The sequence below is a fragment of the Cajanus cajan genome, chromosome 3, assembly GCF_000230855.2.
Source record: "Cajanus cajan strain Asha chromosome 3, NIPB_CcT2T_4, whole genome shotgun sequence".
NCBI lineage: Eukaryota > Viridiplantae > Streptophyta > Magnoliopsida > Fabales > Fabaceae > Cajanus > Cajanus cajan.
In genome coordinates this window covers 59,316,350-59,388,438 of record NC_138519.1, presented here as the reverse complement: position 1 = coordinate 59,388,438, position 72,089 = coordinate 59,316,350, and the positions used below count along the sequence as shown (strand labels likewise).

General features: G+C 30.7%; 3 protein-coding genes and 2 long non-coding RNA genes across 7 annotated transcripts in view; 4 read left to right on the top strand and 1 right to left on the bottom strand.

Moving 5' to 3' along the window:
- Positions 1-20,328: 20,328 nt before the first annotated feature.
- LOC145956575 (uncharacterized) lies at positions 20,329-26,545 on the bottom strand. The gene is made up of 4 exons (XR_014432819.1): positions 26,145-26,545; positions 25,783-25,837; positions 20,789-20,898; positions 20,329-20,663 (listed from the first exon to the last, which is right to left on the bottom strand). It is a non-coding gene; the product is annotated as an uncharacterized LOC145956575 (long non-coding RNA).
- A 1,730-nt stretch (positions 26,546-28,275) lies between these two features.
- LOC109791204 (HVA22-like protein c) lies at positions 28,276-31,123 on the top strand. Its single transcript, XM_029269808.2, has 5 exons — positions 28,276-28,468; positions 28,624-28,650; positions 28,746-28,868; positions 29,763-30,021; positions 30,854-31,123. The coding sequence occupies exons 1-5, from the start codon at positions 28,401-28,403 to the stop codon at positions 30,920-30,922; spliced, it is 546 nt and encodes a 181-aa protein (XP_029125641.1). The 5' UTR covers positions 28,276-28,400; the 3' UTR covers positions 30,923-31,123.
- A 9,294-nt stretch (positions 31,124-40,417) lies between these two features.
- LOC109791202 (pectinesterase) lies at positions 40,418-44,383 on the top strand. The gene is made up of 2 exons (XM_020350467.3): positions 40,418-41,872; positions 43,508-44,383. The coding sequence occupies exons 1-2, from the start codon at positions 40,966-40,968 to the stop codon at positions 44,200-44,202; spliced, it is 1,602 nt and encodes a 533-aa protein (XP_020206056.1). The 5' UTR covers positions 40,418-40,965; the 3' UTR covers positions 44,203-44,383.
- A 12,578-nt stretch (positions 44,384-56,961) lies between these two features.
- On the top strand, positions 56,962-58,502 carry LOC145956574 (uncharacterized). Its single transcript, XR_014432818.1, has 2 exons — positions 56,962-57,291; positions 57,772-58,502. It is a non-coding gene; the product is annotated as an uncharacterized LOC145956574 (long non-coding RNA).
- Positions 58,503-65,913: 7,411 nt separating this feature from the next.
- The window catches only part of LOC109791203 (Regulator of chromosome condensation (RCC1) family with FYVE zinc finger domain-containing protein), a 17,802-nt gene continuing 11,626 nt past the window's right edge, over positions 65,914-72,089 (top strand). Inside the window, exons 1-8 of one of the 3 annotated variants that reach the window (XM_020350470.3) lie at positions 65,914-66,784; positions 67,090-67,176; positions 67,793-67,882; positions 68,132-68,212; positions 68,412-68,585; positions 68,670-70,718; positions 71,474-71,620; positions 71,728-71,802. In XM_020350470.3, coding sequence (XP_020206059.1) covers positions 66,737-66,784; positions 67,090-67,176; positions 67,793-67,882; positions 68,132-68,212; positions 68,412-68,585; positions 68,670-70,718; positions 71,474-71,620; positions 71,728-71,784 — 2,733 coding nt within the window. In that variant the 5' untranslated portion in view covers positions 65,914-66,736 and the 3' untranslated portion in view covers positions 71,785-71,802. Of the gene's footprint in view, positions 66,785-67,089; positions 67,177-67,792; positions 67,883-68,131; positions 68,213-68,411; positions 68,586-68,669; positions 70,719-71,473; positions 71,621-71,727; positions 71,863-72,089 lie in introns of all 3 variants that reach the window. The other 2 variants (XR_002239010.3, XM_020350468.3) reach the window with 2 other exon arrangements.

Genomic DNA, 72,089 nt, shown 5'->3' with positions numbered 1-72,089 from the left:
ATTGGCCCTTAGGTGCGAAAATGCACAATTGTGTAGCCAAAACCGATCTTGGCACCCAACAGGACATACTGACCAGGAGGAATCATGATGGAAGCACTTGAAGGAGGTGATAGATGTTCCTCTCCAAGCTCCACCTTAAACGTCCTTCTTCTCTTGAGGTCTTCAAGACAACAATGGAGGAAGCAAACTCACCAAGCTTCAAAGCTTGTAGAAGCAACCAAGAGTGGTTCGATTTCTTCCTTGAAGGAGAAGAAACTTGAGGAACCAACAAAGGAGGAAATCCTTTGTAGGAAGCGTAGGGGAGAAGTTATTCTCCAAGGTTTAGGACTCTTGAGAGAGAATTTTAGAGAAAATTCTAATTTCATTCAACTCAAAAGTGATTACAAATGCGAAGGAAAGGAATATATAGAAGGAGGTAGCTTGTGGAGCAAGTTAAGCTTAACCATGGTTCAAGAAAACCATGGTTGGCTTAGCTTGACCGTCCACCGTGGCTTGGGAGGCTTGTGGAGCAAGCTTCTTGATCGAAGTCGTATCCGGTCAAATAAATGAAATTAAATGTAGTACTAGGAAGTGACTCCTAAGTCGTCTCCCAAGGACCGTCTTTCACTGCTAAAGACTTAAACACACGGAGGGAGGGTTTGGTTCAGAATTTCAGTTTGTAACACAATAAATGCAGAAAACACAGCAAGTAAAATAGATTAGCTCCTTGTTCGGATTGTAACTCTTTTATCCCTGGTTCTCAAAAGATTACTCTATTAACCACTTAATCCTTGTTCCATCCAAGTTTACCAACTAAGCGAAGATTAACTCAAGTTTTCCCTACACGAATTAAGCAAACGTATACAACATCAACCTCTTCACAGATTAAGCAACTGTGGCATTGAGCACAGCCCATTAAGCATGGACACATTGATACAGAGGTTAAATGAAGAAGACAAAGCAGAACAAAGATATACAACCATAACCGAACCTCAAACAGAGATTAAAATCTGCAACAAGAAGCCAACCCAGGGGTTTTAGCCTTCCATTAAAATAGAACAGAAATAGAAACTGAAAACGAAAATGCAAGGCAGAGAAGGAAAACGAAATGAGTAATCTGTATTCTTCAATATCAACGTTCAACTTTCACAGCCAGAGAAAAGAAAAGAAAAACGAAAATGGCAGCTCAGAGAGCAAAACGTAAAAGAACAAAGAACCAGAGGGAAGCCAAAACGTGAACTGTAGCTTTAGAGAGAAAAACGTGAATACAAAACAAAGAGAGGCAGCTAACTACGTAGTCACATCAGACTCTCATGCTACCTACTGCCAAGTCAGCCCTACCCTAGACCTAAATGACCTAAAACGAAATTTGGGCCCCCAACAATCAAGTCTGACCCAAGCTACAATAAAATAGAGTAAAGACTTAAAATAAATGCTGAGGTGGAAAATGGTGCAGCGGTGACATGGCAGATGACGTGGAAGATGACGTGGCAGCTCCACTTGAAGTCCAAAATTAATTCCAAGCCCAAATAATTATTAAACTGCCCTGAAAATAAAATTTGGAATAATTAGATTCAGAAAATTCAAATTAGTTAAAATATGAATTACCAGTCCAATTAAGACCCAAATAGAAAACAGTGCAGAATATAAACAATTAAGCACAAATCAGAGATTAAAATAAGTACAGAAAGGTAAGAAAATAGGGGAAAATATTGACTCATCACTTCTAACTTAGTAGCTTAGGAAGCAAGCTAAGTTAGAAACTTGTAGCACAAGCTTCCCAAAGGTGCCAAGGAGAACAAGCAAATCCAACCAAAGATGGGTCGGGGGTGGGCGGTCAAGGGACTTTGTTCCATATTAATCCAATTCAAATAAATTGGAATTGGTTTAGTTAGGTTCACCAAATGATGGTGAGGCCTAGCTAAATCAATTCCTTGGAAAATATGGAGAAAAATGAGCCCAATATGTAAAATTTGGCCTAGGCCTAACTCTAGCCCATTTACTAGTTATACCTACACACCTTGCTAATTGTCACCCCATTTCTACTACTGAAAATGTAAAAATGAATGACCTTTAGTACAAGGTCAGATAGAGTAAAAGTCTCCAAAGAACCTACCCTAAATAGTCAATAGAATATCCTATCAAGAAAGAAATAGAGTGCCTCACAAATACAAAGGAAAAATAAACTTATACAAGTAACTACTATGTACACAATCATATGAAAGGTCTTCAAAATCATCTCATTCCTATTGGTTCCTTCAATGTATCACCTCTTGGTCTTCTTAGCCTTGGCATGATTCCATCAAATCATCTTGATAATTCCAGAGCAACCACACTACACCTACTCCACCTATGCTGCGCTCAGGTTCAGAAGTGCCACCAAGGTCTCATTTGTACCCTTTCACTCGACGAATAATGGAGTTTCCTCTAGTGTTGGGATGGAAGGGCTTAACACTAGAAAAGTACAATGATTCTTCTAATCCCAAAGAACACTTAGACATATACCTCACTCAAGTAACGCTATCCACTTAGGAAGACGCTATCTTGTGTCGTATCTTCCCAACTTCGTTGAAAGGCAAAGCGCTAAGTTGGTGTACAAGACTCCCAGCTGAATCAATTGATTCATTTGAAGACTTGGCATCTATGTTTACCATCTGGTTCGCCACTAGTAAACCATACCAAAAAATAGCATTCATCTTAGCTAACCTACGATAGGAAAAAAAGGAATCACTTCGGTCATTCATGGAACAGTTTAACAAAATGACCATGGAAATTAAGGACTTGAACCCAATAGTGGCAATGAACAGACTCATGGCAGCCCTACAGATTAGACCGTTTATGGATAGTTTATGTAAGAAACCACCTCAAGATACGACTGACTTATGCAGAAGAGCCGAAAAATACATGTAGATGGAGGAGCTGGCTGAAAGTCGTAACCAGGCTAAAATCGAAGACAACATTCAGTCGAAGAAAGAGAGAGAAAACTTTGCCAAGGTCAAGAATTTCTAACTCACAAGGGATCATCCACCTCGCAGTCCAAGGTACGTTGCTTACACCCCCTTGAACACTAGTAGAACCAAGGTATTAGAACAAGCTCTCTCTCTAGACATCTTGATCACTATGCCCAAGTAAGCAAATACTAATATAGACATATAAAGTAAAGAAGATGGTAAAAGTTCAAAAATAAACTTCACTGAATGAATACGATTCTCAAAACTCTTTCGAATAGAGGTATCACATAATAACGTGTAACTAAAATAGGAACTAAAAACAAATGTCTAAAAAAGTAATTACACAAAGAAGTAACATGAAATCCTAAAAATAAATAAACTAACAACATAGAAATCTTAACTAAGCCCCAATTTCTCATTCTATCAAAGCATAACACCTAACACAAGTTCTAAGCGTCATCTCTGACCTCATCATCCACATGATGATCCTCACATGCAATACATGCACAAGTACACCAACAAAAAAAGGGTGAGTGAAAAATATCTTAATTTGATTATCAGTGTAAGATATAACCAAGTAGCCACACACAACAAGATATCACATATACGCATTAGATACATAGATCAATATATACCCAAGTACATAATCATGTATTCCATAATTCACCATACACACAACAATCATACTTCAATTTCATTCAACATATAAACATCTTGTTCACATCAATAAATAGACATGGACTTCACTATACTATATGCACGTGGTAACAATAAAACTTTTCAACCCTTACTCGAAGGCACACATATATAGAGTAGCCTAGAAGAACATGTCTCACAATATTACAACTCTTTAAACACTATGAGGAAATACACTAATAACGGTGTCAGCCAAGTTACACCCCATGCACACAAACAAGCTTGGTTATCTCTAAAGTCATGAATCTCCAAGCTTTTACACAAGGTGAACCTTCCATGACAATGTATTTTGTATCATACCCCTCACAAAACAAGTTTTGCAAATGCCACGCAATACTCTATGCAATTGTCATGTTATCATATTATCACAATATCACATGTACACATTACACACATTACTCATAACTGCTAAGCCAACATGCTCATACTTTATCACTTCTAAGTCTCAACTTAGACTTCAAGTCACATGACTATCACATGGTTCGCACATAGCATGTCACTAAAACACCTCAATTAGAATCATTATAAGTACATTTTTTACTATTATAATTGTCGAGAATTAACTCAATTGCTTCCCTATTGTTACTAATACTTAGATCGTATTCTTAAGCTAATCGTCGTTAAGTTATTTCAAACTCATAAATATAACTCATCTTAAGCAATAGAGGTGATAAAAGAGAGAAAAGATGAGAAAAAGAAGAAGAAAAAGAAGTAACAAGATGTGTCACAACCATGACTCATCAATTACATTCATGACATGTTCACTATTTCTAAAAGAGGGTTAAGATCAAAATGTGTCATAGTCATGATTCACCAATCACACCCGTGATGCAACCTTACATATATGAATTTCGATTATTTAAACCTCTTGTCTTATCACATCACCATATTTCAACAAAAGTGACTATCCAGTCAACAAAATCATAGATTAAAAGACTAAATCCACTCTATTAAGTCACCAATTAAACACCCTTACATCTAAAACATCATTGTAACTTACTAATTTAGTTTACTTTATCCTTAAGGTTCCTATGGGAACCATAGACACTAAAAAATTCATGATTATATCAATTAACATACAATTGAATACATACCAATATCATTCATTACAAATAAAGCATATAAGAACGCAATGATACACAAATTCACAAATTTCACAATGGAATTGGGATTTCTCCCTTACGACATACAAGCACAAAGAAGAAGTCCAACAAATATCTCACTCTAGAGTGAGACTATTCACTCTCCCTTATCTTGATGAGCAATTGTAGACAAACACAAACTCTAGGGTGATCATCACCTTCCAAATTTCCCAAGTGTTCCTTGATTCTTTAAAGCATAGAGGACAAATCATAAATGTGTAAATGAAAAGCATAATCCTATTACACTTACAACCCTAATTTATAAAATGACTTCTAAGTTCTAACCTTATTTTCTTTTTTAAATAAAATATAATTGAATAAACTAAGCCTAAACCATATTTTTCCAAATACACTTAATCATAAAATCAATTAAAATATATATAATTAAAAATAAATGTATTATAATTTCTTAGAAAATTTCCTTAGTTAAATTAATAAGTTTATTAATTTATTTAGAAAACTTGAGATGTTTCATTTTAAGTGGATTTGCTTGTATTAACATTTTTTTAATATAGAAAACATTACAAAGATACTCCTAATGGATATTGAACTTAGACCGTCGTGCGTTTATTATCTCAACTCTTTCATCCCAGTCACAATACGTGGTTTTGGTTTGCAAGTGACAAACATTTTCTTTACTTTGTGCATTTCTTTTTAGTTTTTTGTTTAAATTTTATTTACTGTTTTAAACTCTAATTGGGTTATTTAAGTCATCAAAGGCATTTGAATTGTTATTCTTATGAAAAAAATTAAATACATGTTTAGTGGACTAGATAGAAAATTAACAAGATTTATATTTTTAAAGAAGTTAATCAAGTGGCATATTGTTTTGCCAAGAGAGAGGTCTTACTTTATTATAATGAATGCATGTGTTGATACTCCCTCAATTTGGATTTACTTTTCTCTACTCGCAAACTGTTTTTTTGTTGCATCTTGTTTTCATGAATTTTACTTTGGATGGTTAGCCCTTTAAAAAAAAAACAATTAAATCTTATGACTTATCCTACATCAAACCCATGTTGGGTCACCCTTTTTTCGAAAATAAACTAGATTAATATTTGAATTGAAATCTAATTAGTTAAATAAAACGTGAAGTTCTAGGTCAATTTTGATTTTATTCTTCTTATTATTACTATATTAAATTTATTATAATGTATTAAAATAAAATATTTATTTATATTTAAAAGTATTAAGCATGTTAACTTATAAAAAGAATAGAACATAAATTTTATGAATGATAAAACTTATATCTATTTAGATATTTTATTATAAAATATATGTATAAATAAATTATCATTGTAAATATTAAATTAAATCATAAGAATATGTTTATATTATATCAAAAAATTATATTCAATTTTTATAAAGTATGTCGTGTTTATTTTCACTTTTATGATATTGTTAAATTATTAAAAAGCAAGTTCACAAAATAAAAAACCTTGTAAGTACGTAGGGATGGCAATGGGGTCCCATGGGGCGGGTAATAGTAAACCCGCCCCCGCCCCGCTGAATGAAAATTGGCCCCATACCCACCTCATATCCGCGCGGGTATCCATTAAGCGGGTATCCATGAATTTCTTGAATACCCACGAATATTCACGGATATCCATGGATATTTATAAAATTTTTAAGAAATTAAAAAAATTATGTTACAAATAATTTTAAGTTTATATTTTAATGTCATTGAAATATTAAAAATAAAAATTTAATTTTAATTTTGAACTTTTATTTAACGTTAATTTTGTTGAAATAATAATAAAAATTCAAGATAATCAATAACTTAAAATACATCAATCTCACAAGTAAGTTAAAGTCTCATCACAAAGCTACAATAATTCAATCTCATAATTCCAAATGAAAGTAAACAACTTAAAAAACATAAATTTTAGTCCAATCAAAGCTAGAAAATTAATTAAATTACATCCAACATATATAATTTTATAATATGTTTAACACATGTCGATAACTTCATCAACCTCACTTTTGTAGGAAAATAAGATGAGAGAGTGTAGTTTTAGGGTTATGTGGTACAAGGATAATTAGGATATTTAAGAAATAATATTAAACGGGTACCTACGGGTATGGATATCATCATACTCGCCCCCCCCGCCCCATTTATAAACGGGTAAAAAATTATCCGTCCCCATTATTCCAGATTTATTAATTATACAATATATATTATTTTCAATTTTTATTTCTAATCTACAAGTATTAATTATTAATTTATAGATAATTGGCAGTGATAAGATTCGAACCCCTTACCTTCTACTCATTCTAACCATAACACTTCTTCTCCAGCCATCTGAGCTACCTTATCAGTTCAGTACTTATTTAACAATATATATATAAATATGAAAGAATATCAATTTTTATCACAATGATATCAAACATCATTAAACATCAAACTAATAAATTTAAAATAGATTCATAATTAAAATCATAATATAATTTATTTTAGAATTTTTATTTTATTAAATTAATTGAAAATTAATTATATTTTATCACTTTTTAATCAAGTGGATGAATGATAATGAATTAACAAAATTTTTAAAATATATTTTAATTGAAAGTATATTTTTAGTAAATATTTGAATATAAAAGTATTTTTATAAATAATTAAATGAAAAATATTTTAAAATTTATTTCTCTCATAACACCACTTAAGTAAAAAATTTCAAAAAAAACTAAACTAATATTTGTTTGTGTGACACTCTCTACCCCAACATACATATACAGTAATTATAAAAAAAAAAAAAAATTTCATCAATAAAAATCAAATTTAACAACCACGTAAGGGTAAAGAGTTCACATTCATAAACTTAATCCAAATAACATGCCAGTAAAATTACAAAGAAATAAAACTGAATTTTCCAAAATAATTTAATAAGAACATTTTAAACTAATCCTATCTATGTCCCGATGTCACATGTCCTATCAGAGCAAAACTCAACATAGAAGCCTAAGCTTCATCACCAACATCCTCAGCCTCACGCTGATGATCACCTGGATATCAAACAAGAGAAACAACACAAAAGAAGGGAGTGAGAAACATCTCACTCTGGCTCACGGTGTAGGAACGCACACCGGATAGCCAAACACAAACAATACAGTTACCTCATAGATCAATCAACAACAATAGTTTATTCAATCATCCAAGTCATACAAATAGTAATTTATCATCATTTAATAATAAGGATGCACATGCATGGACACGAACTTCACATTATCATGCATGTGGCGCCAGTAAAACATCACATGACATATTGCCGCTAGCAATACACGAAGAGTAGTCTAGGAGTACATGCCGGGTCACACCCGCTGCGCACTCTCACTAGAAGGATATACTACCAGAGTCTCGTCAGGATAGCTAAGCTGCGCAAGATACATCCCATGCACACAATGGGCGAGACTGGGACTTCCAAACCGAGCTATCCCCAAGGACTAATCCCCAAAGCTTTTACACTAGGGGGTCTTCTCTGGCGGTGTATTCCATATCGTACCCTTAAAACACTTATGCAAATGATGCATGTCAATCAAGACTCTATGCATTCTCATATCACATTATCATTTCCCATGGTCATATCACATCATCGCATTTCGTCATCATATTTCATTATCACATTTCATATCCCATGTCTCAATTACATTTCACTTTACATCATCATATTCACAAAGCCTCCACAGAGCGCTTTAATTTATATCAAAACTCGTTTATTTATAAAATTAAATACATATTTTTACATCTCATCAAATAAGGAATATAACAGAAAAATCAGAAATCAAAACAGAAAATATTTCATATTTTGCCTATTTCTCATAGGGTTTCCCGCAGGAACCCATAGAGCACTCTAGATCATATTAAAACATATTTATTTTCAAAATTAACCACATACTCATGCATCACATCCAACAAGGAACACAACAAAGTAATCAGAAGGAAAAATAGAAAACATTATATTTTGCCCGTTTTCTCATAGGGTTTCCCATAGGAACCCATAGAGATCTCAAGTCATACAATTAATTGCATATAAGAAAAATAATAAGCAAAACAGATACAATTGGGAGAAACTCCTCATACATGAGCATACATAAAAATACAGCAAACACAGGATTGGGGGTCAATCCCACTACCCAGCATACAATCCCACACCCAGAGCGAGGTTTCTCACTCCCCCTTACCTGGATGAGCAGAAGACAAAGGTGTGATCTAAGGTCGTTCCTGAGTACTCTTCCTTAGAGCTCTTTGTTTCTCCTTTTTTTTTCCTAACCCTTCAGAACGCAAATGAGGTAGATAGGGTTAACGCTACCTGACTCCTTAAAATTAATCCATTGGGCTGGGTCAACCCAACCCATTTTCCTTCTCTTCTAACCCACTTCTCTTTTTCCTCAAAATAATTAAATAAAATAAATACATGTATATTATAAAATATTTGTCCTCTATAATAATAATATATTTCTGACCCAAAATATAATAATATAATTTCAATAACAAAATATCATATAAAATCAACCTTCTCTTAAAACATATAAATATTTATTTAAATATGCTAATAAAAAATACTTATTTAATACATACAAAATAATTGTCCAAAACAACAATTATTTAAAACGTACAAAATAATATTCTTCTATAATTATTAAAATAATTATGACCAAATACCATATAATAATAATTATTATTATTATAATAATAATAATAACTTTATTGAAAACTGAGGTGTTACAATTCTCCCCTCCTTTTAAAAATTTCGTCCTCGAAATTACCTGAAGTAAATAAAAATGGATATATCTCCTGCATTAGACTTTCTAATGTTCCACCTTAGGCTTTTGGAATACTACACACGAGTCCACGACTTCCTCTACTCCTCTCTTCACCTTAGACCACCACGCTTCCGCTACGTCACTCTCATACATCCTCCTAAGGTCCTAATCCATCTAATAGCTCCTAAGTGAATACTAAGAGTACTCTTATTGCCTTTTTCTAAGATCATCTTCCTTAATTCAGAATTATTAGACACATAGATTCTATCCTGAAACCACAAAACACCATCAACTTCCACTCGAAAAGGGCTATCTATACCCTTACCAATCCTCTCCACTTGGTTCACTAAGAAAAGATCTAACTCTTAGGCTCCTCTAATCTCATCCATTAATTCACTAGTCACCTTCGACATACTCGATTCAATGCTTCTAAGGGTAAGCTCACAAATCAAGCTTAAATCTCTAAACTCTTCAATCAAATTTAACCTTTAAATCATCAAAATGATAGATGAAAGATCATCCTACTCAAGACATCTATCACCACATTGCCTTTACCTAGATAGCAACTGAGATTAAAATCCTAGTCCTTAAGAAATTCCAACTATCTCTTTTGGGATCAAAAGATATTTAAGACTCTAACAATCACTAAATACCTCAAGCTTAGAATCATATAGGTAGTGTCTCCAAATCTTAATGTAATATCATAACCACTAGCTAACTCATAGATAAGGTAGTTCCTCTCATGAATTTTCAATTGCCTAGAAACATAAGCTACTACCTTTCCTTCTTGCATCAACAATGCATCCAAATTCATCTTATAAGTACTACTATATACCACAAAAGGCTTACTAAAATCCAATAATATTAACACTAGTCAATCTTGCCTTAAGAGTTGGAACTACTCTCATACTTACTATCCCACATAAAGAGAATACTCCTCCTAGTGAATGTAGTTAAGGACAATGCTATCTTAGAAATTCCTTCAATAAATCTCCAATAATAATAAGCTAACCTCATAAAACTCTTATCTTCACTAACTGGCTTAGATATCTCTCCACTTAAACACAACTTCTACCTGAGACAAATCCATGTTTACCTCAACTGGAATTTACAGGAACTAGAAAACTTATCTCATACAATAAAAAAATAATAATAAAATAAAATAAAATAAGATAAAATAAAATAGTAATACTTAGATAACTTAACATACAACCTTCTTGAATATATCTCCACCCTCAACTACAATATGATCATATCACACCCTAAGATCAATCTCACTAACCACACGACATTCACCAATTGATCCCTAAGATCATCTATCCACATATCAACATACATGCATATTAAATCATATTAGAATACCTACTTTAAACCTTCAAATATACCATCCATAAGCATGTACATGAACAACCCTTACCACATAGCATCATACAATCTTAAACAACCTCTCAATCCACATGAAAACACCTCAAAACATCTTAACAAAATCAATTCTTATCCTTGCATTGCCTACTAACCCAAAAACATTATTACAGCCTACTTCTCCTTTCAACAACTATCAAAGAAAATAACACACAGAGAGTTCTACTCATCCAAATGATCTCAAACCTATCTCAAACGAAAGCTAAGAGAATAAGCTACAACTCTTATGAAGACATAAGATTCTAAAAAGATCATCTTCTTAGCTAAAAATCTCAAAAACCGCAGCAGATATACTCAGCGCTTACAGCTAGACCTTTGATCACCAAAGTAGCTATAACTAGAGTTCTAGACCTCCGTTTTACCTGATTCCAGTTCCATTCGAAAGATAACGTCCAAGGCTACAACTTTAGTGAAGACCATAAAATCTAAATCTATCAATATGGTACTCATACTGGAACAACAAGACTGCAGCGAAAATATCCTCTACACCAAACAGCAATAGTATATCAATATATCTAAGCCCACAAAAATACCTCAACCCTTCCAAACTAACACCTCAACTTCATATTCAAGCTTTCCACTACAATCCTAAACCAAAACAACTCACATATTCAGTATAAAAGGCTTTTAGAAAATAAAATTCACATGCTACCTAAACCATAAAAGGTCAACATGCAACCATCAAACTCTAGAAATCATCAACACTTCAATCACTCCTTAAGAATACCAAAACTCCAATTCTCAACATACATCATCCTTAGATTCAATTGCTACAACTATAGCTTTAAAAAAATTCCACCAATCGTAAACTCTTAATACACTAAAAACAATCAATGTCTTACCCAAGTCTAAGGCCTCAATAGTTCCTATAATATTAGCACAATATCTCGTCTACCACTACTCGCACATATGCTTGCAACACAAGCGATATCACTCAACCACTACTTCTTCCGTAAGCAAGAAGTATCAAACAAATAAGCAATCATAAGAATGAAAAAGAGCAGTCATAATGGTATTAGCTAACACTATCATGACTATCATTCCTCTAATTACAAAATAACTTAACAAGAAGAACATCATCATCATCAAAGCAAAACATCATCAAAGTACACAACAAATAAGACACAATCAGAGTACACAACAGAATCACGATAAGTACATAACTCACGGCCGATTGGATCAACCTGGCTCTGATACCACTTAATGTGACACTTTCTACCCCAACATACATATACAGTAATTATAAAAAAAAAAAGAATTTTTCATCAATAAAAATCAAATTTAACAACCACGTAAGGGTAAAGAGTTCACATTCATAAACTTAATCCAAATAACATGCCAGTAAAATTACAAAGAAATAAAACTGAATTTTCCAAAATAATTTAATAAGAACATTTTAAACTAATCCTATCTATGTCCCGATGTCACATGTCCTATCAGAGCAAAACTCAACATAGAAGCCTAAGCTTCATCACCAACATCCTCAGCCTCACGCTGATGATCACCTGGATATCAAACAAGAGAAACAACACAAAAGAAGGGAGTGAGAAACATCTCACTCTGGCTCACGGTGTAGGAACGCACACCGGATAGCCAAACACAAACAATACAGTTACCTCATAGATCAATCAACAACAATAGTTTATTCAATCATCCAAGTCATACAAATAGTAATTTATCATCATTTAATAATAAGGATGCACATGCATGGACACGAACTTCACATTATCATGCATGTGGCGCCAGTAAAACATCACATGGCATATTGCCGCTAGCAATACACGAAGAGTAGTCTAGGAGTACATGCCGGGTCACACCCGCTGCGCACTCTCACTAGAAGGATATACTACCAGAGTCTCGTCAGGATAGCTAAGCTGCGCAAGATACATCCCATGCACACAATGGGCGAGACTGGGACTTCCAAACCGAGCTATCCCCAAGGACTAATCCCCAAAGCTTTTACACTAGGGGGCCTTCTCTGGCGGTGTATTCCATATCGTACCCTTAAAACACTTATGCAAATGATGCATGTCAATCAAGACTCTATGCATTCTCATATCACATTATCATTTCCCATGGTCATATCACATCATCGCATTTCGTCATCATATTTCATTATCACATTTCATATCCCATGTCTCAATTACATTTCACTTTACATCATCATATTCACAAAGCCTCCACAGAGCGCTTTAATTTATATCAAAACTCATTTATTTATAAAATTAAATACATATTTTTACATCTCATCAAATAAGGAATATAACAGAAAAATCAGAAATCAAAACAGAAAATATTTCATATTTTGCCTATTTCTCATAGGGTTTCCCGCAGGAACCCATAGAGCACTCTAGATCATATTAAAACATATTTATTTTCAAAATTAACCACATACTCATGCATCACATCCAACAAGGAACACAACAAAGTAATCAGAAGGAAAAATAGAAAACATTATATTTTGCCCGTTTTCTCATAGGGTTTCCCATAGGAACCCATAGAGATCTCAAGTCATACAATTAATTGCATATAAGAAAAATAATAAGCAAAACAGATACAATTGGGAGAAACTCCTCATACATGAGCATACATAAAAATACAGCAAACACAGGATTGGGGGTCAATCCCACTACCCAGCATACAATCCCACACCCAGAGCGAGGTTTCTCACTCCCCCTTACCTGGATGAGCAGAAGACAAAGGTGTGATCTAAGGTCGTTCCTGAGTACTCTTCCTTAGAGCTCTTTGTTTCTCCTTTTTTTTTCCTAACCCTTCAGAACGCAAATGAGGTAGATAGGGTTAACGCTACCTGACTCCTTAAAATTAATCCATTGGGCTGGGTCAACCCAACCCATTTTCCTTCTCTTCTAACCCACTTCTCTTTTTCCTCAAAATAATTAAATAAAATAAATACATGTATATTATAAAATATTTGTCCTCTATAATAATAATATATTTCTGACCCAAAATATAATAATATAATTTCAATAACAAAATATCATATAAAATCAACCTTCTCTTAAAACATATAAATATTTATTTAAATATGCTAATAAAAAATACTTATTTAATACATACAAAATAATTGTCCAAAACAACAATTATTTAAAACGTACAAAATAATATTCTTCTATAATTATTAAAATAATTATGACCAAATACCATATAATAATAATTATTATTATTATAATAATAATAATAACTTTATTGAAAACTGAGGTGTTACAATTCTCCCCTCCTTTTAAAAATTTCGTCCTCGAAATTACCTGAAGTAAATAAAAATGGATATATCTCCTGCATTAGACTTTCTAATGTTCCACCTTAGGCTTTTGGAATACTACACACGAGTCCACGACTTCCTCTACTCCTCTCTTCACCTTAGACCACCACGCTTCCGCTACGTCACTCTCATACATCCTCCTAAGGTCCTAATCCATCTAATAGCTCCTAAGTGAATACTAAGAGTACTCTTATTGCCTTTTTCTAAGATCATCTTCCTTAATTCAGAATTATTAGACACATAGATTCTATCCTGAAACCACAAAACACCATCAACTTCCACTCGAAAAGGGCTATCTATACCCTTACCAATCCTCTCCACTTGGTTCACTAAGAAAAGATCTAACTCTTAGGCTCCTCTAATCTCATCCATTAATTCACTAGTCACCTTCGACATACTCGATTCAATGCTTCTAAGGGTAAGCTCACAAATCAAGCTTAAATCTCTAAACTCTTCAATCAAATTTAACCTTTAAATCATCAAAATGATAGATGAAAGATCATCCTACTCAAGACATCTATCACCACATTGCCTTTACCTAGATAGCAACTGAGATTAAAATCCTAGTCCTTAAGAAATTCCAACTATCTCTTTTGGGATCAAAAGATATTTAAGACTCTAACAATCACTAAATACCTCAAGCTTAGAATCATATAGGTAGTGTCTCCAAATCTTAATGTAATATCATAACCACTAGCTAACTCATAGATAAGGTAGTTCCTCTCATGAATTTTCAATTGCCTAGAAACATAAGCTACTACCTTTCCTTCTTGCATCAACAATGCATCCAAATTCATCTTATAAGTACTACTATATACCACAAAAGGCTTACTAAAATCCAATAATATTAACACTAGTCAATCTTGCCTTAAGAGTTGGAACTACTCTCATACTTACTATCCCACATAAAGAGAATACTCCTCTTAGTGAATGTAGTTAAGGACAATGCTATCTTAGAAATTCCTTCAATAAATCTCCAATAATAATAAGCTAACCTCATAAAACTCTTATCTTCACTAACTGGCTTAGATATCTCTCCACTTAAACACAACTTCTACCTGAGACAAATCCATGTTTACCTCAACTGGAATTTACAAGAACTAGAAAACTTATCTCATACAATAAAAAAATAATAATAAAATAAAATAAAATAAGATAAAATAAAATAGTAATACTTAGATAACTTAACATACAACCTTCTTGAATATATCTCCACCCTCAACTACAATATGATCATATCACACCCTAAGATCAATCTCACTAACCACACGACATTCACCAATTGATCCCTAAGATCATCTATCCACATATCAACATACATGCATATTAAATCATATTAGAATACCTACTTTAAACCTTCAAATATACCATCCATAAGCATGTACATGAACAACCCTTACCACATAGCATCATACAATCTTAAACAACCTCTCAATCCACATGAAAACACCTCAAAACATCTTAACAAAATCAATTCTTATCCTTGCATTGCCTACTAACCCAAAAACATTATTACAGCCTACTTCTCCTTTCAACAACTATCAAAGAAAATAACACACAGAGAGTTCTACTCATCCAAATGATCTCAAACCTATCTCAAACGAAAGCTAAGAGAATAAGCTACAACTCTTATGAAGACATAAGATTCTAAAAAGATCATCTTCTTAGCTAAAAATCTCAAAAACCGCAGCAGATATACTCAGCGCTTACAGCTAGACCTTTGATCACCAAAGTAGCTATAACTAGAGTTCTAGACCTCCGTTTTACCTGATTCCAGTTCCATTCGAAAGATAACGTCCAAGGCTACAACTTTAGTGAAGACCATAAAATCTAAATCTATCAATATGGTACTCATACTGGAACAACAAGACTGCAGCGAAAATATCCTCTACACCAAACAGCAATAGTATATCAATATTTCTAAGCCCACAAAAATACCTCAACCCTTCCAAACTAACACCTCAACTTCATATTCAAGCTTTCCACTACAATCCTAAACCAAAACAACTCACATATTCAGTATAAAAGGCTTTTAGAAAATAAAATTCACATGCTACCTAAACCATAAAAGGTCAACATGCAACCATCAAACTCTAGAAATCATCAACACTTCAATCACTCCTTAAGAATACCAAAACTCCAATTCTCAACATACATCATCCTTAGATTCAATTGCTACAACTATAGCTTTAAAAAAATTCCACCAATCGTAAACTCTTAATACACTAAAAACAATCAATGTCTTACCCAAGTCTAAGGCCTCAATAGTTCCTATAATATTAGCACAATATCTCGTCTACCACTACTCGCACATATGCTTGCAACACAAGCGATATCACTCAACCATTACTTCTTCCGTAAGCAAGAAGTATCAAACAAATAAGCAATCATAAGAATGAAAAAGAGCAGTCATAATGGTATTAGCTAACACTATCATGACTATCATTCCTCTAATTACAAAATAACTTAACAAGAAGAACATCATCATCATCAAAGCAAAACATTATCAAAGTACACAACAAATAAGACACAATCAGAGTACACAACAGAATCACGATAAGTACATAACTCACGGCCGATTGGATCAACCTGGCTCTGATACCACTTAATGTGACACTTTCTACCACAACATACATATACAGTAATTATAAAAAAAAAAAAAAGAATTTTTCTTCAATAAAAATCAAATTTAACAACCACGTAAGGGTAAAGAGTTCACATTCATAAACTTAATCCAAATAACATGCCAGTAAAATTACAAAGAAATAAAACTGAATTTTCCAAAATAATTTAATAAGAACATTTTAAACTAATCCTATCTATGTCCCGATGTCACATGTCCTATCAGAGCAAAACTCAACATAGAAGCCTAAGCTTCATCACCAACATCCTCAGCCTCACGCTGATGATCACCTGGATATCAAACAAGAGAAACAACACAAAAGAAGGGAGTGAGAAACATCTCACTCTGGCTCACGGTGTAGGAACGCACACCGGATAGCCAAACACAAACAATACAGTTACCTCATAGATCAATCAACAACAATAGTTTATTCAATCATCCAAGTCATACAAATAGTAATTTATCATCATTTAATAATAAGGATGCACATGCATGGACACGAACTTCACATTATCATGCATGTGGCGCCAGTAAAACATCACATGGCATATTGCCGCTAGCAATACACGAAGAGTAGTCTAGGAGTACATGCCGGGTCACACCCGCTGCGCACTCTCACTAGAAGGATATACTACCAGAGTCTCGTCAGGATAGCTAAGCTGCGCAAGATACATCCCATGCACACAATGGGCGAGACTGAGACTTCCAAACCGAGCTATCCCCAAGGACTAATCCCCAAAGCTTTTACACTAGGGGGTCTTCTCTGGCGGTGTATTCCATATCGTACCCTTAAAACACTTATGCAAATGATGCATGTCAATCAAGACTCTATGCATTCTCATATCACATTATCATTTCTCATGGTCATATCACATCATCGCATTTCGTCATCATATTTCATTATCACATTTCATATCCCATGTCTCAATTACATTTCACTTTACATCATCATATTCACAAAGCCTCCACAGAGCGCTTTAATTTATATCAAAACTCGTTTATTTATAAAATTAAATACATATTTTTACATCTCATCAAATAAGGAATATAACAGAAAAATCATAAATCAAAACAGAAAATATTTCATATTTTGCCTATTTCTCATAGGGTTTCCCGCAGGAACCCATAGAGCACTCTAGATCATATTAAAACATATTTATTTTCAAAATTAACCACATACTCATGCATCACATCCAACAAGGAACACAACAAAGTAATCAGAAGGAAAAATAGAAAACATTATATTTTGCCCGTTTTCTCATAGGGTTTCCCATAGGAACCCATAGAGATCTCAAGTCATACAATTAATTGCATATAAGAAAAATAATAAGCAAAATAGATACAATTGGGAGAAACTCCTCATACATGAGCATGCATAAAAATACAGCAAACACAGGATTGGGGGCCAATCCCACTACCCAGCATACAATCCCACACCCAGAGCGAGGTTTCTCACTCCCCCTTACCTGGATGAGCAGAAGGCAAAGGTGTGATCTAAGGTCGTTCCTGAGTACTCTTCCTTAGAGCTCTTTGTTTCTCCTTTTTTTTTTCTAACCCTTCAGAACGCAAATGAGGTAGATAGGGTTAACGCTACCTGACTCCTTAAAATTAATCCATTGGGCTGGGTCAACCCAACCCATTTTCCTTCTCTTCTAACCCACTTCTCTTTTTCCTCAAAATAATTAAATAAAATAAATACATGTATATTATAAAATATTTGTCCTCTATAATAATAATATATTTCTGACCCAAAATATAATAATATAATTTCAATAACAAAATATCATATAAAATCAACCTTCTCTTAAAACATATAAATATTTATTTAAATATGCTAATAAAAAATACTTATTTAATACATACAAAATAATTGTCCAAAACAACAATTATTTAAAACGTACAAAATAATATTCTTCTATAATTATTAAAATAATTATGAACAAATACCATATAATAATAATTATTATTATTATAATAATAATAATAACTTTATTGAAAATTGAGGTGTTACAGTTTGCGTTATTTTTCCAAAAAAAATAAAATAAAAAGAAAAGATCAAACCTTTTGATAATTAAGTCATCCAAAAATTAAGACCAAAAAACAATGTTGATTGGACCAAACTACCCAATATGTACAGACTGAGTTCAGTGTGATATCCTCCACCAAAAAGAAAAGGACAATAGACTCTGAAACGGTAATGCATAAATAGAATTTGAAAATTAAAACAATTTATTCGAAACGGTTACACGAGGAAAAACGAAAATAAATAAATAGTTATTTAGATTGTGAAACTTGTAATCAATTACTAAAACCTTATATTCGATTACTAGATGATTTTATAAATTTAACTTTAATTCTAATACTTATAATCCTTTAACTAATTTTTTAATTAATAAAAAATATTATAAATAATAATTTTTTTTATAATATTTATTAAAATTATACATGTAACACTTAAATCCAAAATAATGATCAAGTGCCATAAATTCTCTAGCATGAACTACATATATATATATATATATATATATATATATATATATATATTATTTTTACATTACTTGCATTCACAGATATTGATCTGCTATATTAGAGTCACATCTTTATTAATTTATTAAGGAATGTTTTTACTTTCATATATTATTTTATAAATTATATATTATAAATTATCATAAATATTTCTTAAACTAATTATAAAAAATAAAAGAAGCTTAAATAAATGCAAATGACAAAATCCTAATTTTTTATTTTTACAAAATTTTAAATAAAAAATAATTAAATTATTCTAGATTTATTAATTATAAAATATATATTATTTTCACTTTTTTTTTCTAATATACAAGTATTAATTATAAAGTGTATTATATAATATATATAATACATTTTATAATTAATTATATATATTTTCTAATATATATATATATATTCACCTTTTATTAATTATATAATATATATTAAATTATTCCATTTAGGTGTATTATAAAGTATGCTGATAATATTTTTATATATTTATTGATAGACTTAATTGTACTTTTTATTAAATGATCAAGTACAATGAATTTTCTAGCGTCAACAATTATATATATATATATATATATATATATATATAGTTATATATAATTATATATCATTTATAAATACTAGCGGGGCCGAGGCACTTCGTGCCTCTATCTGAATTTTATCTCTAACTTTAAAATAACGCACCGATTGAATGAATTCATTGTTGACATATAATTGTATAAATAATTTTACACAATATAATATGATAAATTCAATCCTTGTTCATTGATTAAGTGCATAATAATCAAAACATGATAGAAGGCCAGTTCATATAAAATAAAAAATTTATGTTCTACATAGTTATATTTGCAATAATGGAATAAAATAATATATATAATAATCAAATGCAATTTTTCCATCATAAATTATTTTTAATAGGAAGATCAAATAATGAATTCGCTTCAGGAGGATTTATAGCTTCCCTGCAAATTATGAACGAAATTAACGAAATTAAATGTCAATAAATAATAAACAACATTTTAAATAAATAATAATTAAATTGCATAATGTCATACCTTTCGAGAATAAATTTTAATTCCTTATAAAATACATCATCCATAATTTCTTTAACTTTAAAAAACTGCATAAACAAATAATATAATGTCAAGTATCAATATGAGAGATTTAATATTTGATGTAAATTTTTATAGGTTACGAAAAAAATTACCACAACCTCAAAAATGGAGATATGTTGTTTTGCATGAAAGTTATTAATATGATAGATATTACTCGATCTTGCATTTTCAAGTGTCCTATTATTGAAAAAAATATGAGTTAGAATTTATTTAAATTAGGTAGTAATACAACTATATTTTTATATATATATATGAAATTATCACATATAAACTATTTTTAGAACCATATATTATTATATTACCTTTCTAATTTCTGAGACAACAATTCTTTTTTCACCATTTTCCAAAGTTGGGTTTTATCTACTATTACTGTAGAACTCCACCCAATAGAATATACTTTTAAACGATGAACCTGTCACAAAGAAAATACAATTTAAATAGATAACCAATAACAAAATATGAAGTCTAACCATGAATTAAATTGAACCTTGTTGTCAATTAGAGTAATTGTTGAGAGTGAATTCATTTTTTCCCTTTAAAATTATAAAAAAATCAAATTTAAATTTACTATCTTAATAGATTTATAAATTTAAATATATAACCATATTTTATTAAGAATTCAAATTTAATATATTCCTAATTTTAAATTTTAAATTTTAAAATTTGAATTTTAAATTTTAAATTTTAAACTTTAAATTTTGAATTTTGAATTTTAAATTTTAAATTCTAAAGTCTAAATTCTAAATTCAAATTATGAATTTTAACTTTTAAAATTTAAAATATAAATTTTAAATTTTAAATTCTAGATTTTAAATTTTAAATTTTACATTTTAAACTTTAAACTTTAAATTTAAAATTTTAAAATTTAAACTTTAGATTTTAAATTTTAAATTTTAATTTTAAAATTTTAAATTTTAGATTTTAGATTTTATATTTTAAATTTTAGATTTTAAATTTTGAATTTTAGATTGTAGATTTTAAATTTTCTTTTTCCCTTTAAAATTTAAAAAAATAGCATTTAAATTTACTATCTTAATAGACTTATAAATTTAAATATATAAGTATATTTTATTAAGATTTGAAATTTATTATATTCCTAATTTTAAATTGTAAATTGTAAATTGTAAATTGTAAATTCTAAATTACAAATTATAAATTTTAACTTTTAAAATTTAAAATATAAATTTTAAATTTTAGATTTTAAATTTTAAATTTGAAATTTTAAACTCTAGATTTTAGATTTTAAATTTTACATTTTAAACTTTAAACTTTAAATTTAAAATTTAAAATTTTAAACTTTAGATTTTAAATTTTAAATTTTAAATTTTAAAATTTTAATTTATAAATATTTTATGTTTAGATTTTAAATTTCAGATTTTAAATTTTATATTTTAAACTATCAACTTTAAATTTAAAATTTTAAATTTTAAACTTTAGATTTTAAAATTTAAATTTTAAAATTTAAATTTTAAAAATATAAATTTTTTAATTTTAGATTTTAAATTTTAAATTTTAAATTTTAACTTTTAAATTTTAAATTTTAAATTTTAAATTTTAGATTTTAGATTTTAAATTTTAAATTTTACATTTTAAATTTTAGATTGTAGATTTTAAATTTTAAAATGTCAACTTTAAATTTAAAATTTAAAATTTTAAACTTTAGATTTTAAATTGTAAATATTAGAATTTCTATTTAAAATATCTCTATTTTATTTTACTATCTTAATAGATTTATAAATTTAAATATATAACCATATTTTATTAAGAATTCAAATTTAATATATGCTTGATTTTAAATTTTAAATTTTAAATTGTAAATTTTGAATTTTAAATTTTAAATTTTAAATTTTAAAATTTAAATTTTGAATTTTAAATTTTAAATTTTAAATTCTGAATTCTAAATTACAAATTATAATTCTTAACTTTTAAAATTTAAAATATAAATTTTAAATTTTAGATTTTAAATTATAAATTTTAATTTTTAGATTCTAGATTTTAGATTTTAAATTTTACATTTTAAACTTTAAAATTTAAATTTACAATTTAAAATTTTAAACTTTAGATTTTAAATTTTAAATTTTAAAATTTAAATTTTTAAATTTTAGATTTTTTAATTTTAGATTTTAAATTATAATTTTTAATTTTTAAATTTTAAATTTTAAATTTTAAATTTTAGATTTTAGATTTTAAATTTTAAATTTTTCATTTTAAATTTTAGGTTGTAGATTTTAAATGTTAAATCTTAAAAGTTCAACTTTAAATTTTAAATCTTAAATTTTAAAATTTAGATTTTAAATTGTAAATTTTAAAATTTATATTTAAAATATCTCTATTTTCTGAATTCATTTTTTCCCTTTAAAATTATAAAAAAAATCAAATTTAAATTTACTATCTTAATAGATTTATAAATTTAAATATATAACTATATTTTATTAAGAATTCAAGTTTAATATATTCCTAATTTTAAATTTTAAATTTTAAATTCTAAATTCTAAATTATAAATTACAAATTATAAATTTTACCTTTTCAAATTTAAAATATAAATTTTAAATTTTAGATTTTAAATTCTAGATTTTAGATTTTAAAATTTACATTTTAAACTTTAAACTTTAAATTTAAAATTTAAAATTTTAAACTTTAGATATTAGATTTTAAATTTTAAAATTTAAATTTTTAAATTATAAATTTTTTAAATTTAGATTTTAAATTTTAAATTTTAAATTTTAAATTTTAGATTGTAGATTTTAAATTTAAAATTTTAAAATTTCAACTTTAAATTTAAAATTTAAAATTTTAAAATTGAGATTTTAAATTTTATATTTTATATTTAAAATATCTCTATTTTCTGAATTCATTTTTTCCCTTTAAAATTATAGAAAAATCACATTTAAATTTACTATCTTAATAGACTTATAAATTTAAATATATAACTATATTTTATTAAGAATTAAAATTTAATATATTCCTAATCTTAAATTTTAAATTTTAAATTTGAGTTTTAAATTTTAAATTTTAAATTTTGAATTTTAAATTTTAAATTTTAAATTTTAAATTTTAAATTCTCAATTCTAAATTACAAATTATAAATTTTAACTTTTAAAATTTAAAATATAAATTTTAAATTTTAGATTTTAAATTTTAAATTTTAAATTTTAAATTCGAGATTTTAGATTTTAGATTTTACATTTTAAACTTTAAACTTTAAACTTTAAACTTTAGATTTTAAATTTTAAAATTTTAAATTTTAAATTTTAAATTTTAAATTTTAAATTTTAAATTTTAAATTTTAAATTTTAAATTTTAAATTTTAAATTTTAAATTTTAAATTTTAAATTTTAAATTTTAAATTTTAAATTTTAAATTTTAAATTTTAAATTTTAAATTTTAAATTTTAAATTTTAAATTTTAAATTTTAAATTTTAAATTTTAAATTTTAAATTTTAAATTTTAAATTTTAAATTTTAAATTTTAAATTTTAAATTTTAAATTTTACATTTTAAATTTTAAATTTTTAATTTTACATTTTAAATTTTAGATTGTAGATTTTAAATTTTAAATTTGAAAATTTCAACTTTAAATTTAAAATTTTAAATTTTAAAATTTAGATTTTAAATTTTAAAATTTAGAATTTATATTTAAAATATCTCTATTTTCTGACTTCATTTTTTCCCTTTAAAATTATAAAAAAGATCACATGTAAATTTACTATCTGAATAGATTTATGAATTTAAATATATAACTATATTTTATTAAGAATTCAAATTTAATATATTCCTAATTGTAAATTTTCAATTTTAAAATTTGAATTTTAAATTTTGAATTTTATATTTTAAATTTCTAATTCTAAATTCTAAATTAGAAATTATAAATTTTAACTTTTAAAATTTAAAATATAAATTTTAAATTTTAGATTTTAACTTTTAAATTTTAAATTTTAAATTGTAGATTTTAGATTTTAAATTTTATATTTTAAACTTTAAACTTTAAACTTTAAATTTAAAATTTAAAATTTTGAAATTTAGATTTTAAATTTTAAATTTTAAAATTTGAATTCTTAAATTATAAATTTTTTAATTTTAGATTTTCAATTTTAAATTTTAAATTATAAATTTTAAATTTTAGATTTTAGATTTTCAATTTTAAATTGTACATTTTTAATTTTAGATTGTAGATTGTAAAGTTTAAATTTTAAAATTTCAACTTTAAATTTAAAATTTAAAATTTTAAACTTTAGATTTTATATTGTAAATTTTAAAATTTATATTTAAAATATCTGTATTTTACTATCTGAATAGATTTATAAATTTAAATATATAACTATATTTTATTAAGAATTCAAATTTAATATATGCTTGATTTTAAATTTTAAAGTTTAAATTTTGAATTTTAAATTTTAAATTTTAATTTTTGAATTTTAAATTTTAAATTTTAAATTTTAAATTCCAAATTTTAAATTACAAATTATAAATTTTAACTTTTAAAATTTGAAATATAAATTTGAAATTTTAGATTTTTAATTTTAATTTTTAATTTTTAAATTCTAGATTTTAGATTTTAAATTTTACATTTTAAACTTTAAACTTTAATTTTAAAATTTAAAATTTATAATCTTCAAGTGAGTAACTGAAAATAAGCATACAAATTAGAGAAGGAAAATATGATGTTAAATGATTTCATTATAGTAATAGTTTACACCTTTGTTCATTCACCCTTTAAAATTTTTTTCCATTAAAAAGATTGTGAAATTGCATTGGAAGCAAATGAAAATGAAAAATCGTGAGGAAAGTGACTATTGTACAAAACAAAGAGTAGTACAATATGTTAGAGGGTAGTTGGTAGGGAATTACAACGTCTTGGCATTATGTGTTATTGTAGTTTTCATCATCCACATGACTACCTTTGCAAGACCCATTTACTAACTTCTATTCAAGAAATAACCATCAAAGAAAATTAAAAAAAATAAAAGAATAAAATGAAAAGAAAAATAAAGGAAAAAATGATAGTTAACATAAATACCTTCTCAACTAAGACGAAATCACAAAATAAAACACACGATTCTACAGAAAAATTGATGAAAATAAAACTTAAATTTAAAATAACATCTGACAACAAACACACAAAATTAAGATAAAGAAATAAAATGTATGGTGGAAAGAAGTTTCAAAGTATGGTTACATAAGATTTTGACGAAGTTTGAAAATTTACAAAAAAAAACAATGACAAATATATAACTTAGATTCGAAAGTAGTACCGTTTAAGAGGAGCGAGAAAAATTGTAATGAATAGATTACATACATGCTTTGACGCCACCAACACGTTTTTTCTCTGTCTCTCTTGTTGGGTGCTGTTACTACGAAAGTGATAGATATGAAACCATAATAGAATCTTTCGGCTTAGAATTTTTAAAAATAATTAAATGAATTTAAAAAAATAAAATTGAATTGGGGTTTGATTATTATTCTTCTTTGTTTGAAAAATAGAAATAGTAAGAATGACTTAAAAGGAGACCAAAGGAAAGGATGGCTCTTGATCCTCTCGGGTCCCCCGGTTTCGGCCTGCAAAATTTTCCTATTTATTGTCGGTAAAAGTAATGGAAAATTATAGGATTCTGGTAGAATGCAAAAATCAGGAAATCAAAATAAAAACTTATAACCAACCTTGAAGTGATTCTTGTCGTATCGTATGTAAACTGAACACAGTAGGATCAAGTAAGGCGAGAAACCCGATTTACTTCACAGTTCCTGCAAATGAGAAGGTAATGAATAGAATATGCAGTTACAATTACAAAAGACAGAAGATCGAAAAAAACATGCAGTTACAAATTTATAAAATGCGGGAGAAGTTAGTTAATATCAAAATTTTTAATTTTCCATTTATGTCCCAAGTAACCACCCAATTTAAGTACCGGAATAATAAATTGTTAAAGGGTAAATTGTGGAGACCAAACTGAAGTATTCCTTTTATATAATGTTATAGATATATATATTTTTTTTTTCACCTTTTATTAATTTTATAACATATATTAAATTATTTCATTTAAGTGTATTATAAAGTATGATGATAATATTTTTATATATTTATTGATAGATTTATTGTACTTTTTATTAAATGATCAAGCACAATAAATTTTCTAACGTCAACCATTATATATATATATATAACTGTATGTATATATATATATATAGTTATATATAATTATATATAATTTATAAATATACTTTTATATATTTATTTTTAGCTTTTTTAGTTAAAATGCAAAATAATATTGTCTTTTTATAATTTCAAAATTAAAAGTTTTTTCCTAATTCATATTTTAATTTCCTATATTTCAAAATGACAACTTATTATTTAAATTAATTCATTTCTTATGTTTTAATTTTTAATCTTTTGATGAAAAAAATATTTTAGTTTCATAATTTTTTAATTATTTTTTTAGCAAAATATTTTTTATTTATACATAATTCTTAAATATAATAATTGTACAATAAAATTTTCGATTTTGAGAGGGATACATAGTCCCTCACATATTGTGACGAAATTTGTGACAGAATACAATTTTTAAAAATTTTCCATCACAGAATCCGTCACAAAATTTTTAATGAATAATTTTGTGACGGATTTTTGTGACGAAATATTTAGAGAGGAATCAAAATCCGTCACTAAATTCGTCGCAAAATTTTTTATTATTATTAGTGACCCTGTTTATGACGGAATTGTTAGAGACGGAAATTTTTCCATTACAAAATCCGTCACAAACTCTAAAAATAACTAGTCCGTCACAAAAATAAAATTTTCGTCACAAAAGTCGTCACTGTTAGTGACGACATTTTATCCGTCACAAATTTTTGTCACAAATTTTAATTTTTTTAGTAGTGTTTGACTTACTTGTGAGATTGATATATTTTAAGTTATTGATTATCTTGCATTTTTATTATTATTTCAACAAAATTAACGTTAAATAAAAGTTTAAAATTAACATTAAAATTTTATTTTTAATATTTCAATGTATTAAATATAAAGTTAAAATTATTTGTAATATAATTTTTTTAATTTTTTAAAAATTTATAAATATTCATGAATATCCATGGGTATTCAAAAAATTCATGGATACCCGCTTAATGGATACTCGCGCGGATACGTGATGAGTATGAGACCAATTTTCATCTAACGAGACAAAGACAAATTTACTATTACCCATCCCCATGAAGTTCCATTGTCATCCCTACTTATAAATTAGACTCAAGTCTTGAAAAAACGACAACGAAAGTGGTAAATAAATCATACTCAAATCATGTCTTTTCTATTAGGCCATCAAAATTTAAAAATGATTAACTTTAATAATTCATATTATTTTTAATTACTTAAATAAAGTCTAAAAAATTGATATTAAGAAAATCTTTGTTGCGATGAATTAGTCTAATTTCTCATTATGTCTTCATCAATCTTCATGGGATGTCATTTGTGATTTAATATAATGCGAATTTTATATAAAAAAAATGTTAATTAAACAAATTATTATGACAGAAAAAAATTGCGTGTAAAATTAACAATCTTTATTTATAAAATGAAATAATAACAAACAAATATTATTAAGAATAATTAACATTTTTTATTTTTTAAAATAATAAACATTTTAAGAAAAATTTTAAAGTCCAATCTCGTGGGACAGAGAGTAAAAAAAGTAAAATTCGGTGCCTCGTTGGTCGTGTGCAATAGATTGTCCAAAAGATCAGTTCTTTTCATACAGTACTTTGTCTGCTTGCCAACTTTCCCGCATTTTCTTTGTTACTTTTTGGGTTCATTCTTTTTCAAACCTCCCTCTCTCTCTTCTTCCTTCTCACTTTTTGGTCAACAGTGAACACTCTTTCTCAGTTCTACACAGAAGCAGTTCAAAACAGAACTTAGTTGCAAATATGGGTGCTTCCGACAACAACAACAACTTTCTCCAAGTTATCTTCAATAACTTCGATGTTCTTGCCCTGTATGTCTCTTTTTTGTTTATTTTTTTTCCATAGTCAAGCTTTGATGCCATTGCAGCAAATACAACATTATTTTTTTTTTTTAACTATTTGTTCGGTTTACATTTTGATCTGAGTTTTATAACTAAATTCATTCTCTAACTGGCATTTTCTCCAGGCCCTTAGTTACGCTCGTTTACCCTTTGTAAGTATGTTTCTTCTTTTGTTGTATTAATTTCATTCGGGAAATGTATGCCTGCATTTTGAGCTTTTCTGCATACCCTTTTGTGTTTTGGTTAGATATGCTTCAATTAAGGCCATAGAGACTAAGTCTACTAGTGATGATCAACAATGGCTCACGTATTGGATTCTGTATTCCATTCTCACACTCTTTGAGCTCACGTTTGCCAAAGTTCTTGAACTGTAAGCTTCTCAGCTAATAACCATTAGTGAATATATAAATTATGACATATGATTATTAACGAGGAGTGATTCACTTACTTCAATTTATACATTTTTTTCGATAATTTATGTTTTACATCAAATTTTAACGGTTAAATTAAAAAATTTAATATATAAAGTTTATAAAAAAATTTTAAAATTTAAAAATATTTAATACTCTATTTTATTTATCCAAATTAACGTATAAAATAATTTTACAATTATTCATCAATTTGAATTAGTGAATCAAAGTATTAAATAACTTTTAATAATTTTTTAAAATTTTGGAGGCTTATCTATGTATTAAAAACATTTAATTTATTAGATAGATCGTTAAAGTTGGATGTGGAATACAAGTTATTGAGTGAGGTAAGTCTAAATATACTTATTCTTCAAATAAAAAGATCTCTACTCATTATTAATTTGTATTGTTTAATTTTTGTCTAGTTTTAAAAACATTCACGTTCTCAACCAATAAAAATATATGTTACTAGTAGTTATTATAAAAATTAATAAACTTGATATATGATAATTATAAGTAGATGACTGTGTCAGTTTTAAGTTATTCAACTTTGAATGTGTTCTCTGTTCAGGTTTAGAGTCTAAGGTCTAGAAATAAAGCTTACATTGTCTTATCACCTATTTTATATATGCTTCACAATTTAATTATCCCTTTTCTGGTCAAATTCATAGGATGTTGGGGTTGCTTATAAAATGAGGTTGTTGTCAAATTTTCTTTGTTTTTTTTGTGATTTGATTATTTGCAAGGTTTTCCCCTTTGTTTTCATTGCTTAGCCAAAAACAGATTTTTGAGCAGCTTGCACTGCTGTTTCAGTGTTTCTTCAATATAATTATTATGGTGCTAATTAATTTCAGGCTTCCCATTTGGCCTTTTGCCAAGTTGATATTCAGTTGCTGGTTGGTTCTGCCTCACTTCAATGGAGCTGCGGTTGTTTATAGGAATTACATTAGGCCATTCTATATGAACCCACAAATCCCAATGCCACAAGGCTCTCAAATATGGTATTTTCCACAAAAGAAGTCCATATTTAGAGAGCAAGATGATGTTCTAAGTGCTGCTGAGAGGTACATGGAAGAACATGGTACAGAAGCCTTTGAAAGACTTATAAGCAAGGTACATATATTAGCCAATGCTTTCAGTGGAAAATAATTGGCTCTACTCCAAAGCTAAGATCTTTCTAAAGTTGAGGAAGTATGACTTTGGGAGTTGCTATGATTCAACTTGCTTATATTATTAGGGAATTACATATGTACATAGGATCTGTTCGATAAACTACTTCCTAAGCATTTCTATGAATGAAAAAAAAATATAAAAAAATGAAATAATTTTTTTTATAAACTAAAATTAGTATATATATAAGTTAATTTGTAAACGTTCTCTCATATTAACTTCTTTAAAAACTTACTTTTTAATTTATATATAAACTAATTTTAGTTTATAGAGAAGGTTTTTTCATTTTTATTCTTTTTTTTATATATATAAATGGTTATTCGAAAAGTTTATGTGAATAGGAAAATTTTACGGTACCCACTATAATAGTTCCCTTCTAAATATAAAACATTTAATTTTGAACCAAAATCAGAATTTTGGACCATTTTAACTCTTAAAGGCAAACCAGCTTGGGAGATAACTGTCCTATGGATTATTGCATTCAAACCGGGGGGAGATTTGGCTCTAGCTTGGTATATATTTTAGAAATTTATCCTTTTTTTTCTAGTTCCATATTTTCTCTGTTTATGAATCATTGAAGCTGGTCAACCAGAAATTACAAGCTGAAATTTCAATTACAAGTTGAAATTGAAAATGCATGTGTTTTAGACTTTTAGCTAAGTCATTCTCCTGTAGTAAATTTATAGGGTGATAGCCCCTTTCCCAACAAGTTTCACTTGGTCTGTGTTTGGAACAATATTTTAGTTATGAAAACATAATTGGCTTTGATGTGCAGAATGACAGACAAGCCAGAGCAAGGAGAAATGGAAATTACATGATCTTTGATGATGACTACAGATATTGAACTTTGTTAACGCCTCACTTTAGCAGTTGCTAATGTCTCAATATATATCATATTGTGTGGTTTTTTATGACGACCATATATATTTAACTTTGTTAACGTGTCACTTTGGCAATTGCTATGAGATATATAAACTAAGTTGTATTAACTATTAATTATGATTCTCATGTCATGAAATCTTTCAATAGACTAGTTTTTCCATAATTAGCCTGATCTAAATGATGGTAAAGGAGCTTTAGATGAATTTTCCCTTTCTTCTTATTTGCCTTCACAGTAACGTTGATCATTATTGATTGAGTTTGAAAATAGAGGAATCACATCCAGAATTTTCAAAATTGAATTAATTTATACCTCATATATAATTGTTAAAATGTGATACAAAATTTTAAAATAAGCTAGATTATTATAGAAAAAACCATAGGTGTATGCTAGTAACTATTAGATCATACAAATTCTAGACTTATGTAGACAATTACATATAGATAAAAAAAACTCTAGAATAAATATCTCTAAAATTCACTATATAAAACATGAATGGTGGTGTTGAGGCTTATAAATAGGTCATGTATCCAACATTTGTAACCAAGCAACTAGTAAATCATTTTTACTCAAATCTATTCCAATTATTTCTCTAAACTAGTTTTCCTTTCAACTAAGCCTATCAATATAAATTTACCTCCCCATTCTTTCTACCAATCAAAGAAGTTTTTATTATTTGATAATTCATAAACTAACAGTGGTACCAGAGCTACGTTCGGTCATCTACTGGGTGTAGAAATATTACCCCACTATTTCCACAAAAAAAATTCCCAATATTCTACCCACTTTAAAAAAAATTCTAATCCATGGCTAACACCATTCAACCATCATCTATCCTTATTCCCATTTTTAATGGTGAAATTTATGATTTTTGGAGTACAAAAATGAAGACATATTTTACCTTCCAAGATTAATGAGACATGATAGAAGAAGAATTTTTTGCTCCATAAGACATTTCATCCCTTACTACGGTTAAAAAAAAGAGTTGAAAGATAGCAAACAAAAGAATTCAAAGGCACTATTTATTTTGCAACAAGTTGTGATTGACACAATTTTTTCAAGAATAATGGGTGCAGCAACAGCCAAAGAAGCATGAACTACGCTATAGAAGGAGTTCGAAGGAAGTGAAAAAGTACGTGCTATAAAATTACAAACTCTACGGCGTAATTTTGAATTGTTAAATATGAAGGAATCTGAGATCGTAAAGGACTACTATTCTAAGATACAAGAAATAGTTAACCAAATGAGAGTGTAGGAGGAAAATATTCTTGACAAGAAAATTGTGGACAATATTCTAATTAGTATTCCCCGTAAATATGATCCAATCGTGACAACGATTGAGCAAACAAAAGATCTATCTACTTTATCAGTAACAGATTTGATGGGGTCACTTAAAACTTATGAGCAAAGGTTGAATAGGCATGATGAGGACTCAACTAAAAATGCATTTCAATCAAAGCTCAAATTACGGTCTCAAAATAAAGAGAAAAAAAAAGGAATAATGGAGAAACTTATAGAAATAAAGACAATTCTAAAATTATTAGAATGAATATCCTCCATGTGGCATTTGCAAGAGGACAAATCATGCCAAAAAAGATTGTCGATATCGTGGAAAGCCACAATGTCGCCACTGCAACAAAGTTAGACATATGGAGAAGTATTATCGCAACAAAAATAAGCATTAAGTAAACTTTGCTTAAGAGAAAGATGGTGAGCAACATTTTTTCTATGCTACCCAAGATTCCAATAGTGAAACAAGTGGAAGTTGGTAATTGGATAGCGGCTGCAACAATCATATGGCCAAAGATGCAAGCATCTTCAATGATATTGACGAATCTGTCAAAGTGAAAGTCCGAATGGGGAACAACACTTTCATTGAATCAAAAGGCAAAGGCATAGTTGTGGTGGAGACGAAGAAAGGTACGAGACTTATTATTGATGTTCTACTAGTTCTCAATCTCAAAGAAAATCTCTTAAGCATTGGCCAAATGATGGAGAAAGGTTATACTCTCCACTTCGAAGGAGACACATGTAAAATATATGACAACAAAAAGTTAGAGATTAGCTGAGTAAAAATGGAGAAGAGGAATAGAAGTTTCCCTATAAGCCTAAGACAAGGCCCTAACATTGCAATGAAAGCAAAAGTAGATGACTCATGGCTTTGGCATCGAAGATTTGGCCACTTTAATATACATGCCTTAAAGTTATTATATCAAAAAAAAATATGATGAGAGATCTCCCATGCTTAAAGGAGAATAGTGAAGCTTGTGAAGGATGTCTCCTTGGCAAGCAACACTGACTATCGTTTTCAACAGGCAAAGCATGGAGAGTAAAGGACTTGTTAGAGTTGATCCATACAGATATACTTGGACCAATGTGGACGTCATCACTCCATAACAACAGGTATTTCATTCTCTTCATAGATGATTTTTCTAGAATGACTTAGGTCTACTTCATAAAAGTAAAATCAGAAGTCTTTGGTATTTTTAAGAAGTTTAAGACCCTTGTCGAAAAGCAAAGTGACAAACAAATAAAAGTACTTAGAAGTGACTGTGGCAAAGAATACACTTCCCGTGAGTTTGATAAATTCTGCGAAGATGAAGGCATTGAGCGACAACTTACAGTTGCATATTCTCCACAACAAGATGGAGTGTCTGAAAGGAAAAATTGCACAATAATGGAGATGGCTAGATCGATGATCAAGGAGAAAGGATTACCAAACACTTTTTAGGCTGAAGTAGTTTATACGGCTATCTACATACTTAATAGATGCCCAAATAAGGTAGTCCAAGATAAGACTCTGATTGAAGCCTGGAACAGGAAAAAACCATTAGCAAAGCACCAAAGGGTATTTGGATCTATTTGCAACATACACATTCCAGAAGAGAAAAGGCATAAACTAGAAGACAAGACAGTACGAGGTATCTTCCTTGTGTATAACACATAGTCAAAAGGCTACCAAGTCTATAACTTGCAAACCAAGAAGCTGACTATTAGTCGAGACGTTGAAATTAATGAAAATGCGGCTTGGAATTGGAATGACGAGAAATTAGAGAAAAACATTTATATCTCAATGCAACAACTAGAAGAAGAAACTGCAGAAGTCCCAGGTGAGCCTCATTCTCCTCCACAACAACAAACTCCATCACCAGAGTCTACTCCAAGATGAGTTAGATCCTTGGTGAATATATATGAAACATGCAACTTGGCCATACTTGAACCTAAAAGCTTTGAAACAACATCAAAACAACAAGTGTGGGTCAAGGCTATGGAAGAAGAGATAAAAATGATTGAGAAAAATAATACATGGGATCTAGTAGACTATCCAAAAGACAAAGATATCATTAGGGTAAAATGGGTTTATAAGACAAAGCTCAATCCGGACGGCACCATATAAAAGCACAAGGAAAGGTTGGTAGCTAAGGGCTATTCATAACAACCTAGAGTCGATTACAACATGACATTTGCCCCAGTAGCACGCCTAGATATAGTTAGAGCTCTAATATCTCTTGCAGCACAAAAAGGTTAGAATATCTACGAGTTAGATGTCAAGTCCGCTTTTCTCAATGGAGTACCATAATAAGAGATCTATGTAAAGCAACCACAAGGTTTCATAAGCAAGGGAAATGAAGACAAAGTACTAAGGCTTAGAAAAGCTTTATATGGTTTGAAGCAAGCTCCTCGGGCATGGTATAGTAGAATAGATCAATACTTCACCAATCATGGATTCAAGAGGAGTAAGAGTGAGCCAACACTATACATCAAGACCCAAGGTTAGTATGACACTCTCATCGTCTCCTTGTATGTAGATGATCTTATCTACATAGGGAACAATATTAAGATGATGACATAATTCAAAGAAGACATGATGAAGACATTTGAAATGATGGACCTTGGCTTGATGAACTACTTCCTTGGTATTGAGGTAAGTCAAAAGAAGAAAGGGATATTCATTTGACAAAAGAAATATATTGAAGCTCTCTTGAAGAAGTTCAAGATGAGTGGTTGCAAGACTGTCACTACTTCGCTTGTGACAAAGGAGAAGCTACAAAAAGATGATGGAGCACCAGATGCTGATGCATCTCGCTGCAAAAGTCTGATTGGAAGCTTACTATATTTAACAGCCACACGATCGGACATAATGTATGCTGTAATTCTTTTATCAAGGTTTATACAAAGCCCAAGCCAAATTCACTTTAGAGCACCTAAAAGAATTATAAGATATCTACAAGACACAAAGGAGTTTGGTATATGGTACAAAACCATGACCAACTCAAGTTCGCTCAGATACACCAATAGTGATTAGGCAAGTTCAATAGATGACATGAAGAGCACCTCTAGTTATGCCTTCTCACTCAGATCAGGAATATTTTCTTGGGCATCAAAAAAGCAAGCAATAGTTGCACAATCAATCGTAGAGGCATAATATGTTGCAGCAGCTAAAGCTACAAGTCAAGCAATTTGGCTATGAAGAATACTTGCAGAAATGGGTGAACAACAAGATGGGCCTACTACAATCTACTACAACAATAAATCAGCAATAGTAATGACAAAAAATCCAGTACATCACAGTAGAACAAAACACATTGCAATTACATATCACTTCATCAGAGAAGTACAAACAATTAAAGAAATCAAGATGGAGTATTGCAAGATCGAAGAACAAGTTGTTGACATATTCACAAAGGCAGTACCGAGAGTAAGATATATTCGAACAATTTCGCTCTATGGTAGGAGTTAGAGAAATTTGTATCAAGGAGAGTTTTAAAATGTGATACAAACTTCTAGAATAAGCTAGATTATTATGAAAAAATACATAGGTGTATGCTAGTAACTACTAGATGATACAAATTCTAGAATTATGTAGACAATTACAATAGATAGAAAACTCTAGGATAGATATCTCTAGAATCCTCTATATAAAACATGAATGGTGGTGTTGAGGCCTATAAATAGGCCATGTATGAAGTTTAATGAAAAACACATAGAAGGGAGGTTGAATATGTGTGTGAATGTGACTAAAGGAAATTTAAAATATTTTTGCAATAAGGCTCTCTTTCATCTAGTGAAATAATATTAGTAAATGCTGAACAGAAACTACCCAGTGTTGGTTTAACAAATCATTTTCAGTCTGGGAGTTTCACCGTCTGTTTAGATAAAATGCTTCTTTAAAAGAAAATTGTTCTTTAGGGTGACAAGTTAAACAAGTATGGTTTTCTTCTGAAGATGGTTTTAATAGACGATAATCATTGGATGAAGTTTTCAATGGATTAGATTAACCAAATAAAGTGCATCTAAAACATAAGGTTCTTGCAAGTATTTTTATACTGGTTCACTCAAACTAAGCTACGCCTAGTCTCTTTCAAATGAAGGGTTCCACTAGATAATCAATAAAATACAAGTATTGTTTATTCAGTCTCTTCAGGCTCGCAGTGAGTATTACAGATCACCTAGGTCACGACCACTCCTGGTCCCAAGTATTCTCAACCACTTTTGGCTCGTCAGCTTCACTCACAAACGCTAGTATTCTTTGCTCAACCACTTCTGGCTCTCAATGAGTATTATCGACCAACTCTTGGCCCGCTAGCTTCACTCACTAGCGCTAGTATTCTTTGATCAACCACTTCTGGCTCCCAATGAGTATTCTTGACCAACTCCTGGCCCGTTGACTTCACTCATCAATGCTAGTATTCTTTACTCAGCCACTTCTAGCTCCTAGTGAGTATTCTCGACCAACTCCTGGCCCGTTAACTTTACTCATCAACGTTAGTATTCTTTACTCAGCCACTTTTGGCTCTCAATGAGTATTCTTTTACAAGCCTTTCCATGCTTTACAAGTATTCTTTCTCTAGCCTCTTCAGGCTTTGCAAATATCAACTGGACAGATTTGGTTTGAGTGTTTGGGCTAATCTCATAGAGAGGATACATAGGTTTCTACACTCACTAAGGTATGCAGCCTTAGTCTTTACAAAGACTGAGTGTTTTGTCTACTCTCACAGAGAAGATACATAAATTGGTACACTCACTAAGGTTTTGTTCCTAGGATGCACATGTTTGGAACTCCTTAGTTTATAGAGATGAATACCTTATGGTACATTTGACTCTATACGCTTTATCTTTGGTTTCATTGTTTTTTGTGGGCTTGATATCACTTTGTTAAGATTACAAAAATGAAAGTCAACCTTTCAAGGTTTGAGATAGTGATATATATAGTGTCTTGTAGAATCTGCCCATTGCAAGTATCTGTTAAAGCAGATATAGTCGTTCATGACTAGTTTGATCTCTCATTTAATGCTTGAGTTCTTGCATTAAATGTTGCTTCCTGTGATAGACATTGTGTGTAGTCTTCTTTGCCTTGTTAGCAACTCTGTCTGAGTTTAGCAGAGACCTAGGAACCGTTTTGTCCTTATCTAGTCATATAGCTTTTGAGTGTTGTCCTTATTTGAAAAAGTGATGTACTTTTTCTAACACATGCATGCTTTTGCTTTTGCTTTTGCATTTGCGTGCTTTTCTTCTTCTTCTTCTCTTCTCTTTAATCACGCATTTTACGTTGAGAGCATTTGAGTGATTGTAGACGTTGCCTTGATTTGTCTTTTAAGACTCGATTCTTTAATTGTTTGCGTGGCAGTCTTTTGTCTACGTCTGTTGGTCCTATGCATTTCAATCTTGTCCTTAGTCTAAGCATCTGAGTTTAGTGTTTTGAATTTTCTCATAATCTGGTCAAAATTATAGGTAGACAGACTCTATTCTTTGTCTGACGTGTCTTTCAACCTATGTTGTCCTTTGTTTGACTTCCTTTTGTTCTTTGTCTCATGCTTTTTCTAATTCCATATGTTGCACTAGAAGTTGTCCTTGACACACCTTCATTTGATATTGAACTCATAGTCGTCTGGTGCACATATTGTACTTTGTCTCTTTCAATTTGATTTGTCTGGTTCTTATGATGTGCCTTGCCTTGACTGTTCCTTTATTAGAAATTACAATCTGGTTTTATCTGATGTTTAATCCATCTCTTTATTTTTTTAGGTTTAGCCTTGTTTTGGCTTTTGTCTAATGTTTCAATGTCTCGACTTGTAGTAGGCCTCATCTAGTGTTTGTTAAATGTTCTTCCGTCTATGATCAGACTTAATCTTGATGATTGAGTAGTCATCATTTGATTCTCTTGTTTAGTTTGTCCAGGCTTCGTAGATCTTGCATTTAATGCATTTGATCTTGCATTAAATGTTTGTTTGCCGAGTCTGCGTTTCACGAAGTCTTTTGTACCATTTGTTTACTTTTATGTCTGGCATCAATCATGACCTGGACATCTTTGTACTTTTCTGGCTTTGTAACTGCAGAGGCGTTGTCTTTTTCTGACTAGTAGGTGTACTCGTTCTGACACATGCAGCTTTGACTTGTGGATAAGCACTCGTCCATTTTTCTTTTCTCTTTTATTTTATTTTGATGACTCCATGTGTTGTTCTGAGAGTGTGGATGCTAGGTAATTCTTCTCGTTGTGACTTCAGGCGCAGTCTAGCATTCTTAGTTTTCGTTTGAATCTTCGTCTGGTCAGCTATGCAAGCTCTTGACTCCGTCTAGGATGCTTGATTTAGTTTTTTCCATCGTCTTTGGTTTTGTATCATCTAATGCTTCACTAATTTCCTTCTTATGTTGAGCTTGTTTTCGTTTGATCTCTTCATCTAATGTCTTATAGCTTGTGGATAGATTTTTCTGGTGTATTTCCTTCTTTTGTTCAACATTCATCACCTTCATCCGGTGCTTAGCTTATTTTGTCTTAGTTCTGGTGTAGAGGGTGGTACATGCATATTCTCTATTCTTCAACTTGTCTGTACTTATGTCTTTATTTGAAACACTAACACATTTGTTAGAGATAACAATATGCATTATATTTGTCTCATTTAAAACCTTACTAGGAGTTTCTTCGTCTGACTTAACAATGTATCCAATATTTGTAACCAAACAACTAATAAGTCATTTCTACTCAAATTTATTCTAACTATTCCTTTGAGCTAGTTTTCCTTTCAACTAAGTCTATCAATATAAATTTGCATCCCCATTCTTTTTACCAATCAAAGAAGTTTTTACTATTTGATAATTTATAAACTAACAATAACACTTAGTAGTCAGAAGGATTTTTTTTGTTAACTCTGCCCAGATTCTGAGAGAATGTTATATAAGAAAGGACATGCTCATTTTGTGGGAGAAAAAACTCTAGAGATCAAATATGATTTTTTTTTTTATTTTCTTCCTTTAATTTGTTCAAACCATTTCAAGCCAAGGATTTAGAAGCCGATTGATAAAGATGGCTTATTCCCCGAAATTCAGGGAAATGGATATTCAAAACCTACTACGTGTCTCTAAAAGGAAAGAGGGAGAGAGAGACTTCAAAGACCAATTCCTTTTGCTCCAAAATCTCTAAAAAAAGAGTTATATACTACTACATTTTAATTCTTTAGCAACATTTTCTTTTTTACATTTGTTAAAATGTTATTATATATTGAATAAATAAGTTATTTTGCAACATTTTTTTTTAAAATGTCATTATAGATAGAGTAATATTTTTTATTTTAATATTATTTTTTTAATTATTTTCAAAATCAAAGTTTCATATCGAGTAAAAAAATGTTACATAGGTTATTTTGTAATATTTTTTGGAAAAATATTACTATAATTGCTTCTAAAATCAAAGTCCCACATCAAATAAAAAAATATTTTTTTATCTCTATTTGTTATCCATAATTAAAGTCTCACATCAAATAAATGAATGACTCATAAAGAGTATATATAATCATATAATTATACTTAAGATAAATGAACTTTAATATTTGATATATAATTAGTGATGATTAAAGAATTTCTTCAATTTTCTCTTAAAGAATTTCTAGGAGTTTAGGAAGCATAAAAATATAATAATTGATAATAATATATAAATTAAAATTAATTATCATTGTATAAAGCTAACAAAAACTTAGCAATATTATTAAAATGTTACAAAAATACTACTTTGATAACACTTGAAAAATGTTGCTTAATTGTTTAAAAATGTTATTAAAAGTCTTTAACAACATAGACTATACACAACATTTAATAATATGTTGTTAAAGTAAATTAGTAACATTTATACATAATTAAGTAACATTTTTCTAATGTTACTCAAACCTCTTTATGTTTATGTTGTAGTGATATATGCTATCAATATCATTGAAATACAAAATGTTTTGTGAATTTCTCATATATTTTCTACTTAATTTTGCTTATACCTCAAACAAAACAACAGCACATGGGTCACCCTAAAATTTCGGACATATATTCTTCAACATAACGCATACGAGTACATACCCACCTAGTGAAAACCATTACTACATTCAAAGAAACTACTCTTTCCCTATTCTTGAAGAAGTCCACTGAAGAAAGGATAATATATACAATTTTTTCTTTCGCCGCATAGTACATGCATATGGATATATAGCATACAACTTCAGACCAACTCAACCATATTATCCTCTACATCATAGTTTAATTGTGTGTTTCAATTGTTATAGCTGTCGTGAGTACATTAATTAATAAATAAGTAATCATTCCTCAGAGGGATGTCGTTCTGTCAATATATTTAACAATAAGACATTTATTTTTCTTGTGATCACAATTAGACTTGCATCCTCTATGAGATACTAAGCAAGCCCTTAATTATACTAATTCATGCAAATAAAAAATCATATTAATTTTTCTACCAGATAAGGTTTTATTCCTTTCATCCTTTCTTGCAATTGCATTCACAGTTTGTATCTGTGTCATTCTTTATCATCATTTTCAATTCAACCCACACGTTTACCCCGTCCACACTCCACATCCACCCAACAAACATATATATATGTATGTTATTATAATCTCTCATCCCCCAAAACAATTACAAACCAAAAACATCAAATATCATTTGTGGTGCAAGTGCAACTTACAATTCCCATTGTTTCTTCACTCTTCTTAACTATTCTTATTCTCCTCTAGAAATGGAAACCCTTGTGAAAACGTTCCTCACTCTCATATTATTATCTTCCATTTTCTCAATAGCCTCATCAAGAAGAGGACCAGCTTCATCCAGCAACATAGATTGGTGGTGCAACCTAACCCCACACCCTGTGCCATGCAAACACTACATCACAACTCACATGAAGAGCCACCATTTCCCAATCAAACACAAAACTAACTTCCGGGGCATGCTCCTTCAAGTCTCCCTAAACCAATCCATCACCATGCAAAAAGAAGCACGTGAATCATACCAAAACAACCACATGGCAACAAAGAACCACAGAACCGTGCATGGTGATTGCTTGAAGCTCTATGAGAAAACCATCTTCCACCTCAACCGCACCCTCGAATGCTTGCATCACGTGAAGCAAAACTGTTCACCGGATGATGCACAAACTTGGCTCAGCACTGCTCTCACAAACATTCAAACGTGTCAAACAGGAACCGATGAACTCGGTGTTCGAGATTTCAAGGCTCCTAGTGTGACCAACAACGTTACTGAGATGATAAGGAACTGTTTGGCCATCAACATGGACTTCATGAAACGTCATCACACGGAAGAGAAAACGGAAGAGGAGTTTCCTGGTTGGTTTTCAACGCGTGAGAGGAAACTGTTGCAGTCTTCATCGATAAAGGCACATGCTGTGGTGGCAAAAGATGGTTCGGGGGATTTCAGGACTGTGCAAGAAGCTCTCGATGCTGCGGCAAAGAGGAAAGTGAAGGGGAGGTTTGTGATACACGTGAAGAAAGGGGTGTATAGAGAGAATATTGAGGTTGCTGTGCACAATGATAACATCATGTTGGTTGGTGATGGATTGAGAAATACGATTATCACCAGTGGTAGAAGTGTTCAAGATGGTTATACAACTTATAGTTCTGCAACAGCTGGTAAGTTGTATAGAGTGTGTTTAAATATAAACTAAAAATATTTTTTTTAGAATATTTTTTGATCTTGAAAGAATTTCTACACTTGTATCTAAATATGTTTATACTTATATTACTTTATATTTTTTTAGAACATTTCTTAAAAGTATTTATAAAATAAAGAGTAATGATATATACATATGAGATAGAATAATTTATGTCTACCCTCCCCTTGAAAAATGATAGGTTCCCGAAAAATACTTCATTATATTATAGTATATATAGGAAGGATGTGTTTATTTCAGGAATAAGTTTACTTAAATTTATTTTATTTAATAACTCATGTTTTACATTAAATTTTAATGATCTAATCGTTAAATTTAAAGTACTTAATATATAGATTAAATTTGCAAATTTTTAGAAAATTTAAAAATCATTTAATACTTCATTTTGTTAATTCAAATCAATGTATAAATTAATTTTATGATTATCCATTAATTTAAATTAATAAAATGAATTATCAAATAATTTTTAAATTTTTTAAAAATTTGCAAACTTGATATCTAGATTAAAAACTTTAAATTCAACAGTTATATTATTGAAATTTTATATACAACATGAGTTATTGAACAGAATAAGTCTAGGTAAACTTACTCTTAAAATAAACCGATTCTTCTTCATATATATATATATATATATATATATATATATATATATATATATATATATATATATATGATTTTTTGTGCAAAAATGTAAACTTATATTTTAATTTGAGGGTTTAGGAGTGGAATATTAATTTAGGGCTTGATCTTCAATCAGGCATCATCATTATTTACTTGTATTTTACGTTTCAAAAAGAAATAGAAGAAACTATTCTCTGGACTTTATTTTTAAATATTTGAAGGAAGACATTAAAAAGTCGGACCGCAACTAAGCAAATTACTAGGGCCTGTCTAGCTAGTGATGAAGGTTGAAATGAGTATTAAATCAAATTCCATTGTCTTTGTTGTAATTTCTTATGAATAATATATATATATATATATATATATATATATATATATATATATATATATATATATAAAACTGCAATTCAACTGAATAAATTAATATAGGAAACAGTTTTAGTTCATCTCATTATTAGAAAATTTAGCTGAGTTGATTGAGCAGTCTAGGCAAGTTGTCGTAATTTCTTAATATTGAGTTCAGTTTTTTTATATATAAAAAAAAACTCATTAATTTTTTTATTATATAGCAAAAGTCTTAGCAACACATTATCACTCTCTCTAATGTACTCTTTTTTATTAATTTAATTTTGGATAAAACTTAGAGTTCCTGAATGTTATTAATATGATTCTTCAATTAAAGTTAAAATTTTATTTACATCAATATATATTAATGAGATCTTAATCAAATGTACTTATATAATATTGAAATAAAATTTTAAATTTGATTAAATAATAACACTAACTTTACCTAAAGTATTATAATTTTCTACATCCTTAATAATTTAAATGCGAGACCCACTAAACAAGAATGAGAGGCTACCTCCTAATAAAAGTAAAATCATATTATAAAATGAATATTAAAGAATAAATTATTAACACTTTTTTTTTATCTATATTTTTTCCTAACTTCTAACCATAAATTTAATTTCAGGCATCGATGGCCTCCACTTCATTGCACGCGACATCACCTTCCAAAACACCGCCGGTCCTCACAAGGGTCAAGCGGTGGCGCTCCGGTCGGCCTCCGATCTCTCGGTGTTCTACCGGTGCGCCATCATTGGCCACCAAGACACCCTCATGGCCCATGCACAACGCCAATTCTACCGTCAATGCTTCATCTACGGCACCGTTGACTTCATCTTTGGCAACGCCGCAGTGGTGTTCCAAAACTGTTACATTTTCGCAAGAAGGCCCTTAGAGGGCCAGGCCAACATGATCACGGCCCAAGGACGAGGTGACCCATTCCAAAACACCGGAATCTCAATCCACAACTCTCAAATACGGGCCGCACCGGACCTCAGGCCCGTTGCTGACAAATACAACACTTTCTTGGGCCGGCCCTGGCAGCAATACTCAAGAGTTGTGGTCATGAAAACGTTCATGGACACCTTGGTGAACCCATTGGGTTGGTCTCCGTGGGATGATTCTGATTTTGCTCAAGACACGCTTTATTTTGGAGAGTACCAAAACTATGGGCCTGGAGCTTCCACAACTAACAGAGTGACATGGCCCGGTTTTCATGTGATTAAAAGCCCATCTGAAGCGTCTCAGTTTACAGTCTCGCGCCTCCTCGCTGGCCCAACATGGTTGGGCTCTACAACCGTGCCATTTACCTCTGGTCTTTGAGCTTCTACTATATGTGCTGTTACACTTGTTGAGTCAATTATTTATTTGGATTTAAGTTACTATATTCTTTAAAGTCATACACAACTAATATTCTTTTCTACGCGGTGTATATTTTATTATTTGTGTAGTTTTGTAAGAAAAATATTTGAAAAGAAACAATATGATTGGAACATTATAAATGTACAAATTCGTAACATTATATTTGTTTATCTTTTATTTTTGTTATAATTTTAAATTTTGAAAAATAAAGTTTAAATAGTGCACTATGTGTAAATCAAATTTTCTACATTCATTTAATTGGAAGGAAAAATTAAAAAGACAAATGGAATGTTTAATAATTGAAAGATTAAATTGAATTAAATAAATTAATTAATTAAAGGAAACCAAAATAAGTTATTGATTTTTTTAATTATTTTAAAAGGACCCTGATTATATATGAATTGCAAAATAAATTTCTTTTTTGATTGAACATTGATTAAGTTATTAAATCAAAATTTTATGTCTTTAATTTTAAACTTATACCATTATGAAGCCTTGTAGTGGTACTATCGAATACAAATATGTGAGATCTGGTTATTAGTTAACTTACACAATAATCTCATTATGTTATTGTTGTTGTAATTAACAATAAAACTTGACCACAAATTCTTTAAGAATAATGTTTTTTGTTCAACAAAATTTCTCGATCAAGTTACAATTAATATATATTTAAACAAATAAATTATTCTAATTAATGACAATGCTACACAACAAATAACATAATAATTGGAAAATCTCTCTCTCTCTTTGTGTAATATATATATATATATATATATATATAGAGAGAGAGAGAGAGAGGGTTTAAACAACACCGGTGTAACTTTTACTAAGTATTACACCATTTAATAATTTTATATTAAATGTGAATTTTAAATCCAACCATTAGATTGAAAATTATTTCCTCTTAGATCATATATACAAAATTTTATATTTATCCAAGATAATTTGATACTTCATTCTTATGGAACAAAAATGACATAATATATACATTTCAAAATATAATAAAAAATAAATATTTTAATTACTTTCAAGTTGTTGTTCAATTTTAACAAAATTTAATATAAACATATAAAACGATATGAAATTATAATTCAATGGTTGGATTTACAAAATTTACATTTAATATAAAGTTATTGAGCGGTATAATATTTAGAAAAAGTTACACCTATGTCGTTTGAACCCTCCTCATAAATATATATATATATATATATATATATATATATATATATATATATATATATATATCAAATTTCAATATATCAAATTCATGATACAAAAAAGGATTGGTTACTAGGATTCAATTAAGTGAAAGTGAATTTTGATGATGTTCAATACTTTTGTTGCTCGAGTCGTTAAGCCTACTATCAATGTCGAGCTAGTAGAACAAGTCTTATAGACTTTCATTGCATAGCCAAGACATCTTTCTAGGTCAATTTCAACCAAGGTATTTCATATACTTGTCCTTTTTGTTAATATATAACTTAAATAATCAATATTATTGTGTTCACTAACATTAACTTATGTTGACTGTTTAGGATATGTGGTACCTCTTGCCACTTAACACATTTTTTATAAAAAAAAAATAAAAGATAAAAAATCTTGTTAAGTCAGACGAAGCAATTCCTAGTGAGGTTTTGAACATGACAAATATAATACATATTGTTATGACTAACCTATGTGTCAGTGTTTTAGATAAATATAAGAAACAGGCAAAACTAAAGCATGAAGCAAGGATCAATCAAACCAAGCCAAATGATAAATGGAACATGAGATGTGCGCTAGATGATACCGAACATTAGACGAAGATATGTCAATGACAACCCAGAGCGCAACATAAGAAATCATATGCAAGGCAAAAACAAATATCAAACAAGACAAAAGTTGACTTATCATCAAATAAACATCAGATGAAGTTCAATGGTCAACTACACAAAGGTCAACAAAACAAGTATCAGTCGATGGAAAACCCAAGACGAAGAGATATTCCAGACGAAATTAAAGTCATCCATCTTCACAACTGATCAGACGAAATGAAAAACTCAAAGTCTAACTATTAGACAGAGACCCAAATTCTAGACGCAAACTAAGAATGTTGAAATGCGTCTGAAGTCCACTAGTCACACTGAGGAAGATCATATATCGTCTCCATTTATAAGAAAAGCACAAGGAGTTATCAAAATTTGAAAAGAAAGAAGGAGAGTAAAAGAGTGCGAATTCACAAGTCAAAGTTGTGAGCGTCAGAAGTAAGTACACCTACTTTTTAGAAAAAGACAACACCTCTACGACTACACTGACGAAAAGAGAAAAGAAATACCTAGGTCAAGATTAAAGTCAGACACAAAAGTGAATAAACTACTAAGGAAGACTTCACGTAACACAGATTTAGCAAGCAAACATTTAATGCAAGATCAAACGCATTAAATGAAAAAAGATTTGTGTAGCCATGAACGAACGGCTATCTGCACCAACGGGAAGCTCCGCCTCAATGAACCCATTCAAATTCAAATAACGGGCAAAATTATCACAAGGCTATAAATATCAAGACCTAAGAAGAGAAAGAGTAAGAAGAGAAGCAACAAGCAATAAGCAAAAAGCAAACGTCAAAACAAACTTACATCTCTTCTTGTTCAGAATTGAATATCTGCATAAAACTAAGATAGTTTATCATAGTGAGTGTAGAAAATACCCCATCTTCTCTATAAGTGTTACATACACACTCTAAACACATATCCTTGTAAAACTAAGGTTGAATACCTTAGCGAGTGTAGAAATCATACTATCCTCTCTGTGAGAGTTGCATACACACTCAAAAATATCTATTGTTTGTAAAGCTGAAGAGGCTAGTGAATGAATACATGGAGAATCAGAAGTGGTTTAAGAATACTAGCGCCGAAGAGTGAAGTTGACGAACCAGAAGTGGTTAAGAATACTTGTAATCCGTTGTGATTAGTGGAACCCTTCAGTTGAAGGAGACTGGATGTAGCTCAAGACGAGTGAACCAGTATAAAACTTTGTGCATTGTTTACTTGTCTTACAAACACAATTTTATATTAATATATCACACTGAAAATTTCGTCTACTACTTATTTTCTAAATAATATTCAAACGAAATTATATTTGCTTAACTTAAGAAACTATTTTTGAGTAGATGATAGATCTTCAGAGGCAAAGTTTCTTTTAAACAATCTTGCACAGTCTCTAAGTGCTTGAAATATCATTTTCAGACGGAAAGAAGTCCCTTTGCCAAAACGTTTTTAAAATCCTTCATTCACACACATTCAACCCTCCCTTTTGTGTGTTTTTCGCTAAACTTCAATTGGTATTAGAGCTTAACCCCTAGGGTTGAGCATCTAACACTACAGGGGTACGATCAATGGAAAACGAAGGACAGGTAGTGAATCGCCCATCTCAATTCAAAGGCACCAACTATGACTACTAGAAACAAAGAATGATTGCATTCTTTGATGCATGTCATATAGACATGTGGGAGGTTGTAGAATAGGGAGACTACATTCCGCTGGACGAGGTTGGTAGGGAGATACCCAAGGCACGCTGGAATGAAGGACAAAAAAAAAGATTAATGCTGAACTCCAAAGCCCGAAATGCACTCATGTGTGCTCTGACTGAGGAAGAATTCACCAAAGTGCACAGCTTCAAGAGTTCCAAACAAATGTGGGATACCCTAGCCATAACCTATGAAGGATCCCTGGAGGTAAAATGCAACAAGCTAAGCTTGTTGGTCCGTAAGTATGAACTCTTCGAGATGGAAGAGAATGAATCTATCTAAACTATGTTTGGAAGATTTCAAACTATTATTAATGAACTCTCATTTCTAGGTAGGACTTATGATAATTTTGATCATATTGACAAATTGCTTCGTAGTCTACCCAGGAAGTGGAGACCCCAAGTTACGGCCCTGAGAGCATCCAAGAATCTCGAAAAGCTCTCATTGGAAGAACTCATAGGACTACTCAAAGTCCATGAGATGGAGCTACAACAAGATGATGCAGGAAGAAAACAAAAGTCCATTGCACTAAGTGTGCAAAAGGCTAAACCTACATCATCATCCTCGAAAGCCTTAAAGGCAAAAGAAGCGTCCGATGAAAGCTGCAATGAAGAGACGTGTGACTCAGACAATGAGATATCCATTTTGTCTAGAAAGATATACTCTATGATGAAGAAAAAAGGAGGGTCACGCTGGAGAAAATACAACAAAACTCCAAGAGACAAGTTACAGCCACTGTGCTATGAATGCAAGAAACCAAGATATTACAAAACAGAATGTCCAGAACTAGAAAAAGAAAAGGAGAAAGAAAAGAAGAAGACAACTCTCCACAAGAAGAAGAATGCCATGATGGCCACCTGGGAAGACCTAGACACGACATTATCTGAAGATGATGAACAAGCAAACATATGTCTCATGGCAGACATAGACTCATCATCGGAATCTGATGATGAAGAGGTTAGTGAATCTGACTTCAAAGATCTTCAGCATGCATACAATCAACTCCTAATTGATTATGCAAAGATCTCTACAGCATATAGAGAACAGAAGAAAATAATTTCTAAACTACTTGAAGAAAATCTTTTACTCAAAAATGAAAATACAAAATTATTGAAAGAATTAGAAAAAGGTCTTGAAGAAGCAAAACTACTAAAGAAAGAAAATGAATCATTAAAATTAGACTTATTGAAGTTCACCCTATGAACTAAGAATCATGAACATCTTTTAAAATACTCTACAACATATAGAGAACAGAATAAAATAATTTCTAAACTACTTGAAGAAAATCTTTTACTCAAAAATGAAAATACAAAATTATTGAAAGAATTAGTAAAAGGTCTTGAAGAAACAAAACTGCTAAACAAAGAAAATGAATCATTAAAATCAGACTTATTAAAGTTCACCCTAGGAACTAAGAATCTTGAACATCTTTTAAAATACTCTAGGAGTAGAAATGATAAGTCTGGATTAGGATATGTTGATTCTAAATCAGAAAACAAATCAAGTACATCTGCATATCCTACTTATGGGAAGCATGGGCATTTCACGTCCAAGTGCAGTCACATGCACAAAAGGAGGTATTCCAAAACCTCAAACGCTAATATTTATGGACCCAAATCCATTTGGGTACCAATGATTGAAATAATACCTGTTGCAAATCTGTTCAACAAGAAAAAGAAGTGTCTAGTCATGGTACCTGGACAGTGGCTGCTCGCGACACATGACAGGCGAAAGGTCTGTGTTCCTAGACCTCAGGTCCAAGAAAGGAGGCCAAGTCACATTCGGTGGAGGACAGAAAGGATAAATCATGGGGATAGGTAAAGTTGGTATAAATTCCTCTATCCCCATTGATAATGTCTTATATGTTAAAGGATTAACACATAACTTGTTGAGCATAAGTCAATTATTTGACAGTGGTTACGAAGTATCCTTTAACAAAGATAAATGTACTATCAGTCAAAATGATTTATCTATATTATTTACGGCTAATAGATGCAATAACTTGTACAAAATAATGCTTATTGAACTAGAAAATCAAAATGTTGATTGTCTAGTATCCTATGAAAACTAGTGGTTGTGGCACAAGAAGCTTAGTCATGCAAGTTTGAGATTAATCTCAAAGCTGAAAAAGCATAACCTCGTAAGAGGTCTATCGAGTCTTGTGTACCAGATGAATAACTTATATGAGGCATGTCAAAAGGGGAAACAAGTTAAAAGTTCATTTCAAAGTAAAAAATCATGTTTCCACCTCAAGACCTCTTGAACTGCTCCACATAGATCTATTCAATCCCACTAGAACTGCATCTGTCAGTGGTAAAAGATATGGATTAGTCATTATTGATGACTACACTAGATGGACATGGGTGTTGTTCATAACCCACAAGGATGAGTCCTTCAAGGTATTCCATGTATTCTGTAAAAGAGTTAAAAATGAAAAAGGAATATCAATTGCGTCTATAAGAAGTGATCATGGGGGAGAATTTGAAAACGAACAGTTTCAAGATTTTTGTGAAGAAAATGGAATTGAACACAATTTTTCAACTCCTAGAACTCCACAACAAAATGGAGTTGTTGAAAAAAAGAATCGGTCTTTACAAGAAATGGCAAGAACTTTATTAAATGATTTTTCAACTCCCAAACACTTCTGGGTAGAAGCAGTCAATACTTCCTGCTATATACAAAACAGAATATATATTAGACCTATCTTGAAGAAAACTCCCTATGAATTGTGGAAGGGACGAGCACCCAACATATCATACTTTCATCCATTCAGATGCAAATGCTTCATTTTAAATACTAAAGATAACTTAGGCAAATTTGACTCAAAAACTGACGAGGGTATCCTACTCGGATACTCTAAAAGGTCAAGAGCCTATAGAGTCTTCAATAACAGAACCAGAATTGTTGAAGAAGCCATTCATGTTAAGTTTGATGAAAATAAGCCTGATAAAGAAATATCAAAGCTAGGAAATTTCTTTAAAAATATGTAGGTAAATAAAAATTAGACAAAGAAAGATGAGTTTGAAGAAACTAGAGTTCAACAGGATGATAGAGAGGAAATAGAACCTGTTAATCAAAACTGGCAGATGAAGAATCATCATCCTCAAGAACAGATCATTGGCGAGGCCAAAGATGCAGTAAGAATGAGAAGCTCATTCAAAACCCAAGCACAGATTGCATTGTTGTCTCAAATTGAACCAAAAATCACGGACGAAGCCTTATCAGATGATAGCTGGGTTCAAGTTATGCAAGAAGAACTTACCCAATTCCAGAGGAATGACGTTTGGAAACTTGTTCAAGCTCCAAAGGATAGAACGATAATTGGCACGAAATGGGTGTACAGAAACAAGCTAGACGAATCAGGAAATGTGGTAAGGAACAAAACAAGGTTAGTTGCAAAAGGATACTCGCAGCAAGAAGGCATCGACTTTACAGAAACCTTTGCACCTGTTGCTAGAATAGAAGCTATTATAATATTACTTGCATTTGCTACATGCACTGGTATGAAATTATATCAAATGGACATAAAAAGTGCATTTTTAAATGGAACAATCTCAAAAGAAGTTTACGTAAGCTAACCCCCCGATTTTGAAAGCGACTTGTTTCAATCCCATGTTTTCAAACTAAATAAAGCCTTGTATGGACTGAAATAGGCACCACGGGCGTGGTACGACAAATTAAGCTCTTTTCTAATAAGCAACAACTTCATAAGAGGAAAAATCGACAGCATCCTATTTCGAAAAGTACTAAAAGATGATTTCATAATAGTTCAAATTTATGTAGATGACATAATATTTGGAGCTACTAATGACAATCTCTGTCAAGATTTTTCCAAGTTTATGCAAGATGAATTTAAAATGAGCATGATGGGAGAACTGAAGTTCTTTCTAAGACTTCAAATCGTCCAGTCAGACGAAAGGATTAGAATTCATCAAACAAAATATACCAAATAGTTGTTGAAAAAGTATAAGATGGAAGACGCAAAACCAATGAAGACTCCAATACATCCATCTTCTACTCTTGGTCTGGACGAAGATTCACCAGACGTAGATAGCCCATGTCGAAATGGTAGGCTCACTCCTGTACCTAACAACATCCAGACATGACATTATGTTCAACGTCTGCGTCTACGTCTGCGCTAGATTTCAAGTGAGACCTAAGGAGGAACATTTACAAGCTTTTAAACGTATTTTGAGGTATCTTAAAGGAATAACTAACCTAGGAATCAGCTTCTATAGAAGCCAGAATTTTTTCCTATTAGGATATTGTGATGCAGATTACGTAGGGGAAAAATGGGAGAGAAAAAGCACCAACAGAGGACGTCATTTTCTCGGACACTACTTAGTTTCATGGACCAGCAAAAGGCAAAGCACGATTGCCTTATCAACTTGCGAAGCTGAGTATGTCGCAGCAGGACAGTGCCTTACGCAACTGCTTTGGATCAAACATCAGCTAAAAGACTACGACATTTAAGAAAGTAGAATTCCTGTACTCTGTGATAACACTGCTGCAATTAGCATTTCTAAAAATCCTGTTTTGCATTCTAGGACTAAACACATTGAGATTAAACATCATTTTATTAGAGATCATGTGAAAAAAGGAACCTTTGATCTAGTATATGTTAAAATAGAGGAACAATTGGCCGATATCTTTATCTAAGTCAGACGAAGCAATTCCCAGCGAGATTTTGAGCATGACAAATATAATACGTATTGTTATGACTAACCTATGTGTTAGTGTTTCAGATAAATATAAGAAACAAGCAAAACTAAAGCATGAAGCAAGGATCAATCAAACCAAGCCAAATGATAAATGGAACATGAGATGTGTGCCAGACGATAACGAACATTAGACGAAGATATGTCAATGACAACCGAGAGCGCAACATAAGAAATCAGATGTGCAAGGCAAAAACAAATATCAAACAAGACAAAAGTTGACTTAGCACCAATAAACATCAGATGAAGCTCAATGGTCAACTACACAAAGGTCAACAAAACAAGTATCAGTTGATGGATAACCCAAGACGAAGAGATATTCTAGACGAAATTAAAGTCATCCATCTTCACAATTGATCAGACGAAATGAAAAAGTCAAAGTCTAACTATTAGACAGAGACCCAAATTCCAGACGTAAACTAAGAATGTTGAAATGCGTCTGAAGTCCACTAGTCACAACGAGGAAGATCATATATCATCTCCATTTATAAGAAAAGCACACGGAGTTATCAAAATATGAAAAGAAAGAAGGAGAATAAAAGAGCGCAAATTCACAAGTCAAAACTACGAGTGTCAGAAGTAAGTACACCTACTTTTCAGAAAAAGACAACAACTCTACAACTACATTGATGGAAAGAGAAAAGAAATACCTAGGTCATTATTGAATTCAGACACAAAAGAAAATAAACTAATGAAGAAGACTTCAAGTAACACAGATTTAGCAAGCAAATATTTAATGCAAGATCAAACGCATTAAATGAAAAAAAATCTGTGTAGCCATGAACGAATGATTATCTGCACCAACGGGAAGCTCTACCTCAACGGAAACATTCAAATTCAAACAACAGGCAGATTTATCACAAGGCTATAAATATGAAGACCTGAGAATAGAAAGAGGAAGAAGAGAAGCAACAAGCAATAAGCAAAAAGCAAGCGTCAAAACAAACTTACATCTATTTTTGTTCAGATTTGAATATCTGTGTAAAACTAAGATAGTTTATCTTAGTGAGTGTAGAAAATACCCCATCCTCTCTATAAGTGTTACATACACACTCTAAACACATATCCTTGTAAAACTAAGGTTGAATACCTTAGCGAGTGTAGAAACCATACTATCCTCTATGTGAGAGTTGCATACACTAAAAAACATTTATTTTTTGTAAAGCCTGAAGAGGCTAGTTAAAGAATACTTGGAGAACCAGAAGTGGTTTAAGAATACTAGCATCGACGAGTGAAGTTGACGAACTATAAGTGATTGAGAATACTTGGAGAGCCAGAAGTGGTTTAAGAATACTAGCGTTGACGAGTGAAGTTGACGAACCAGAAGTGGTTAAGAATACTTGTAATCCGTTGTGATTAGTGGAACCCTTCAGTTGAAGGAGACTAGACGTAGCTCAGGATGAGTGAACCAGTATAAAACTCTGTGCATTGTTTACTTGTCTTACAAACACAATTTTATATTGATATATCACACAAAAAATTTCGTCTACTACTTATTTTCTAAATAATATTCAGACGAAATTATATTTGCTTAACTTAAGAAATTATTTTCGAGTAGACGATAGATCTTCAGATGCAAAGTTTCTTTTAAACAATCTTGCACAGTCTCTAAGTGCTTGAAATATCATTTTCAGATGGAAAGAAGTCCCTTTGCCAAAATGTTTTTAAAATCCTTCATTCACACACATTCAACCCCCCCTTCTGTGTGTTTTTCGCTAAACTTCAAATCTCACATGAAGGTTGTGCACACTTTCCACCACTCATGCTCACCATTTCATCGCACTCACATTTTCCTCGACACTGTCTCAAACTCACTCTCAATGCTCCCCCACTCTTCAAGCTATGACCCCCCACTTTTGTCATAATCTTATATCGTTCTCAAAGAGGTGTCGGATTCTGGTGGCCAACATTGTGGAGGAAAGCCAAGAGAGTTGTGAACCAGAATCAGTAGTTCTTTAAGCTAAATTTCTTTAAATTCAAAGAAATTATTATTTGGTTTTCACCATTGTCATCTTTCTATGTAACTTTTTCTCCTAATTTTCACATACAGAGAAAACCTAATTGTTGTTTTAGTAATCTTAGGGAGGCAAGAATGAACTTCGTTCAAAAATTAGAGACGAAGTGAAAGCTTTCGAGGAGCAGCTAACATTTGGAAACCTATTAGATGTGATTCTCTAATTTGTTTTGATTTTTAACTTAGCATTTGATTCATTGAGTAATTTTGTCACTACAAGAAAATTGTTAATTAGCGAGGGATCTTAGCGTGGGAAAATTTGTATCGCTATTCCCTCGCTAAATAGCGACAAATTTGCGATAAAAAAATAATCTTTATCTAAGTCCTAGCTAATTTGCGAGGAACACAAATTTTGTCGCTAATTTCCCACAAATAATTAGCGAGAAACAAATTCTATCGCTAATGCTTCGCAAAATGTATAGAATATTGAATTCGTTTTGGCGAGGTTAAATTTCCTTCACTAATCCCTCGCAAAAGAGAAGAATATAAAATTTATTTTAGCGAGGGAATACTTTGGTCGCTAATGTGTCACTATAATTAAAATAGTAAAGCTTACTTTAGCGATGGAAAAGTTCTCTCGCCAATCCTTCACAAAAGTAGAGATAATAAAAGTTTATTTAGCGAGGGAAAGTATTTCTCGCCTTTCCCTCGCAAAGTTGACTATATTAAATTTATTTTTTAAATAAAATAAAATTTTCATTATATAATATTAATTACATATATTAAAGATAATATATAAGTATTAAAACAGTAGTTAATAGATGTAGTTAATGTATTTTGTTAATTATAAATATTTAAATAATAAAATAAAATTTTCATTATATAATATTAATTACATATATTAAAGGTAATATATTAGTATTAAGATATAATTTATATAAAAATATTTTATAATATCTACATGAATTAGTGTTTTATGATATAATAGTGAATTGTGTTATATGTAAGGGATAAAAATAAAATTTATTTTATATTTTAACATATGAAGAATGGATAATGTAATACTTATGTTACTTATAGAAAGAGAGTTTAATTTACATTAATTACATTAAACTAAATGTACTAAATTGTATATTTTAACATAAGAGTGAAGATAACTGGAACACACTCATCTCTCAGGAGAGGTTCACATAATTTACTCAATAAAATAAGTTAAAACATGATATTGTATAATTGGTAATAAAATTATTTTTCAAAATATATAGTAAAAATATACTTTAAATTAGATTTTGCACTTCCTTTATTTTATAAAGTTAACTTTACACTATATCAGTTGGTTTTAAAAAATATTTACTCTATTTAAAACTAACATATAGTATAATAAAGTTGGGTCAAACTTGAACTTATCTATTATATTTTTCAATCTTGATTAGATCAAGTTTGAGTTTAAACATATGGTTGGATAAATTTGAAAATTTAAAAGTTAAAAATTATTTGATACTTTGTTTCATTAATTTAAATTAATGGATAATCATAAAAATATTTAAATTTTGAATCTAAATAATGTATCAAATGGTTTTTATTTTTATTTTTTAAATTATGTAAATTGATCTGTAACTTTAGAACATTTAATTCAGTGGTTAAATTGTTCAAATTCAATATATAACATAAGTTATTTATTTAACAATTTTTTAAGTTGAACTTGGTTCTCTTATTTTTAAAAGGTTCAATAATTGATTTTCTTATTTAATTATTAAATTTATTTTGAGAAGGTTGAATTGAGTCTTTAATTTTTAAAAATAAGATTAATTTAATCAATTTTTTTCCTTTTAACTTCAAATATTTTCAAAAAAAAAAGAGCAAATTTAATTTTAAAATAAATCAAATTCAACACATTTTAATAAATAAAAACTTAATTGATACCTTTTAAAATAAAAAATAATGTTATTAAACGTAAGAAACAAATTAAAGATTGAATTTTTTTAAAAAATAAAAACTAATATAGCAATTAATAATTTATAGTTCTATTTATATTAGTTATAAAATTTTCTTATATTATATAATAATTTATATTATTTATTTAATAATTTTTTAAGTTGAACTTGGTTCTATTATTTTTAAAAGGTTCAATAATTGATTTTCTTATTTAAATATTAAATTTATTTTGAAATGGTTCGATTGAGTCTTTAATTTTTTAAAATGACATTAATTTAATCAATTTTTTTCTCCTTTTAACCTCGAGTGTTTTCAAAAAAAATAAGAGTAAATTTAATTTTAAAATAAATCAAATTGAATACATTTTAATAAATAAAAACTTAATTAATACCTTTTAAAATAAAAATTATGAAATTAAACTTAAGAAACAAATTAAAGAATGGAAACAAATTTTTAGCAATTAAAAACTAATATAACTATTAATAATTTATATTTCTATTTATATTATTTAAAAAAATTTCTGGCATTATATAATAATTTATATTATTTGTAAAACATATATTATAAACATACCGTAAAAAAGAAATTGAAAAATGAATCACATTCACCAAACAGTCATCGTTCCTAATCCCTAACCCTCGTCCGTTCCTAATCTGAAATTATGCCTCAACCTCCATGGCCTCCAAACAGCCATTTCACAATCTTAAATCCCTAAATCGTCCTTTCCTAACCAAAAATAAAAAGAAAAATCGTGTCTCAACCTCCATGATCTCCAAACAGCCAGTGTTTGGTCCTTGGGATTTCTCCATGCGATTTGCGGTGGGAGCTGAACGTCGTCGTCCTCTTCTCATATTCACACAATACAGTTTTGTACGGTTTGCGGTGGTTGCTAAACGTTGTCATCATCTTCTTATACTCGCACACTACAGTTGAGTGAGGTTGGTTTTCTACTATGTTATGTCATTCTTTTTCTATTTTATTTATTTATTTATTTAATAATATCATTATATTATTTATTTCAATGGGTTGTAAGAATAACTCCAGCAACTATCTTTTTCTATCCTAATTCTCTATTTCTGTCTATTTATTTTATTATTTATTTATGTGATATATTATACATACATTTAAGAGCAAACATACATGAAATTGTCTATTTTTATAGAAGTAGAGCATAAACGTTTATTAATTACATGTGTTTATGTATTTATCCTAAATTGCATATTATTTCACAGGAAGCAGAGCATAAACGTCATATTTCTTATGGTGAATTGTACAACAAAGCTCATAAAATAAAAGATGGCGAATATGTCTCTAATAAAGCAAAAAATTTCATTGCAAGAGTGTGTATATATTTTTAATGTAAAAATTAAACATTGGTTATCTATTACTATATACCTTGATACATTTTTTTTTTGTAGGAATCTTATGAAAATGCTATGGCTGAAAAGTATGGGGAAGACGCATCAAAGCATCCTATAGTTGACACTGATGTTTGGACACAAATTTCTGGTGAAAATAAGAAAGGTAGAGTCCACGGCATGGGTCATAACTTAGATCTTAGCATTACTATGCATGGTTCATCTTCAACGGTTGTAGGTTCCTCTACCACACCTGTTAGAGAAGACATCACTAAATTAGCTACACAAATGTCTCAAATGAAAGAACAGATGCAGTCACAATTGAATCTACAAACACAATCCCAATATAGTTGCAGATACAACTACAAGCATAGATGGAGGCACAAGCACAATATATGCAGGCACAATTGAAGGCACAAGCTGATATGCAAGCACAAATGTAGGCACAAGCAGAAATGCAAGCACTTTTGCAACAACAAATGTAGGAACAAATGCAGGCACAAATGCAATTTTTGAGGAAAGAGATATTACCTGGCTTAAAGATACCATCACCATCATCAGTCAAAAAACTTGGGAAGAATCAAGAATGAAAATGTTGAATTCTAGTTTTTTTTTAATTTATTTACATTAGCATTGTTAACTCACTTGAAGAGTTTTATTATATTAGTTGGTATTGAGTATTTTTATTATGTTAGTTGGTACTGAATATTTTTATTATGTTGGTAATTTAGAATTGTTTTAGTTAGCCTTTAGTATTTTTATTTTATTTGATGCAAGTTGATGACACAAAATATATTTGATATGCAAAATACAGGTACTACAATCTTGATATCACAACTAAATAATTATAATAGTTTTAGTATGAAAAATGAAGGTAAAGATGAATATTTGAATATTAAAAATAAAATTGCGACAAAATAGTGAGGGATTAGCAACGATAACCAAAACATAACAGTAAGGGATCTATTAGGAAATAGAGAGGGATATCATGTGAAGGACAAAATAGCGAGGGAACCACAATAGAATAGCTAGGGACATGTAGCGAGGGAATAAAGAAGGGTTTGCAAGGGATATTTAGCGAGGGAATAAAGAGAGAATAGCTAGGGAAATATAGCGAGGGAATAGTGAGACAATTGCTAGGGACATATTGTGAGGGAATACCGAGACAATTGCTAGGGAAAAGTAGCAAGGGAATAGAGAAGGGTCTACGAGGGATATTTAGCGAGGGAATTGCGAAAGCATAGCTAAGAAATGTAGCAAGGGAATAGAGAGTGCTTTGTGAGGGAAAATTAGCGAGGGAATAACTACAAATTAGAGAGGGATATTTTGCGAGCCCTTAGCGAAGGAATAACGGGAAGCCTGACCGCAAATTAGCGAGGTACACAGTAAGCATCCTTAATACAATTAGCGAGGAACTTAGTGAGGGTTTGGCGACGCTATTTACTACAGATAAGCGAGGGAATGTTCTCTCGCGATTCCTTCATTATTCCGTCGCAAATCTGATTAGCAAGAGATTAGAGAAGAAATAGCGAGGGAATAGTTCCTCGCTAATATGTAATTTTCTTGTAGTGTGTTTTAGTTGAAAATGGAGATTTCAAATTGAATGAGCCAAGGCGAAGGAAATGCTTCTTATTCAGGATCATGTGGAGGTAAAGGTTAAAGAGATGAACAACTATCATATGGCGTTGGGCCCCAACTTTCCCTTTCTCTTATTGACTAATTATTCTTTTATAAAATTTAAATTTCGTTTCAAGAGTCTTGTAATTTAAATGTTTTATGGATTTGGCCTTTAATATTTGCTTCTAATTTGCAAAACTATTATTATTTGCAAGATCGGGATTGCGAGAATATTGTTTGTTAGTTATATGAATTGTTTCAGCACAATATTGTTAAGGACAAACAAAACAAATATTATTTAAGTTCATGCATAATATAGGCCAAGATTTAAAAAATTGATTGGTCGATTCTACACCATATTAGTCCTAAATACAATTTAAAAATTGATTGGTCAATGGTTATGTGCAATTCATACGTGTGGGGGCACAAAGGTAAAAGGATACATCTATGGTTCACCAAACCAACTATTTCAAGAAGAGTTTCATGTTGCAAGTGAGAAATCTATTAATGGATGTTGCTTATGAATTAATCCAAGCAATATTGCTAATTTTGTTGGTTATGTTTTTAATTTTGGTAGTTGGTTATGGCACGTGGTGCAAAAAAATCATCATTATCATGTGTTACCATAAGACACTCAGTAAATTATTTATTCCTTTCTACAGTTTGTTTATTTTCTAAGACTATATCATTTTATAAATATATATTTATGTCATTCGTAAACCTTACTTATAGTGCACATAAAGAATCTAATTAACAAGTATTTACTAACAAATAAAGTACTAACATATGAAATATAAAACTAGAAAGATGAATATATTATATCATTAAATTGTCTGCTTGTTATGCATGTTTGTCTTGGTTTAATGATTTAGATTATATATGTTTGTTGAGATGTCTGTGTTACTCAATGCAAGTTTACCCTTTACACTATGAAATATATAGTGATATATTATAAATTATAATTGACCAAATTTTTTATGGTCTACCTTTTCTTCTCCCAAGCAAAAAAAAGGTGATTTCATCTTTGAAATTTCTCCATCTATGTAGGTATCAATAATTCAACTCCCATAACAACTACAATTGTGTTAACTAGTTTGGTTAAAGTGAATTTTGTGTAATCAACTCCAAAAAAACACCAACTTTGTGAGTCTCAAAGTACCAAAATTATTACAGATATATGAATAAGCTCATGTCAAAATTAGTGGTTCTGATCCAAAATTATTTTGTAATTGTACTTGGTTCCATTAGACTTTTATTTTTATTACATACACAATGTAGGTTTTAGCTTACATAAAGGAAGTTAGATACAATGCCATCCAATTGATTGTAGTTATTAAACATAAGGATTATTTTACTTGGTTTTAGTGTAATTAAATGTTGTAATTCTTAATTATTTTTTCACTATTAACCATGTTGTTTGGATTTTCCATCCAATATATAAAGTGTAATATTTTGTACTAGTAGTTGACCATGTTTTTTGGATTTGCTCTTGATTATGAAAACTGGTTAATCATAAAGATTGCAAGTTTGTGAAGTGTTATACAATTCATTATAATACAATTCTGAATGAGCCAAGCTTAAACCTTTTGTAATTGTTTCAACTCTCGATTCTCAATGTAAATGTTAGTATTAATCTTCATATGAAATTTGGGTTCTATACTTTTCTAAATAAAGTTATATTTATTAATTCATCACGTGATATGCCTCTTTTATAGACCAAGTTTTTATAATAACATGTATTTTTTAACAAGAATCTTATTATGCTTGAAAATGAATGAAGTGAGAATCGAGAAACCTTCATCTGAAATGTGGAAGGTACTTCATTTATGTCTCTAATGGAGTATTAGACAATGTATATAAATTTTGTTACTGCACTTTATTTCAATGACATGGTGTTCTGCCAGCCACTAGATACTTGATCTTGTCAAGTGGTGAAAACATGAATGTGTGGTTTAGAGCACATTGAAGTGCTATTTTTTCCTAGTACTATAAAATACTTTTTGACAATTTTAAATCACCAATAAATGCAAAATATAATCAACTACAAATGCAGATTTTAAGGATTTTAAACCAACAAAATAAAACTTAATGAATTAAAAGATCTCTTATAATGTTTTTTTCAAATGCGCTTTCTAGCGGTTTAAAATCGCCAATAATTATCAAACATTTGTGACGACCTACACCAACGCTTACTTAAAATGTGTCGAAAGCTGTTTTTGATGTATGCAAATTCAGTTGTTTAAAACATCAGAATTACCATTTGTGATGATTTTTAACCGCTAGAAAGTGATTATTTAACTACCACAAACATTTTTTTTGTTGTGTTTGGTATGGACAATCAATAGGTCCCATTGTACATAAACCTATAGGATTTTCTAGAGATAGTACAAGAGACTATCATGTTAAACATTTTGGTTATATAGATAAGGATGACACAAGTACATTTCAAATTTGAGTTCATTAACATTTGATTATTTTATTTTTTACATTTAACTTTAATTTATTCATTTTGGGTTTGAATATTTTAAGTTGAGATATGGGGAATGACTAATTTATGAGCAATTTAGCACTAATAATCAAGTTTTGGCATTTTTGATGCACCTGTTGTTGTTTTTTTTTTTGTAGTTGTTTTCTAAGATGATTTAATTTTGCTATTTTAACCTCAAAAAATAATTTGGAACATAGATAACCTTTGGAAAAGTATTAAGGTTTATTTTAATTGTTTTTTATAGAAAAATTGAAATAACATGTATCAATCGATAAAACAGTTAATTTATGAATTTTCTATGCTTTGTATAGTTTGAAGAACCACGATGTATATTGTTTTATAATCTAAAATTTATGATTATGATATGAAGTGTTTACTTTGAAACCTAGGATAGTTTTCAAATTGATAAGATCGTGAAAGTGTTAACTCTGGTAATTTTAACTATGACTTGCAAACTTATTTCTTGAATATATTGGATTGTGTGGTTTAGTTGGATCTGAAGGTGTTCAACCTTAGACATATTGGTTAAGATGATATGTAATACATGGACATTGCTTAGTTGATTTGAAATGTTTGAAATATATGAATTTACAGCCGTTATGTTGTTTGTTTGTTTATGTGACTTTTCTTGTAATTTAGTTTCTTTTGAGTGCTAAAATGCTAGAAATGTTTTGTATTATTTTCTTTCAATTGCTCTAATGATTATTATGGCACGGGGAATTATATATTAAATAATAAATTTTAGATTATGGTATAAGAAAGTATTAGGTGGATGTGTGAATAATTACAAAGATACATTGGGGTACAGGAAAAAAAAGGTCATTTGACCTTGGGAAGTTGGAAAGTGGTGAATCTAACCGACATTTAGTGTACACATTTGACGTGTTAGAAATCATAGGCCTCAGTTCCATTTCTAATGCTAATGCAAGTTGTACTTTTAGCCAAGGGATCGTATGCACTGACATTGTATATGTCTGGAGCGTCAATCAATCAGCATTATCCATGTGTGACATGAGTTGATGATCCTTTTTTAGATACTTGAAAGTAAATTGTTGATAAAACCATTAAGAATTTTTAAGTGATAGTATATTTGCTTATTTTTATATATATTACTATATGCTTGTTATTGTGTTTGTGGAGTTTGAGGAGCGGAGGAAACTCACCCTTACAACCCATATTTCATGAGATGAAGACATCCTAAAGGACCCTTCATCTTGTTAAGTTTCATTACAACTATGAGGAAGCTTGTGAAGCTATAAATCATGTACATTTTAGTTATTATAAGTTCTTAATAAATACCTTAGGAGAACAACCCTAGCCTTAGATCACTATAGAGGTGAATGTGACTTTTATGATGCCTTTTGGGTGGACACCTAATATGAGGATTCATCATGTACGATACTATTATGTTTACAATGGCATGGAGAGACTTGTAAATGCATTGAGGTTTCTTCAGGAGCTCTTTGATCATGATGCTTATGGTAGACCTCCGTAGAAGACTTTCCAACAAGATATTGGAGTTAAGGTGTATGTTGATGAAGGAGACTCTGACTTTGAAGACATGACTCCAAAGAAACAAGATTTTATGTGATAGGTTGTTTAGGGAGGGTTAGTTTGTATAGGTTGTCTATTTTCCTCTCTTATTTGGGGTAGATTGCTTTGAGTATAGGTTATTTCCTTTTTGGATGTATATTTGGGGTGGAAAAATTTCTATACTCTGTTTGTTAATACCGGTAATGTAATTAGTGTTTATATCTTATATTTTGTAGGGGGTTGCATCTTCTACTTCTTTTTGAAAAACAATTATGAACGTATGTAGCATACTTTATATGTATAATGATATGACTCACCTTAAGTTCTTGCATATAAAGTTATGTATCTTTTAAATTAGCATACTCCTTTAATATGCTTATTTTTTTTTGATAAAGATTCAATCTATCACTATCCTATATAAAGTGTAATTGAAATAATTGCAGTTACATGTTTTAATATGCAATGATTTAAATACTGTTGCGTTTATACATGTTTTTTTTATAAATTTTATTATTGATTAACTTTCACCAAAATTATTATATTTAAATAAATTAAATGTTAAAAATCTAAATATATTAGTAATGATTTTGGATGTCATAATTCACACTTCACAACATCCAAAACAAAATTATCATCACACTAAATGTAGAAGAATCATATAAAGCATAGTTTCTCAACATATAGATCAAAACTCAAGATTTCTCCCACATAGCACATAAGAGTAAAAATGAGATTGTGGCCAATTTTACTACCAAACAAAAAACCCACACCTTAGAGAGAGAATTCTTATTCTCCATTACCTTGATGAATCCTTGATGAAGAACAGAGATCTCTAAGGCTTTAAGAAAGTGGGTTAAGAGTCTAACTTATCCTTACAAAATGAGCTTGTAAGGTGGGGAGAACTCCCCATTTATATACACTATTATGACCTTCTTCCTAAATGATGTAAAATCTCCAAAGAATGTAAACTAGCTTGTAAGGTGTGTTGGAGATCCCACATCATCTAGGAATAACGTCATAGTAATGTATATAAGCAAAGAACAATCCTCATCTTACGAATCGATTTTTGTAAAGTTGAGTTATGACAACAGAACGAGGCAGATTACTTGCCCCATTAGATAAATATCCGTCCCATACCTACGGGTATCTATTATGCGGATTCCCACATACATTTTCAATATTTATGGCTACCCATAAGTATTCGTAAATATTTATTTTTTAAAAAATAAAAATTTAAAAATATTTTAATAATAATTTCTACTTATTCTAATATTTTCTTTAAAAATAATAGTTTAAAAGTTAAAACTTAAATTATTCAAATATTATACATAATTTTATTAATCAAGATTCTTCGATTTGAAAACTAAATTTAATTTAAAGTACTCTATTCCCATAAGTTTAAACAAATTTAATATGTAATTATGTAATTGAATTTTAGTAAGTACTCGCGAGTACAAATACTATTATACTAGTACCTGTCCCATTAACATACGAGTATAGAAAATTCCTATACCCATTATCCATCGTTACCCATTTATAACATCCATTTTGTATTCATAACGAATTTTATCTATGGATATCCATGGGTACAAGTTTTTTTGATATCCTTAATCCTACTGATTATTGATTGTTAGTGGGTTTATCAAACCATTCATTATTGGGTTGTTATTGGACCACCCATAAATTTACAATTCTACAAACTTCATGTTTGGGATATTCAACCCTTGACATGAGGAGGTTGTGTTAGAGATTCTACATCGTTTAGTAATAAGACCATAATAATGTATATAAGTGAAGAATAATTATCATCTTATAAATCAATTTTATGAGATTGGGTTAGACTATTTACTAACTTTTTTAACATAAGGCGCACTTTTGATGCTAACACATTCTCTTTTTGGAGTTCTTGAGAAAAAGAAAAAGCGTAAGGTAAAAATATAAAAAAAAATTGACCCCCTTATCAAAATAACTCCTAACCTTATGTTAACTCTTCTGGTTAAAACAATTACAAATAAAACAATTTTCACCAAACCATATAATAAAAAACTCATTTATTTTAAAAGTACATAGATTATTTTCAGAAACTCAATTGATTAATTTAAAACTCTTTTATTAATTTTAAAAAAAACTTAGAATGTCACATAAAATGTCTCTCCTTATGCTTGATACTTTAACAAAAAAACATACACTTTACGTAAATTTTTGATTGTCAACTTTGAAATATCACATGAATCATGTCTATGAAAAAAAATAAAAATATCAAAATTAAATGAAATCTCTTCCATTAATATAAATATTTCTTTTTTAAGAATCTAATAAGAAACAACACTCACAAATTAATTTGTACATAAAGTTATTTTTAACTTATAAAAAAATTTATTTTATTTTATTTAAGGGAGTTTACTCAAAGAACCCATAGTTTACGTTCATTACCCTAATTTCTTTCTTTCCTTAGTCAACAAAACCAAGTGCCTAGTCCCGTTCAGTCCGCGAAATCCACCCTAGAATAACAGGGTGTGGGAACGATCACGGTGTACCGTGTACCCCCATCCCTTTATCCCATTGGATGCATCTACGAGGGGATCCCAAGAGAGGCATAGAGTAGTCGAAAACACAGGGAATCAAAGTCCCCGAAGAGAGCGACACCAGCAAGGCATGTCGTTTCAAATCCCGAAATTGGACTCATTTGTCCCCCCGAAGCTCCAGAAAACGACAAAACCAGCCATCCCTATCTCCCAGATTTCAGTTGCTGACGTGGCATTAACCGGCAGAAAAAACAGTTAGCTCCTCTCAGAAGAGAGAGAGAGAGAGAGACCCCTTTCGCGTGCTTTCGCGTGTTGCCAATTTTCAAACGAAGCTCCGCGAATTCCAGCTCAGAAAAAAAACCAAGGCATTGTCTCTCGCCACCGCCGCCCTCTCATCGCACCCCTCAGCTCCGCCGATTCCCTCCGCCGCGGCTCCGGCGACCCCGACATCTCCCGAAACGGTTAGGTTTTTCGCGTTCTCCGAGGATTCCTCGCAATGTCGCTCGTTTCGAATCGCGCCGCGCCGTTCCGACCTGCATTTGCGGCGTTCGCGGCGCTCCGTTAGAGAGAGCCCGAGGAATTTCCGAGGCTCCGGCGTGGACGCGTTTTCTAGGGTTTTTTTCGAGCTGAAAGTGGTGACTGGAGGAACCGGAGGCGAATTTTCCCTGCGGTTATATGAACCGTACGGTGCCGTTGAGCTATGGGGTAGATGAGAGGAGCTTCTCTTGGTTAATTTGAAAGCGCTGAATCGGGTTTCATGGGGAGAGGTTGGACGTTGCTTTATGGTATATGCTTTGTTTTGGGTTGTTGTTCAAATGGGTATTGGGTCCATTCTTGGGAAGCGACTCTTATTGCAACTTGAATGGCTGATCCTCAGAAAACTGGTGTTGTCGAGAGAGATATCGAGCAGGTTCACCAATTGATGTTGCTTTCTTTCCATTGTTTTATTCTGTTTGTCAATGACAACTCTGACAAAATAGAAAATGAAAATTTGCTTGCTTGTGTGTGCTATTCTCCATATTTTCGAGTTCTTCGTTGTTATGGTCTTGCTTAAGCTAATGTGCTTTTAATGGGGTGAATAATGAATAATTTATAATGGTTGCTGACTTGAGGGGTTGAAGCTGGAAGCAGAGTTTTTTTGCTTGTGGTTCATGGTTTTGCAGTCATGGGAATATATTCTTTGACGGAAGACTAACTTTTGTGCTCCATTTGTAGGCAATTACATCTCTTAAGAAAGGCTCATATCTGCTGAAGTACGGGCGAAGAGGGAAGCCGAAGTTCTGCCCGTTTAGGCTTTCCAATGTAAGTTTATATTGGTATTTCTTCTCCTGAAATTTTGTATTAGCCCATCAAAGGACATGAAACTACCTCCTTATTTTAATTTATAGTTTTGTACCTTAGTGTTAATAAGATAATGACTACATTAACGGTTTGCTAACTGAAAGTGATAAACTCAGTGACAATTAGGCCACTATTATAGATATGTTGACAACAAAAAACATGGTAATATAGACTAAAACCAGTAGTTAAATTAATATATAGTTCAGCAGTGAACAGTAGTTCAGAAACACGTGAATTTAGTTTGAATAATCTTATATGCCAAACAGCCTATGTATAACTTGCAAATTATGCTTGAGAAAAAGAAAAGGTCAAAAGCATTGCCTTAGATGCTTTGAGTTATCAATGTTATAACACAGAAATATTCTATATTATTTTTTGTGTATTAAACTTAAGTTTTTCCAGGAATGTTTAAAATGTGTTTATTTATTTGTTTCTGATTTGATCCCATTCGATTCACTTATCAATTCTATATATATATATATATATTGTATTTTTTCAAATAAATTTAAAATTAAGAAAAGAAAAATCAGCATGCATGTTCTGTTCTACACTATTCAATTTTTGGTTTTGGTTTCAGGACGAGTCTCTACTCTTATGGTACTCTGGCAAGGAAGAGAAACAGATAAAGCTCAGCACAGTTTCAAGGATCATTCCTGGGCAGCGAACTGTAAGTTTGAAGAAAGCCTGGAGATTGTTTTCTCTGGTTATTGGTTAATACTAGGTGCCTTTATTGCAATTTCAATTATGGTCTTGATATGTCTATATCTGAGTTAATATTTTGTTCTAAAATGACTTTTCGACTTTTCTTTGTATGAATGGTTTGAAAAATACATATGTTTAACTGATCCTTTGTACTTTATTTTTTCCATTGGCTTACTTCTCCATACTCATTTTTTTGATTTGTGTTATCATCCAGGCAACATTTCAGCGGTATCCACGGCCTGAAAAGGAATATCAATCATTTTCTCTTATATACAATGATAGGTCCTTGGATTTGGTGCGTGCTCTTTCTGCATGATTGTTATTCAAATTAAACCTACTAGGCATATAATGAAGATTGTCTCATTATCTTTTTCTTCTCATTGTCCTGGTTGTGAAAAACTAGTATGCTAGTTATTAAGTTGTGTGTTGAGTAAGATGTGGGAATTTCTACCTTGTAAACTTCAAGATTTGACACAATGCTAATGTATGTACAGATATGCAAGGACAAAGATGAAGCTGAAATCTGGTTTGTTGGTCTTAAGGCATTAATTACTCGAGTTAACAGTCGCAAGTGGAGATTTGAATCAAGAACTGATGACAGTCTGTATACTGAAAGTCCAATTTCTAGCACAAGAAGAACAGCCACTCCATCAATTACACCATTTTCTGTAATGGCTTTGATCTTTTCATACAGTTCAGATAGACATTGACAATTTGCTATATTTTTCACTGTTTCCAATTTTAAACAACAGGACCCTGGTGTTGCTGGCACTGGCAGAGGTGCTTGTGATTTGCAAAATAGATGGGTAAAGGCTTTCTCTGAAATAATTTCTTACACTGCAGCTAGCAAGAGCTGCAGTCAAGCTGAATCAATTGCAAATTCCTCTTTATCCTCTGGGTCTGTGGATAACTCAAGCAATCGAAATTCTGCATCTGAGGCATATCGAGTTAGTTTATCTAGTGCTGTAAGTTCCTCCAGCCAGGGTTCTTATCATGAAGATTTTGATGCTCTAGGTGATGTTTTTATTTGGGGAGAAGGTATTGGCAATGGAATTCTTGTTGGTGGTGTACATAGAGTTGGAGCCTTATCTAGTTCTGAGATGGATGCATTCCTTCCCAAGGTATTGGAATCAAAGTCAGTTCTAGATGTTCATAGTATTGGTTGTGGCTACAGACATGCTGTTCTAGTTACCAAGCAGGGAGAGATATTTAGTTGGGGGGAGGAGTCAGGAGGTAGGCTTGGCCATGGTGTAGAAATGGATGTTTTTCAGCCTAAGCACATTGACACTCTTAGTGGCATGAATATTGAGTTAGTAGCATGTGGAGAATATCATACTTGTGCTGTTACTTATTCTGGGGATCTTTATACATGGGGTGATGGTACTCACAATTCTGGCATGCTTGGGCATGGAAATGAAGTCAGTCACTGGATTCCTAAGAAAGTAAGTGGTAACTTGGAGGGCTTACGTGTATCATATGTGTCTTGTGGACCTTGGCACACAGCTATTGTTACATCAGCTGGGCAGTTGTTCACATTTGGTGATGGAACTTTTGGTGCCTTAGGCCATGGAGATCATAGTAGCACAAATGTTCCTCGGGAAGTAGAAACTTTGAAAGGTTTGAGAACAACCAGGGTTGCATGTGGTGTTTGGCACACTGCTGCAGTTGTTGAGGCAATAAATGAATCTGTGGAATCTTCTATACGCTCATCTAGTGGAAGACTGTATACCTGGGGTGATGGAGATAAAGGCCAACTTGGACATGAAGATAGGGAATCTAGATTGGTTCCCAAGTGTGTAATTGCATTGAGTAGTGAAAACATTTGTCGAGTGGCTTGTGGACACAGTCTTACGATTGCTTTGACAACGTCAGGACATGTATATACAATGGGAAGTACAGCTTATGGACAACTTGGCTGTCCTGCATCAGATGGGAAAGCCCCTAAACGTGTTCAAGATAAAATTGCTGACAGTTTTGTTGAAGATATTGCCTGCGGTTCATATCATGTTGCAGTCCTGACCTCCAAGGCCGAGGTTTACACATGGGGAAAGGGTTTGAATGGGCAATTAGGCCATGGAGACAATGATCACAGGAATAAACCCACAATTGTTGAGTTTTTAAAAGATAAACAAGTGAAAAGCATTTTTTGTGGTTCAAACTTTACTGCTGTTGTATGTCTTCATAAATGGATACCAAGTGTTGATCATTCTACATGTTTTGGATGTCGTAATCCATTTAATTTTAGAAGAAAACGTCATAATTGTTACAATTGTGGACTTGTGTTTTGCAATTCATGCACCAGCAAGAAATCTATGAAAGCTTCCCTTGCTCCTAATTCCACCAAGCCGTATCGAGTTTGTGATGACTGTTATCTTAAACTTAAGAAGACTGCTGAATCAGTATCCTCGGTGCAAACAACTAGCTTGAGAAGTGTGAGTTTTCAAGACAATAGAGCAACTAAAATACAGGGAGCACTGTTAAGGCTTTCCTCTTTTGGTTCTATTCTTCAAACAGAAAGTAGTCAATCAAAGCTTCCAGATTCACAATATAGCCATCTTTTCCCAGCTTTGAATGGAAAATTACAGCCGAAGGGTTTTTCTCCCTCAAAATCATCAAATTCTCTTTCTGTGGATTCTAGGAAACACCGTTCAGTTTCTGAGCCTGCTACAAGATTATCTTGTCAATCAACATCTCCAGTTTCATCAAAGTCAAGTCCAAGACAATCTTATGAAGATATCAATGATGATTTAAAGCGCAAAAATGATATTTTAAGTCAAGAAGCTATAAGTTTGAGAACACAGGTAATCCTGATCATATATATCTGATTCACATGTGTATCTATTCTTCTTGGGAACCTTGCTTAATCCTGATGAGGTTACAATATAATAGATATATTTCTTTTTCATTAACCTTGTCTTCTTATGATGACTTTGGTATTCCTGCTTCATGCATATGTTCTTTCCCACATGAAACTGTTGGAAGGGGCTTTTCAATGTTGTACATATATACTGTGTGCAACTAATTTTGATCTGTTTGGGCCTGATGCTTTGGAAAAAAAATATTTTTGATGAAATTGTTGATTAAGTTGTAGAATTTGTATGTCCCATTATATTTGATTTGTTATAACTTATAAGATTCTTTTGGATAGAAAAAGAGATTGCTTAAAATGAGAACAAGATAATTAGAGAGTTTGGAGGATATGGGGACATTAACATAAAAAATGCGCACACACAAAAGAAAATTTCTAGGATGAAAATGTTCTGCGTATATTGGACCATTTTAACTTTCTGATGTAATAAAAGAATCCAAATACGGCACCATTTGCACCAATTTCTTATAGTGCATTATCATTTACTAGTTTGTATTCCCTGCTCAGGTTTGGGTAGAATGTATAATAGTCACATATGATAATTGAACTAAAAAATTATGTGACACTTGAATTAAAATTATTTTAGTTTTTAACTTTCTAACATTATTTTGATTATTTGTTTATGATCCATAAATGTTGAGTGTTTGAAGTATAATCATCTCATAACTTATCAAATATACTGGTTAGATTGAAGATCTTACTCGTAAGTCAAAAAGTTTAGAGGCTGAACTTGAGAGAACATCAAAACAATTGAAGGAGGTGACTGCAGTAGCTGCAGATGAAGCTGGAAAGTGTAAATCAGCAAAAGAGGTCATAAAGTCATTGACTGCACAGGTTGGGTATTCTATCTGCAGGTTTTTCTTTTTCTCCTCCATTAGTAAGCATGGTTGAAGTTTGTTAAATCCTTTTATGGATCATGTAAACTGTGCTTGCAACTGCAGATAACAAATAATGAAAACGTTGATGGCGAATCTTATCTTAAGAAAGAGAGTGAATGAACATATATAGTACCTCAGGTGAAATAACCAACTTTAGTGGGGCCAATTGCACCAAATATTAAATGTTAAAAATTAAAGGTAATTCGTGCGTTTCAACTATTTCTCTTTTATTTTGCGGGGTGGGGGTTGATCATGTATTGTATCTGCTGCATATATTTTAGAATGATGAATTGGTTAATTCACATGGTAGCTAGTGGGTCTTAGATTTAATCTTTGAAACATTCAGCTTTGTAGCAAGACGTTGATAATGAATAGATGGGAGAGATAGTATATTGATAAAAACATTTTGAGAACCACTACACAAA

Bases quoted from the DNA above. Each gene is read 5' to 3' on its own strand.
- LOC109791202 (XM_020350467.3), top strand. From the start codon at position 40,966: ATGGAAACCCTTGTGAAAACGTTCCTCACTCTCATATTATTATCTTCC. The intron at 41,873-43,507 runs GTAAGTTGTATA...ATTTAATTTCAG, and splicing joins TTATAGTTCTGCAACAGCTG to GCATCGATGGCCTCCACTTC.
- LOC109791204 (XM_029269808.2), top strand. From the start codon at position 28,401: ATGGGTGCTTCCGACAACAACAACAACTTTCTCCAAGTTATCTTCAAT. The intron at 28,651-28,745 runs GTAAGTATGTTT...TGTTTTGGTTAG, and splicing joins GTTACGCTCGTTTACCCTTT to ATATGCTTCAATTAAGGCCA. The intron at 30,022-30,853 runs GTACATATATTA...TTTGATGTGCAG, and splicing joins TTGAAAGACTTATAAGCAAG to AATGACAGACAAGCCAGAGC.